Consider the following 72,089-nt stretch of genomic DNA (forward strand, 5'->3'; position numbering starts at 1 on the left):
TCAGTGTTCATCTAACATTTACAGAACAGCGAGCCAGTTGGCTATGTATTATATCATGGATGTAGGGCCAACCCCTCTCCTGAAGAACCGACACTGCTCCACATGACAATGAGAACACCTTTCTTATGTCAGTTTTATCTTCATCTGGAAACATGCGTAGCTGTAATGTTAAAAGATTCCAATGCCACATAACATGCCTGAGTCATGTCTGAAATGGGATATTTAATCAATTAAAGACAAGGGAGACCTGAGATATGAAATGCAAACACATTCGGATAGAGAATGCCAGACGTTTAGTGTGTGTATGCATGTGTGCAGGTGTATGAGTGAGCCTGTGTGGTTATGTGTAATCATGTATTCTCTGTTACCTTGTATCAGAGGCTAAGATCACGGTGATGTCAACACCTCCAACACCTAAAACCTCTGTACTCGTCCCTGTGACAGGCTTCCCTGAGCCCACAGCGGGCCCACAATGCATGCACTGATTAAATGTGATTATTCATTTGCCTGAGCACTTTGAGAAAACAACATGAAATTATCGGGTTAGCATCTATTTGAAGTAATCATCACACTTAATTTCTCCATGCAGGACTGTGACTGAATTATTCCCACTATGAATCTGATTAGGCGACAGATGCAGACATGTGCAAAAGATCATCCACTTCACAAAACTGTGGGAGCAAGTCGAGTGGGAGTGGGTTGATTGCTTCGGCTCCCTCTTCTTCTTGAACCCTGTTCTTTCCTTCAGACATCAGCACCCCTGCACACATCCACAGTCACACACACATTCACACACATGCTCCAATGCAGTTTACCTACCTGATACTGGATTCTCTTTAATTTTGATGGCAAATTCAGCAGAAAAAAAGATTGTTCACATCCTTCCTACACATGAATTTTAATGCCAGTCTGTCGAGGTGGGTAGAATTATTTTCCCTTCCTCCGTACATGCATCTAATATGTCACATGCTCATAATGATAAGGCTACATAATGTGTAGTACTACTCAAATAAAACCCGAACACACACACACACACTATTAACCTCAATCTGTCCACTGAGCTCATGCTGTTGTGTTGTGTTGTCAAGACGAGTTGATGAGCCAATTGCATGTAAATCTAACATACTGGTCACATAGTGTTAACAACCTACTGTTTTCATCTGACATCGTGACTAAAATGCTCCATTTGATTAGATGTGGCTGTCGAGAAGCGAGGGTGTTTTGCATTTTTACTTTGAACACAAACTATAGTTTTGACGTAAAGACATTTAAAGCAATAAATCAGTAACGATGTTCTCTAAGTGGTAGTCTGTGTCCTTTATTTCAATTCACAATGGTCACAGTTGTAAGGCAAATTTTCCCCAAAATGTAAAATGAAGAAAGATAATAGGCTATGTTGCATAAATGGTGACATTAATGGTGACTTCAATTCCTATAACTAAGAGCACTCTCTTCTACTCTAAGCAAAGGGCCAAAGGGGGGGTGTTTCAGAATGAGAATCACCTTTTCTCCCCAAGTACATTTACACATACCTAGAATTTGATTAGTGAATAGGTGCTGCCAGCAATAGACAATATACAAACATAATACAAATCAAATCAAATTGATTTATATAGCCCTTCGTACATCAGCTGATATCTCAAAGTGCTGTACAGAAACCCAGCCTAAAACTCCAAACAGCAAGCAATGTAGGTGTAGAAGCACGGTGGCTAGGAAAAACTCCCTAGAAAGGCCAAAACCTAGGAAGAAACCTAGAGAGGAACCAGGCTATGTGGGGTGGCCAGTCCTCTTCTGGCTGTGCCAGGTGGAGATTATAACAGAACATGGCCAAGATGTTCAAATGTTCATAAATGACCAGCATGGTCAAATAATAATAATCACAGGCAGAACAGTTGAAACTGGAGCAGCAGCACGGCCAGGTGGACTGGGGACAGCAAGGAGTCATCATGTCAGGTAGTCCTGAGGCATGGTCCTAGGGCTCAGGTCCTCAGAGAGAGAGAAAGAAAGAGCGAAAGAGATCATTAGAGAGAGCATACTTCAATTCACACAGGACACCGGATAGGACAGGAGAAGTACTCCAGATATAACAAACTGACCCTAGCCCCCTGACACATAAACTACTGCAGCCTAAATACTGGAGGCTGATCATCACACTTCATTTCCACATTTCCACAGTCCACAGATATCATACAGAATATCAAATATCATAACAGTAAACTCTAGAGGACAGGCTGATTGCAGTGGGAATATACAATTTACAGAGGGGATATATCTATATACTGTAAGCAGAGTAAGCAAACATTATTTTACATTTTAATAATTTAGCAGACGCTCTTATCCGGAGCGACTTACAGTAGTGAGTGCATATTCTTTTACATTTTCATGAACACCTGCTCTTTCCATGACATAGATTGACCAGGTGAATCCTGGTGAAAGCTATGATCCCTTATTTATGTCACTTGTTAAATCCACTTCAATCAGTGTCCTTCATCTACCTTAGATTGAAATGGATGAAAACCAAGCACACCTCCACAAAAGTCTCCAGTGAGACTCAACGCCCTATACGTCTATTCTGAGTGAAAGCAGCAAGCGCTTCTGAGGCCAGCATTTCAGAAAGGGCAGGCAATCCCATCTGAGAACCCAATCTGTTCAATAGCATCCCCCACCCACCCCATCCTGTGGACACCACCAGCACCCTCCTCCACAGTGTGTGTATGTATGTGCGTGTGTGTGTGCGTGTTATGTGTTGTAAAAAGCACTCCCCGGGTATTAGAAACCGTCCAAAACATAAATGAATAACCCCAATCACCTTTTGAAAGGATTACATCCATTGACATTTTGACATTTGTATACACAAATTATATCTCCGTTTTGGAAATGTGAGCTATCTGTCTGGCTGCCAAGAGGCTGGTAGCTGGGGAGGGATCGTGAGCGACTGGGTTTCAGTTGATTAGTTGTGGTGCCAGGACAACAACCTCTCCCTCAATGTCAGCAAGACAAAGGAGCTGATCGTGGACTAAAGGAAATGAAGGGGCTGTAGTGCAATTCCACCGTCGACATCACTAAGTATCTATCATGGTCCAAACATACCAACACAGTCGTGAAGAGGACATGACATCGCCTCTTCCCCGTCAGGAGGCTGAAAAGATTTGGCATGGGCCCTCAGATCCACCAAGCGGCTGCATCACGCTACAGAGTGTAGTGCTTACGGACCTTTATACCAGGTGGTGTCAGAGGAAGGCCCTAAAATTGTCAAAGACTCCAGCCAGTCATACCGTATTCTCTGCTACTGCACGGCAAGCGGTACCGATGCACCAAGTCTGGATCCAACAGGACCCTGAACAGCTTCTACCCTCAAGCCAAGACTGCTAAATAGTTAGTTAAATAGTTAACCAAATAGCTACCTGGACTATCTGCATTGACCCTTTTTTCACTAACATCTCATCTCATATCCATCCTGCTGGTACTGTTTATTATCTCTCACCTTATTTCTAGTTATATGTAATATCTAACTAATTAACTCATACCCCTGCACATTGACTCGGTACTGGTACCCCGTGTATATAGCTAAGTTATCGTTACTCATTGTGTACTTATTATTACTTTTATTATGTGTTTTACCTTTCTATTATTTCTCTATTTTATTTCTCTCTGAATTGTTGGGAAGCACTTTAAGTCTACACCTGTTTACTAAGTCTGTGATGAATTCAATTTGATTTGATTTAGTTGAGATGGATACAAGTTACTGTGGAGAGACCAGACATGTCGGTCAATACAGGTGGCAGGGGGAAATTAGATAAATGCAGTTAGGAATCATGCCCACGCTGAGGATATGCGAGACATGGCCAAGATTTGGTATATTGTCAATGTAATACCCTGTTAAAACCATGTATTAGTAACACTGCATTTTACTGTCGAGACAAGATTGTTTTGCATTGCATCAAACACTTGTGTTTTCTTTTTAATGTGCAAACTTCAAAGAAAAAACATGTCAACCCTTTGAGAGTCACTGTTGATAGAATTCTCTAATGTGCCGTCCACTTCATTATTTTGCCATTTGACATTCAAGTAAACTAAAGTAACCTGGTTTGGTTTGGCCAATGAGAAGCTTTGTTAAGTTTTTGTGCCAATCACGTTTGCTGTTGGGAGGGCAACTCTTTGGGTGTCGGGCTAGTGATGCTGCTCAAGAGACGTGAGGGAGAGAGAGACAGACACTAATGTTATTGAGCTTTAACATGTGAAGAGATTATGAATTGCATTTAGCAAAGACTGTTTCTTTAACTTACCTGTTACAACTCTAGAGAAAGTCTAGTTAAATACTGAATGTACCTGAAATCGGCTTCTCTGGAGAATTTAGCTAGCCCAGCTTGTCAGATCTGTAGCTGCAGAGGGTTTTGTTCCGAGCGAGCTGAGGTCATATTTTGTGACTCTTTTGCATGCGCCATAGATTGCAGAGGCATCAGCCCTACATTTTCTGAATAATTTGTCTTCTATCAAAATTCATTGAGCTCCAACTAATGCCAAAGTTAGTTTGCAAGCTTGCTAGGATGTAAAGTGTTAGTGACAGAGTTTAAAAAGTGCACTCTATACCTGTTTTATTCCTATATTGTGATTGGTTGTGCTGTGTTTTCAGAGCTGATCTGATTGGTTAAAAGACCAATTGGTGAAAAATAAATGCAGAATTGGGCTGCCTGTCTGAACCCAGCCTAATACAGTTTGTGGTTGTATTTTCATTGAGTCTTTAATTCTTGTTGCATGGGAGAACATTCTGGACACATTAATCTAAACCTTTATACACTGAGTATATCAAACATTAAGAACACCTTCCTAATATTGAGTTGCGCACCCCCCTTTGCCCTCAGAACAGCTCACTTCGTCAGGCATGGACTAGAAGGTGTCGAAAGCATTCCACAGGGATCCTGGCCCATGTATACTCCAATGTTTCCCACAGTTGTGTCAAGATGGCTGGATTTCCTTTCGTGGTGGACCATTCTTGAGGTACACAGGAAACAGTTTGGCATGAAAAACTACAACAAATAATCAAAAGAATACCAAAGAATATTAAAAGTACCAAAGAATATTACAATTTAGAAAGTATTATCATAAAAATAAGTTAGATTCAAGGGAACAATGTGCAAGTGTTGAAACATTATGCAACATTTAGTATAATACCATTTGATTATTATTGTTGTTAGTGTAGATGTGTGCTACAGCAATACTCTTGTTAGCACATTTGCATTAATTTCCATGCACTTTACAGTACCTCAGGGTTGAGGACGGTAGCTAAGGACCAGACCCTGTGATTGTAACACCTATTCATTAGCTTTATTAGACCAAGCAAACTCTTAGACTGCTTTGATCAGGTCCCTGGGTACCTTTTATTCATTTACTATACTCTTTTCATTCCAAGCTGCAGTTGGAGTCTTAAGATTGTGGAAAACCCTCCTCCTGCTTCTCAGGAGAGAACAAAGTAAACAGACTCTTGAGGATTGGACTTAATTAATTAGGTGGTTTTGATAAAACAAGATTTAAATACTTTCAGAGAAATTAAATGATGTAAGGCTGAGATCTATTGCACTAATCAAGTAGAACAACTATTGTACAATCAACTTGTAAGCACCTTTAGGGGATTGCATGACAATCATCAGAAATTTGGGGAGATTTGCAAAATAAAAAGCGGTGTGCAGTCAAACAGGTTGATTACTGTTGAGGCCAATTGACCAAGTGGTTGATAATGGAAAAGGCAAGGTATTGAATAAAAATGCAAATAGATAAGCCTCAAAATGTATCTCATAAGATTTCATAATCTTTGACAATTGCTACAGTATGACCCATCCTATATCTCCACACTGAGGTTGGAACAATACTGTGACATTTTGAAAATGATAATGTCCTTTTAGTGTAAGAGCTGTTTGAAAAGACTGCATGTTTTGGTGGGATGGAGTTATCACCAGGTGGTAAATTAGTTAATACACAAGAAAGTTCCAAGTCTCTGACAATAACAATTATTTTTCCCTTTGTTACTTAATTGTTACTGAGAAATGATTTGATATTGAGATAAAAAGAGTTGCATTGGGCCCTTAGAAGGATAGATTCAAAGATCAACTACTTTCATAGAACCTGATCTAAAGAGATCCAGCCAGGAACATGCAAATGATTTCAATGGGGGTCACTCATTTACATGACTGCACTTGGTTAAACAGTTGTACCCATGTTGACATGGATGGCACAGCAATTAGATTCTGCTACTTAGTGTGCAGTCCCATTAATCTATGAATCTGGAATAGTATAATGGAGGGAGAGCAAAACACATGAGAGAGAGCATGCTATGTCCTGCATTATTTAGATATAACAAATAATACATTTGGAGACCCTCAAAGGCTAAATGACCTGTAGGAGAGATGATAAAGTACTTAGTGCATGCATGCAGCATTAGCGGAAGAGTCATTTCATTACTATGACAAGCAAAAGTGATTCAATAGGAACAAAAAAAGTACTGAAATATCCAACTCAAGTAATTCTTGGTCGCAAATGAATCTTCCAAATGGACAATGACCCCAGGCATACTTCCAAAGTTGTGGTAAAATGTCTTAACCTCTTGAAGCTAGGGGGCACTATTTTTATGTTTGGAAAAATAACGTTCCCAAAGTAAACGGCCTATTTCTCAGGACCAGATGCTAGAATATGCACATAATCGACCGATTAGGATAGAAAACACTCTAAAGTTTCCGGCGCCGACAGAGATGGCCGCCTCGCTTCGCGTTCCTAGGAAACTATGCAGTTTTTAGTTTTTTTACGTGTTATTTCTTACATTAGTACCCCAGGTCATCTTAGGTTTCATTACATACAGTCGAGAAGAACTACTGAATATAAGATCAGCGTCAACTCACCATCAGTACGACCAAGAATATGTGTTTCGCGACGCGGATCCTGTGTTCTGCCTTACAAACAGGACAACGGAGTGGATTCCATGCAGCGACCCAAAAAACGACTCCGAAAAAGAGGGAAACGAGGCGGTCTTCTGGTCACACTCCGGAGACGGGCACACCGTGCACCACTCCCTAGCATTCTTCTCGCCAATGTCCAGTCTCTTGACAACAAGGTTGATGAAATCCGAGCAAGGGTAGCATTCCAGAGGGACATCAGAGACTGCAACATTCTTTGCCTCACGGAAACATGGCTCACTGGAGAGACGCTATCCGAGGCGGTGCAGCCAACGGGTTTCTCCACGCATCGCGCCGACAGAAACAAACATCTTTCTGGTAAGAAGAGGGGCGGGGGCGTATGCCTTATGGCTAACGTGACATGGTGTGATGAAAGAAACATACAGGAACTCAAATCCTTCTGTTCACCTGATTTAGAATTCCTCACAATCAAATGTAGACCGCATTATCTACCAAGAGAATTCTCTTCGATTATAATCACAGCCGTATATATCCCCCCCAAGCAGACACATCGATGGCTCTGAACGAACTTTATTTAACTCTCTGCAAACTGGAAACGATTTATCCGGAGGCTGCATTCAATTGTAGCTGGGGATTTAAACAAGGCTAATCTGAAAACAAGACTCCCTAAATTTTATCAGCATATCGATTGCGCAACCAGGGGTGGAAAGACCTTGGATCATTGTTACTCTAACTTCCGCGACACATATAAGGCCCTGCCCCGCCCCCCTTTCGGAAAAGCTGACCACGACTCCATTTTGTTGATCCCTGCCTACAGACAGAAACTAAAACAAGAGGCTCCCACGCTAAGGTCTGTCCAACACTGGTCCGACCAAGCTGACTCCACACTCCAAGACTGCTTCCATCACGTGGACTGGGACATGTTTCGTATTGCGTCAGATAACAATATTGACGAATACGCTGATTCGGTGTGCGAGTTCATTAGAACTTGCGTTGAAGATGTCGTTCCCATAGCAACGATTAAAACATTCCCTAACCAGAAACCGTGGATTGATGGCAGCATTCGTGTGGAACTGAAAGCGCGAACCACTGCTTTTAATCAGGGCAAGGTGTCTGGTAACATGACCGAATACAAACAGTGCAGCTATTCCCACCGCAAGGCTATCAAACAAGCTAAGCGTCAGTACAGAGACAAAGTAGAATCTCAATTCAACGGCTCAGACACAAGAGGCATGTGGCAGGGTATACAGTCAATCACGGACTACAGGAAGAAATCCAGCCCAGTCACGGACCAGGATGTCTTGCTCCCAGGCAGACTAAATAACTTTTTTGCCCGCTTTGAGGACAATACAGTGCCACTGACACGGCCTGCAACGAAAACATGCGGTCTCTCCTTCACTGCAGCCGAGGTGAGTAATGCATTTAAAATGCATTACCGCCCAAATAGGTCCACAGACGATGCAATCTCAACCACACTGCACACTGCCCTAACCCATCTGGACAAGAGGAATACCTATGTGAGAATGCTGTTCATCGACTACAGCTCGGCATTCAACACCATAGTACCCTCCAAGCTCGTCATCAAGCTCGAGACCCTGGGTCTCGACCCCGCCCTGTGCAACTGGGTACTGGACTTCCTGACGGGCCGCCCCCAGGTGGTGAGGGTAGGCAACAACATCTCCTCCCCGCTGATCCTCAACACTGGGGCCCCACAAGGGTGCGTTCTGAGCCCTCTCCTGTACTCCCTGTTCACCCACGACTGCGTGGCCACGCACGCCTCCAACTCAATCATCAAGTTTGCGGACGACACAACAGTGGTAGGCTTGATTACCAACAACGACGAGACGGCCTACAGGGAGGAGGTGAGGGCCCTCGGAGTGTGGTGTCAGGAAAATAACCTCACACTCAAGCCATAAAGATCATCAAGGACATCAACCACCCGAGCCACTGCCTGTTCACCCCGCTATCATCCAGAAGGCGAGGTCAGTACAGGTGCATCAAAGCTGGGACCGAGAGACTGAAAAACAGCTTCTATCTCAAGGCCATCAGACTGTTAAACAGCCACCACTAACATTGAGTGGCTGCTGCCAACACACTGACAATGACACTGACTCAACTCCAGCCACTTTAATAATGGGAATTGATAGGAAATGATGTAAATATATCACTAGCCACTTTAAACAATGCTACCTTATAAAATGTTACTTACCCTAAATTATTCATCTCATATGCATACGTATATACTGTACTCTATATCATCGACTGCATCCTTATGTAATACATGTATCACTAGCCACTTTAACTATGCCACTTTGTTTACATACTCATCTCATATGTATATACTGTACTCGATATCATCTACTGTATCTTGCCTATGCTGCTCTGTACCATCACTCATTCATATATCCTTATGTACATATTCTTTATCCCCTTACACTGTGTATAAGACAGTAGTTTTGGAATTGTTAGTTAGATTACTTGTTGGTTATTACTGCATTGTCGGAACTAGAAGCACAAGCATTTCGCTACACTCGCATTAACATCTGCTAACCATGTGTATGTGACAAATAAAATTTGATTTGATTTGAAAACTGTCAAAATATTGCCTGTGAGTATAACAGAACTGATATTGCAGGCGAAACTCTGAGGAAAATCCAATCAGGAAGTGCCTCTTATTTTGAAACCCTTCTGTTCCTATGCATGCCTATCCTCCATTTAAAGGGATATCAACCAGAGGTATTGAGAACCTTAAAAGTAGGTACAAGTTAATTATTATATAAATACCTAGTAACAACATCTGCAGATATTTTGTTTATTTATTACCACATACTTACCACATCAATACCTTCAAGTCAATCTTTCTGATGTTGGTATTCTCTCACAATGTTTCTATATACTTTTCCTTTAATTACTATGCATGTTTGTATGAAAACCCTCTAAGGCCAATGTCTGCTCCCCGTGGAAATCTAAATAGCATAATAAAGAAATCCCCATAAAATTCCATCAGTTTAAGCTCGAGATAGAAAGGGTTCAGACCCCTTGACTTTATCCACATTGTCACGACTTCTGCCGAAGTTGGTCCCTCTCCTTGTTCGGGCGGCGTTTGGCTGTCGACGTCACCAACTTTCTATCCATCGCCGATCCACTTTTCATTTTCCATTGGTTTTGTCTTGTCACACCTGGTTCCAATTCCATGTTGTGTATTTAACCCTCTGTCCTCCCCCCCCCCCATGTCCTTGTCCGTAGTTGTTTGTTGTATTGCTTGTTCACGGTATGCTGGTATTTACCGGGTTTTGTTTGATCCATTTATTGTATTTATTCTGTTGACGGTGGTTTATGGTTATTAATCACAAACGTTGTAAATCAGTTTCCGCTCTCCTGCGCCTGACTTCTCTGCCGCCAGTAGCCTCGCAATATACACATTTTGTTACGTTCCAGCTTTATTCTAAATTAGATTTTTTTAAATTATCAACAATCTACACACAATATCCTATAATGACAAAATGAAAACAGGTTTCTATACATTTGCAAATGTATTAAAAATGAAAAAACAGAACTACCTTATTTACATAAGCAGTCAGACGCTTTGCTATGAGACTCATAATTGAGCTCAGGTGCATACTTTTTCCATTGATCATCCATGAGGTTTCTACAACTTGATTGGGGTCCATCTGTGGTAAATTTAATTGATTGGACATGATTTGGAAAGGCGCACACCTGTTTATATAAGGTCCCACAGTTGGCAGTGCACGTCAGAGCAAAAAACAAGCCATGAGGTCGTAGGAATTGTCCGTAGAATGGAAGGTCCCCAAGAACACAGTGGCCTCAATCATTCTTAAATGGAAGAAGTTTGGAATTACCAAGAGAGCTGGCAGCCTGGCTAAAATGAGCAATCGGGAGTGAAGTGCCTTTTTCAGGCTGGTGACCAAGAACCCGATGGTGACTCTGACAGAGCTCCAGAGTTTCTCTGTGGAGATGGGAGAAACTTCCAGCACTCCAACAATTAGGCCTTTATTGTAGAGTTGCCAGATGGAATAAACTCCTCAGTAAAAGGCACATGACAGCCCACTTGGAGTTTGCCAAAAGTCACTTAAAGACTCTCAGACCATGAAAAACAAGATTCTCTGGTCTGATCAAACCAAGATTGAACTCTTTTGCCTGAATGCCAAGTGTCACATCTGGAGGAAACCTGTCACAATCCATAAGGTGATGCATGGTGGTGGCAGCATCATGCTGTGGGGATGATTTTCAGTAACGGGGACTGGGAGACTAGTCAGGTTCGAGGGAAAGAGGATTGGAGAAAAGTACAGAAAGATCCTTGATGAAAACCTGCTCCAGAGTGCTCAGGACCTCAGACAAGGGCAAACGTTCACCATATAACAGGATAGCGACCCTAAGCACACAGCCAAGACAACTCAGGAGTGGCTTCAGGACAAGTCTCTGAATGTTCTTGAGTGGCCCAGCCAGAGCCCGGACATCTCTGGAGATACCTGATAATAGCTGTGCAGCGATGCTCACCATCCAACCTGACAGAGCTTGATAGGATCTGCAGAGAAGAATGGGAGAAACTCCCCAAATACAGGTGTGCCAAGCTTGCGTCATACCCAAGAAGGCTCGAGGCTGTAATCGCTGCCAAAGGTTCTTCAACAAAATATTGAGTAAAGGGTCTGAATACTTGTACAAATGTGATTATAAAAAAAAAAAAATGTTTTTACAAAAATGTAGAACAACCTGTTTTTGCATTGTCATTATGGGGTATTGTGTTTAGATAGATGAGAGAATAAAATACAATTTAATACATTTTAGAATAAGGCTGTATTGTAACAAAATATGGAAAAAGTCTAAGGGAAATTTCCGAATACATGTGGACACCCCTTCAAATTAGTGGATAGGATATTTCAGCCACACCTGTTGCTGACAGGTGTTTAAAATCAAGCACACCGCCATTCAATCTCCATAGACAAACATTGACAGTTGAATCGTCTTACTGAATAATATTTAATATCTTAATATTTTCCATCTCTGTAACATTGCAAAAACACTGAAAAGCTAATCCATGCTTTCGTCACTTCTAAGCAAATTTTTGACCACAATGATGAAATGGGACGATGAAAGGTGAATGATAGCTGACAAGAAAGAGGTAAATTCGATAGTAATTCAGTAGAGAAATTAGCTAACAAACTAACTAGCTAGCTAATAAACAATGATTTCAATCCTGAAATTAAAGTATGTAGTTATTTGGTCTTCTGTTATTAAAGCAGGCTATTAATGAGGCAAGCTAGGTTAACTTCAGCTAGCTAGGAGGCTACCTAGCTAATGTTAGTTAACTAACTTGCTAGCTAACACTTAACCATGTGGTTTAACCTAAACCAAGTTGGTTTAATTTTCAATACTGTCTCTGGTATAACTGAAAGCATTGTAGCTATGTCGAGGAGGAGATTTGGCAGAGGAAGACTTGGAAAAAGAGCATGACTGAGTGGCAGAAGAGGGCGGGAAGGCAGGGTGAGAACAGACAGGGAAGATGTCATACTCTGAATAATAGCCAGTATTACAAACCGCTAAGCGCATACTTTGAGATACAGTCGTATGGAAATAAAGATTTGTTAACTTTTACTCTCAGTTTTTCTGCAGTCACAATCAATGCGAATGACCTCAAACCATTTCTCTCTCTCCAAACCCTCTTTCAATGCAGGTCTACTGTCATTAGTTTAAGGTGGTAAAGTTGTTCTCTGTTCAACTGACAGAGACCGGAGATACAGAAGTCCATTCTCCTGTAGGTTACCTTAGCTCGTCTCTATGCACAGAGCTCTAGGGAATTCCTACAGGTAACCTTGACATTAACCAATCACCCCCATAACTTACGGTAAATATTTGCCTATTTTTTATGTTATACTGTTTTTGTGCATCGCTGAGCGATGTCCTATCAATTCCCTGCGTCAATTAATGTTTTCAAGTGTATATTGTGATATATTGTGAGATATTGTCGTTCAAGCAGGCAGAAATTCAGCCATTATGACGTAGCATTGAGATAAAGCCGTTCTCACTACACTGGAAGTTAATAGGAATACGACTTTTAGATCGCGAACACATCTATCATACATGTCAGATTTCAATACTGGCCATGTCATAATGCGGTAGGTTGTCTTCTCTCGAATAAGCCATTGATCATATTTTTGCAATATTCCTACCTTGAGAAATTTGCAATTTAACAGAGGGTCTAACATATTTCTCCTATTTGTCTGCCTCTTCAGTCCAGGGTGCATCGCATTGTGCATTGTACAAATGTCAGATTCCACTCTGAGGCACATCGATCTGCAGGTTGAACATGGTGAGATAGTTATAAAATCACCTAAACAAACTGCACTAACTAGCTAATTCACATGCGGATATTGACTTTGGTATTATTGTGTGTAGCTACTTTTGCTAGCCAGCCAGCCCATAGAGATAGCATTGCATTGTGGCTTTCTCATAGACTTGATTTGAAACAGATTTCAACAACGATTTTCACGTTACTACCAACCTTATTATAACGACGAAAGAATATTGTTCTCACATATTAGTGTTACGTAACACTGTATATTATAGCGATGAGTAGTTTTGGGGGGGATTTTTCCTTGAATTAATCATTAGTGGTACTGAGAGTTCCTCAAATTTCTGGTACACTCCATGAAGGCATTGTGCATTGGACATTTGTCACGTAGAGAGGATGATGACCAACTGCTTTCTATTGGTTAGAAAGATTGCTCTAGACAGAGGATGGTTCTGTACTGAATGTATGTGATTGTCATTGCTAAAAAATATGAGTAGTGCAGGTAAAGGACGAAGTGAAAACCTATAGGAGGACAATCTTACCACGAGGTGGGTTGGGCATGAAATGACAGCAGGCTGTTCAATGATTTAGAATTCAAGGCATGGCTACCACATTATTTTGCAGCGATACGCCATCCCATCTGGTTCGCGCTTAGTGTGAATATAATTAGTTTTTCAACAGGACAATGACACAACACACCTCCAGGCTGTGTAAGGGCTATCTGACTAAGAAGGAGAGTGATGGAGTGCTGCATCAGATGACATGGCCTCCACAATCACCCGACCTCAACCCAATTGAGATAGTTTGGGATGAGTTGGACTGCAGAGTGAAGGAAAAGCAGACAAGTACTCAGCATATGTGGGAACTCCTTCAAGACTGTTGGGAAATCATTCCAGGTGAAGCTGGTTGAGAGAATGCCAAGAGTGTGCAAAGCTGTCATCAAGGCAAAGGGTGGCTACTTTGAAGAATCTCAAATTTAAAATATTATTTGATTTGTTTAAGATTTTTTTGGTGACTACATGACTCCATATGTATTATTTCATAGTTTTGATGTCTTCACTATAATTCTACAATGTAGAACATAGTAAAAATACAGAAAAAGCCTTGAATGAGCAGGTGTGTACAAACTTTTGACTGGCACTGTATATCTTTGTTCTACTTGTGCTATTTCCACAGATGGCTCTGGCTTGCTGATAACATCTGATCTGGTGACATGCCCTATGTGATTTGACTCCTGTATTACTGACTGTATTCAATAAAACATCCAATGTCAAATTGAAATAATTTGGTTTTCTGCAATTGATAGACAAGTTGTTTCCAATCAAACAATTACTGTATAACACATACAGTATGTTTTCCTCAGTGCAATATTTGGTGAATACATGGTGTGGTTTTGTCCTCAGTCCTCCTTTTAATGTTTTGTGTACTGATTCAGTTCTAAATTATCCTCTCCTCAATCACTGCAACGGATTGTCCGGTCTGCTGAGAGGGTCATTGGCTGCCACCTGCCCTCCGTCGAGGTCCTGCACGACTCTAGAGCAGGAATCATGCAGGAAATATACACTGCTCAAAAAAATAAAGGGAACACTTAAACAACACAACGTAACTCCAAGTAAATCACACTTCTGTGAAATCAAACTGTCCTCTTAGGAAGCAACACTGATTGACAATAAATTCCACATGCTGTTGTGCAAATGGAATAGACAACAGGTGGAAATTATAGGCAATTAGCAAGACACCCCCAATAAAGGAGTGGTTCTGCAGGGGAAAACCACAGACCACTTCTCAGTTCCTATGCTTCCTGGCTGATGTTTTGGTCACTTTTGAATGCTGGTGGTGCTTTCACTCTAGTGGTAGCATGAGACAGAGTCTACAACCCACACAAGTGGCTCAGGTAGTGCAGCTCATCCAGGATGACACATCAATGCGAGCTGTGACAAGAAGGTTTGCTGTGTCTGTCAGCGTAGTGTCCAGAGCATGGAGGCGCTACCAGGAGACAGGCCAGTACATTAGGAGATGTGGATGAGGCCATAGGAGGGCAACAACCCAGCAGCAGGACCGCTACCTCCGCCTTTGTGCAAGGAGGAGCAGGAGGAGCACTGCCAGAGCCCTGCAAAATTACCTCCAGCAGGCCACAAATGTGCATGTGTCTGCTCAAACGGTCAGAAACAGACTCCATGAGGGTGGTATGAGGGCCCGACGTCCACAGGTGGGGGTTGTGCTTACAGCCCATCCCCGTGTAGGACGTTTGGCATTTTCCAGAGAACACCAAGATTGGCAAATTCGCCACTGGTGCCCTGTGCTCTTCACAGATGAAAGCAGGTTCACACTGAGCACATGTGACAGATGTGACAGTCTGGAGACACCGTGGAGAATGTTCTGCTGCCAGCAACATCCTCCAGCATGACCGGTTTGGCGGTGGGTTAGTCATGGTGTCGGGTGGCATTTCTTTGGGGGGCCGCACAGACCTCCATGTGCTCGCCAGATGTAGCCTGACTGCCATTAGGTACCGAGATCCTCAGACCCCTTGTGAGACCATATGCTGGTGCGGTTGGCCCTGGGTTCCTCCTAATGCAAGACAATGCTAAACCTCATGTGGCTGGAGTGTGTCAGCAGTTCCTGCAAGAGGAAGGCATTGATGCTATGGACTGGCCCGCCCGTTCCCCAGACCTGAATCCAATTGAGCACATCTGGGACATCATGTCTCGCTCCATCCACCAACGCCACATTGCACCACAGACTGTCCAGGAGTTGGCGGATGCTTTAGTCCAGGTCTGGGAGGCGATCCCTCAGGAGACCATCCGCCACCTCATCAGGAGCATGTCCAGGCGTTGTAGGGAGGTCATACAGGCACGTGGAGGCCACACACACTACTGAGCCTCATTTTGACTTGTTTTAAGGACATTACATCAAAGTTGGATCAGCCTGTAGTGTGGTTTTCCACTTTAATTTTGAGTGTGACACCAAATCCAGACCTCCATGGGTTGATACATTTGATTTCCATTGATAATTTTTGTGCGATTTTGTTGTCAGCACATTCAACTATGCAAAGAAAAAAGTATTTAATAAGAATATTTCATTCATTCAGATCTAGGATGTGTTATTTTAGTGTTCCCTTCATTTTTTTGAGCAGTGTATTTTTATAGCCTCAAAAGTAGCATTATCTGTGAGTACACATATTGATTATAATGATACGAGCATTACCATGTTGTTATTTAGTCAAACATTGTACTTTTACCATAATTAAAAGATCCCTATCTATGAATGGATTAGCCGTCCGTTTAAATTGTGTTTAGCCTGGCAGTTTGGTTTCCACATAGAAATGAATGCAGTTGACTTTTGTTGGGGTGCTAGCTTGTATGATGTTATGATTGTACATTATTACAAATGTTTTTCTACTGACCTCTGGTGGATTTTCATAAAATAAACTTCACTCTGAGTTGAGTGCTTTTCGTAACTGTGAAATGTTCCCACTTTATATTGCACTTTATATATTTCTGTACTGTCAGAACTAGAAGCACAAACATTTTGCTACACTCGCAATAACATCTGTTAACCATGTGTATGTGACCAATACAATTTGATTTTATTTATTTACATCGTAATATGAAAAGCTTAATTTTACAGACGTCTTACCCCGTGCCTACCATGTACTGTAAGTGTGAAGGTGGTATTATGTAACAGCAGGTTAAGATCCCAGACATATTTGCTTCTTCGTGGGGTGGAGTCATCCCATGTGATAGTATTTCACAAGTAACTATGTTTAATCTAACAGATACCACTTCATTTGACAGCCCTTTTAATACAAACATACATGGTAACTAAAGGCACAGTACATAGAAACAACGTGAGAGAATATCAAAATCGTGATGAGTGGCGCAGCGGTCTAAGGCACTACATCTCAGTACTGGAGGCATTGGACCCTGGATCGATTCCAGGCAGTATCTGGAGACCCATAGGGCAGTGCACAATTAGCCCAGCGTTTTCCGTAGTAGGCTGTCATTGTAAATAAGAATTTGTTCTTAACTGATTTGCCTAGTTATTAACAAAAGAAATACAAAAATTATTAACTTTAAGTTATTTATGTGGTAAGTACATGGTAATAAATATAATATCACAGATGCTGTTACTAGGTATTTACAGAATAAGCACTTTGCAGTTACTTATAAAGTTCTCAATATTAACCTTTGGAATCAAAAAGGGACTACAATATAAACCTTTTTAAACTGTATTTACTAAGTAAGTATGTAAAACGTACTTGTTTGGTACCTAGTGTCACACCCTGGTCTTAGTATTTTGTGTTTATATATTTAGTTGGTCAGGCCAGGGTGTGACATGGGTTTATTTTGTGTTGTGTTTTTGTATTGGGGTTTTAGTAGGTATCGGGATTGTGGCTGAGTAGGGGTGTCTAGCATAGTCTATGGCTGCCTGAGGTTCTCAATCAGAGTCAGGTGATTCTCGTTGTCGCTGATTGGGAACCATATTTAGGTAGCCTGGGTTTCACTGTGTGTTTGTGGGTGATTGTTCCTGTCTCAGTGTTTTGTATTTCACCAGATAGGCTGTATAGGTTTTCACGTTCCTTTTGTTGTTTTGTATTGATCGTGTTTTATTCTACATTAAACATGTATCGAACTAACCACGCTGCATTTTGGTCCGATCCTTGTTCTACCTCTTCGTCAGAGGAGGAGATAGAAGAGAGCCGTAACACCTAGTAGGTACATTTAGGACTAAATAGTGAATACCATGAATTTACTTTTCTTTACTAGGTATTTAGTTATTGCCTAGTAATTACTGGGCTGTAAAATTCCTCCCACAACAAGTTCTCCATGCTGTTCCTCAATCTTTTCCTCTGTAAAACTAACTATAGACACAAAGGAAAAGTTTCAACTTAAGACCAGACTGGAATTCAAATGACAAAATAATCTACCGTTTAAATACTGAATTGAGCCCTGGGTAGCCATTTACATTTAACTAGTAAATAGGAAACCATGGTATGTGCTAAATATATGGGTTGTTAATCTGACATGCAAACATGTATGAGTATACATAATGAAATGTGCAATTGGCTCTGGTTCCATTTGTCGTGTCTTTACTATCTGTAACGGGATTCTTCCTGGGAAGGAGAGCCGGACCAAAATGCAGCGTGGTTATAATTCATGGTTCTTTAATAATGAAACTATACATGAATAAACTACGAAACAGTCCCGTGTGGTACAAACACTGACACAGGAGACAACCACCCACAAAACCCAACACAAAACAGGCTACCCTGATATGGTTCTCAATCAGAGGCAGGTGTTAGTCATTGTCTCTGATTGGGAGCCATATTTAGGTAGCCTGTTTTGTGTTGGGTTTTGTGGGTGGTGGTCTCCTGTGTCAGTGTTTGTACCACACGGAGCTTTAGAAGCTTCTGATAGGCAAATTTACATCATTTGAGTCAATTGGAGGTGTACCTGTGGATGAATTTCAAGGCCTTCCTTCGAACACAGTGCATCTTTGAATGTCATCATGGGAAAATCAAAAGAAATCAGCCAAGACCTCAGAAAACAAATTGCAGACCTCCAACAGTCTGGTTCATCCTTGGGAGCAATTTCCAAACACCTGAAGGTACAATGTTCATCTGTACAAACAATAGTAAGCAAAGTATAAACACCATGGGACCACGCAGCTGTCATATCAGTCAGGAAGGAGACGCGTTCTGTCACCAAGAGACGAACGTACTTTGGTGTAAAAAGTGCAAATCAATCCCAGAACAACAGCAAAGGACCTTGTGAAGATTCTGGAGGAAACAGGTACAAAAGTATCTGTATCCACAATAAAACGAGTACTATATCGACATAACCTGAAAGGCAACTCAGCAAAGAAGAAGCCACTGCTCGAAAACCGCCATAAAATAGTTTGCAACTGCACATGGGGTTAAATATCATACTTTTTGGAGAAATGTCCTCTGGTCTGATGAAACAAAAATATAAATATTTGGCCATAATGACCATCATTATGTTTGGAGGACAAAGTGGGAGGCTTGCAATCTGAAGAACACCATCCCAACCGTGAAGCACAGGGGTGGCAGCATCATGTTGTAGGGGGTGCTTTGCTGCAGGAGGGACCGGTGCACTTCACAAAATAGATGGCATCATGACGCAGGAAAATTATGTGGATAAATTGATGCAACATCTCAAGACATCAGACAGGAAGTTAAAGCTTGGTCACAAATGGGTCTTCCAAATGGACAATGACACCAACCATACTTCCAAAGTTGTGGCAAAATGGCATAAGGACAACAAAGTCAAAGTATTGGAGTGGCCATGACAAAGCCCTGACCTCAATCCCATAGACAATGTGTGGGCAGAACTGAAAAAGCGTGTGTGAGCAAGGAGGCCTACAAACCTGACTCAGTTACACAAGCTCTGTCAGGAGGAAGGGGCCAAAATTCACCCAGCTTATTGTGGGAAGCTTGTGGAAGGCTACCTGAAACTTTTGACCCAAGTTAAACCATTTAAAGGCAATGCTACCAAATACTGATTGAGTGTATGTAAACTTCTGACGCATTGGGAATGTGATGAAAGGAATAAAAGCTGAAATTATTCTGACACTTCACATTCTTAAAAATGGTGATCCTAACTGACCTAAGACAGGGAATTTTTGTGAAAAACTGAGTTTAAATATGTTTGGCTAAGGTGTATGTAAACTTCCAACTTCAACTGTACATTGGTATTCATGTAATGTCTTGAACCTTGTCACATTTAAGTTTGATTTCAGCCTCAATGCACCTCAAATAGATTATTTATAACATGTCCCAGAACCTAACAGAGCAGAACATACTGTAAATCATAAATACATTGTTATAATGATGTCATTATCCTCATAATATATTATAACTCCAACATCATTAGCTCATAATAGTGCAGGTCACTGGTCTTTGCAATTGCTTTATGATTTAACGTGCATCGGAAGGTTTTCAGACCCCTTGACTTTTTCCACACTTTGTTGCATTACAGCCTCATTCTAGAATGGATTAAATGGATTAAGAAGAGAGTTATTTCATAATTGTTTTGCAAGTGGACACTTTCATGCCATCAATTTACACATGCAAATATCACTTCTTGGTCAATGAAAGGACACTTTTATACTCGAGGGAAAAGCAACCAGCTGGATATTACCTAGTTGAGTTGCAGTGACACCATCTTTACATCACTGGTCCAGTTTGTAAACTTGGGCTTCAGCCGCTAAAATCTCTGTTTTTCTTCAGTGCCAAGGTGTTCGGTGAGAAGATATACATACACACTTTGTTACTAATCACCTGCTGTATCTGGTGGAATGAGGCCCATATGGAGGCAGGCAGCAGCTCAGGCTTAGCCTCTCTCAATCTTATTAAAAATCTCCCATCCGTTAATAAGCTTAGCTTGATTTAATCCAGATTTTCCTTTCTGCTCCCCAAAACATGCAAATCTTGTTTTTGACTGTTTGAAAAAACAACCAAGATGAAGTGAGCATCGTGTAAGCAGGAAGTAGACTGCCTTTCTGCTAAGTGCGTAGGAGATCCTGAAAGAAAAGAGGAATTCATTTAGACATATCGAATGCACGTGTTTTGGCATACTGTTATTGCGGATAATTCAACATCAAACTCAACATCTTCAAGGATTTTCCATCATGAGAAGATCTGTCATGAATTATTATGTGACAACCCACTCATGTTCATTTCGATCACAAAAACCCTTGTAAAAAATACAATCTTGTCAGCTCAACAATCGAAGGCCATGTCAGCTCCACTTCCACACTAAGGAATGCTGAGGGCCTCTCTATTCTTCAGTGAGAGCCATTGTCTCAAGCCTCAAGCCATCTGAGGAGCAGATCAAACTTTATTTGTCACGTGCAGAATTCAACAGGTGTAGTCCTTATCGTGAACATCTTACTTACAAGCCCTTAACCAAAAGGGGAGTTCAAGAAAGAGTTCCGAAAATATTTACCAAATAAACTAATACTTTTCAAACAGAAATTTGCATCCTGTAGCACAAACTCAAAAAAGTTCTGGGACACTGTAAAGTCAATAAGAGCCCCTCCTCCAAGCTGCCCACTGCACTGAGGCTAGGAAACACTGGCACCACCGATAAATCCACTATAATCTAGAATTTCAATAAGCATTTTTCTACGGCTGGTCATGTTTTCCACCTGGCAACCCCCACCCCGATAAACAGCCCTCCACCATCACAGGAACTCGCCCAAGCCTCCCCATTTCCCCTTCATCCAAATCCAGATAGCTGATGTTCTGAAAGAGCTGCAAAATCTTGACCCCTACAAATCAGCCAGGCTAGACAATCTGGACCCTCTCTTTCTAAAATTATCTCTTGAAATTGTTGGAATGCCTATTACTAGCCTGTTCAACCTCTCTTTCGTATCGTTTGAGATTCCCAAAGATTGGAAAGCTGCCACGGTCATCCCGAGACACTCTAGACCCAAACTGCTACAGACCTATATAAGTTAACAAACAGATTTCCGACCATTTCGAATTCCACCGTACCTTCTCCACTATGCAATCTGGTTTCAGAGCTGGTCATGGGTGCACCTCAGCCACGCTCAAGGTCCTAAACGATATCATAACCGCCATCGATAAGAGACATTACTGTGCAGCCGTATTCATCGACCTGGCCAAGGCTTTCGACTCTGTCAATCACCACATTCTTATCGGCAGACTCAACAGCCTTGGTTTTTCAAATGATTGCCTCGCCAGGTTCACCGACTACTTCTCTGATAGAGTTCGGAGTGTCAATTCGGAGGGCCTGTTTTCCGGACCTCTGGCAGTCTCTAAGGGGGTGCCACAGGGTTCAATTCTTGGGCCGATTCTCTTCTCTGTATACATCAATGATGTCGCTCTCGCTGCTGGTGATTCTCTGACCCACCACTACACAGACGACACCATTCTGTATACCTCTGGCCCTTCTTTGGACACTGTGTTGACTAACCTCCAGACAAGCTTCAATGCCATTACATCTCTTCTTCCGTGGCCTCCAACTGCTCTTAAATGCAAGTAAAACTAAATGCATACTCTTCAACTGATCACTGCCCGCACCTGCCCGCCCGTCCAGCATCACTACTCTGAACGGTTCTGACGTAGAATATGTGGACAACTACAAATACCTAGGTGTCTGGTTAGACTGTAAACTCTCCATCCAGACTCACATTAAGCATCTCCACTCCAAAATTAAATCCAGAATTGGCTTCCTATTTCACAACAAAGCATCCTTCACTCATGCTGCCAAACATACCCTCGTAAAACTGACCATCTTACCGATCCTTGACTTCGGCGATGTCATTTACAAAATAGCCTCCAACACTCTACTCAACAAATTGGATGCAGTCAATCACAGTGCCATCCATTTTGTCACCAAAGCCCCATATACTACCCACCACTGTGACCTGTACACTCTCGTTGGCTGGCCATCGCTTCATACTCATCGCCAAACCCACTGTCTCCAGGTCATCTACAAGTCTCTGCTAGGTAAAGCCCCGCCTTATCTCAGCTCATTGGTCACCATAGCAGCACCCACCCGTAGCACGCGCTCCAGCAGGTATATTCCACTGGTCACCCCCAAAGCCAATTCTTCCTTTGGCCGCATTTCCTTCCAGTTCTCTGCTGCCAATGATTGAAAAGAATAGCAAAAATCACTGATGCTGGAGACTCATATCTCCCTCACTAGCATTAAGCACCCGCTGTCAGAGCAGCTCACAGATCACTGCACCTGTACATAGCCCATCTGTAAATAGTACATCCAATTTCCTCTTCCCCGTACTGTATTTATTTATTTGTCTTGCTTCTTTGCACCCCAATATCTCTACTTGCACATTCATCTTCTGCACATCTACCATTCCAGTGTTTAATTGCTATATTGTAATTACTTCACTACCATGGCCTATTTATTGCCTTACCTCCCTTATCTTACCTCATTTGCACATACTGTATATAGACTTTTTCTATTGTATTATTGACTGTATGTTTGTTTATTCCATGTGTAACTCTGTGTTGTTGTATGTGTCGAACTGCTTTGCTTTATCTTGGCCAGGTCGCAGTTGTAAATGAGAACTTCTTATCAACTAGCCTACCGGGTTAAATAAAGGTGATTTTTTTTAAGTAACACAATTAAATAACAAGGCTACGAGGCTACAATATGTACAAGTGGTACCGGTACAGAGTCAAGGTGGTACAGGTTAGTCAAGGTAATGTGACCATGCATAGATAATAAACAGCGAGTAGCAGCAGTGTAAAAAACAAATGAAGGGAGGATGTCAATGTAAATTGTCCGGTGGCCGGATTAACTGTTCATCATTTTTATGGCTTGTGGGTAGAAGCTGTTAAGGAGTCTTTTGCCTTTTGGTCCTAGACTTGGCACTCTGGCCCCACTTGCCGTGCGATAGCAGAGAGAACAGTCTATGACTTCGTGACTGGAGTCTTTGACAATTTTGGGCCTTTCCTCTGACACTGCTTAGTATATAGGTCCTGGAAGGCAGATCCCGCCGTTGGTAGAGAGTGGTGAAGAAAATCAATGAATAAGCGAAGGAAAATGATCTGTCCCAAACCAGAGGCGCTCTGGGGGTTTAATTTACATGAGTAGTGTATTTTTTTGGTCCCCCCTGAGTGTGATGGATCGTTCCCCAGACCCTGATGGAATGGAATGCATCAGTTAATTTGTTTTCCTCAGACAAAGCCATGGAGTACGTCTCGGCTCCCGGCACCCCATTCCCTTTCTCTTCCCAACATAAACTAGGCACATTGTCTTGAGCTACCCTCACATCTTTAAAATATTCCCTTACCTTATTTCTCTATTTTTTATTATGACTATGCTACCTTTCCTTATTTCTTTCCTTTCAATGATCAGGCGTTTTTCCCTGGCCAAGTGACCTGACCATAAAGAACTCCTGGTCCTAGAGACAGTATATGATACACGACAATAGAACATTCATACTGGACCTTGCTAATCTTTAGACTAAGGGCTCTATTCAGACTTGAGATAAGTTGATGTAACATTTTTTTATTTCACCTTTATTTAACCAGGTAGGCCAGTTAAGAACAAGTTCATAATTTACAACTGCGACCTGGCCAAGATAAAGCAAAGAGGTTCGTCACATACAACAACACAGAGTTACACATGGAATAAACAAACATACAGTCAATAATACAGTAGAAAAAAAAGGATATATACAGTGTGTGCAAATGAGGTAAGATAAGGGAGGTAAGGCAATTAAATAGGCCATAGTGGCGAGGTAATTACGATATAGCAATTAAACACTTGAGTGATAGATGTGCAGAAGATTCATGTGCAAGTAGAGATACTGGGGTGCAAAGGAGCAAAATAAATAAATAAGTACAGTTTAGGGATGAGGTAGTTGGATGGGCTATTTACAGATGGGCTATGTACAGGTGCAATGATATGTGAGCTGCTCTGACAGCTGGTGCTTGAAGTTCATGAGGGAGATAAGAGTCTACAGCTTCAGTGATTTTTGCAGTTCGTTCCAGTCATGGTCTTAATTCAACACATTTTTACTTAAGTCCATGTTTTATTGACTTAGTTCCATGTTAAAGTCTACTTATCTTAAGTTGTAATCGGGCACTAACTGAATAACCTCATGAATGTCAGCCAACTCTCTGCATATCATGTGTACTGTTTTTCAATGGTCACTACATTATACCAAGGCCAGTACCTATAGGCACTATCTCTATGGCTGCTGACGACATCTGGCATGAGTCATGATTAAGGGGAATGGGCCAGGTCGATACTGGAGGATTCCAATTCCCACGGGAGCTCAATTGAACACTAACACAAGACTTTGGCACATTCCAAAGCCTCTCCTTTAGAGTTAGATTTGCAGCAGAGGACCAGCAAATCTGTAAATATTAATTAACATGGATGTATAATACTGGGCAGGATCCATTAGGCATCCACACACTAAGTGAAAAGAACTATGGGAGGGGAAGAGCCGAGGACAAAGGAAATATCTCCTGATATTTCTTATGTATTGTAAGTATTATTTAATGGCAAAATGGCTTTGTTTGTCATCTCAATGACAGCTCTGGAAATGAGCACTCTCCAATGCTTGGTTGTCAGACCTGCAAATCTTCCTCCTCTTGAGACAGGTCTTGGATTTGAAATACACCTGTAGCCTCGCATGCTACTGGGGCTGGTATAGGCTCAATGATTAGGCCCTGCTTGTCTGCATTGCAGACTGACAAAATACACACATATCTGTTAACACTGCATTCATGCTTTGATGATGATGATGAGGATGATATTATCGTATGTTATACTCAATGCACACTTTGCCCTACCAAATGTATGAAACCTTCTTCCCCTCTCATCTTGAGGTATTGCGACTGAACATGGGTCATCATTGTGTTTGACATTCATAGTCAGCAACGCTACTAAAGAAAGTGTCTATAGGCACTAAATCACAAAGTAAGTTTAAATCACAACTTTTAATAGCTTTTAATGTTTACTTTCTAGCTACCCACTTTTAAATGAAGTTTTAGCCATTGTGATGTTATCTCAGTGAATGTAAAGTGTTCGCCTGCTGTTGGTCCCATGTTTCATGTGCTGAAATAAAATAAATTCCCAGAAATGTCTCAAATTTTATGCACACATTTGTTAACATCCCTGTCAGTGAGCATTTCTCCTTTGCTGAGATATTCTATCAGCATTAAACAGCATGATCATTACACATGTGCACCTTGTGCTGGGGACAATACAAGGCCACTCTAAAATGTGCAGTTTTGTCACAAAAACAATGCTATAGATGTCTCAAGTTTTGAGGGAAATGCAATCGGCATGCTGACTGCAGGAATGTCCACCAGAGCTGTTGCCAGATAATTTAATGTTCATTCTACCATAAGGAATGTCCACCAGAGCTGTTGCCAGATAATTTAATGTTCATCTACCATAAGCTGCCACCAACATCGTTTTAGACAATTTGGCCAATCGGCCACACAATCGTACACCACATGTGACCACAACAGCCCAGGACCTTCACATCTGGCTTCTTCCCCTGTGGGATCGTCTGAGACCAGCCACCAAGACAGCTGATAAAATTCAGGAGTATTTCTGTCTGTAATAAATCCCTTTTGAGGGGAAAACTCATTCTGATTGGCTGGGTCTGGCTCCCCAGTGGGTGGGCCTTTGTCCTCTCAGTCCCATCCATGGCTCCGCCCCTGCTCAGTCATGTGAAATCCATAAATTAGGGCCTAATTAATTTATTGGAATTGACTGATTTCATATGAACTGATTTCATATGAACTGTAACCCAGTAAAATCTTTAAAATTGTTGCATGTTGCGTTTATATTTTTGTTGAGTATATTTGAAGGAACATAATGTTCAGACCAGTACCCTGTTACAAACAAATGTGTTGCATAGACAATAGGGGAAACTAAATTAAGATTGAATGACCTCTCAGATAGAATATTACTAAAAGATTTAGATGGACAAATATGAAAATAATGAATGTTTGTTTTCTCCAGGAAGACATTGTGTTAATGGCTATGAGCTCATTGGCAGTTCAGAAGTTCATTACTTATTCATTTACTTTTTTTATAGGAAGATCATATTTTACAGCTTGGTGGAATCAGTTTAGCACATCTATATTTCAGTTCTAAAATTAGGCCAATTTCACATATAAGCTCTATTGTATGGCCATGAACCGCCAGAAAACACTAAGTGCTCTTGCTCAAAAAGGCCTATGCAGTGTGCATTTTCCTAATGAAGACCTGCATTTGAGATTAATAGGAACAACTCCTTCTTAATTTTCTCCCCGGCCCTCAAATAGCTAGCACTTCCATTCTCATCCTTCCATTTGTTTTCGAATAAAGAGCATCAATAAGAGGAGACCTCTATATTTCTCTCAGTAGAAGAGGTCTCTCCTTCAGGGCTTTATTGTATTTTCAGGGAGGTCAAAATTAAAAAGGGAGTTTTTCCTTCAGCGTGAATGGGAGAACATACCTGAGAGCTAGGAAGAGCCCTAAACAGCCCAAGCATACAGCCTCTTTCCCCAGAGAAGGAGAAAAGCAGAGCAGAGCAGAGCAGAGGAGCAGGCGTAGTGAAATGAGTGTCTGATCATGGTACAGGTATCAGGGGCCCCCCAGGGGCCATCTGACCTCTGCTCCTCCCCATCATGGGCCTCCCAGGAGTATCAGATGAAGAAAGAGGAGAAACCAGCCTGGTGTGCAATAGGGGGGAAAACAGAGAACATATACAGTGGGGCAAAAAAGTATTTAGTCAGCCACCAATTGTGCAAGTTCTCCCACTTAAAAAGATGAGAGAGGCCTGTAATTTTTATCATAGGTACACTTCAACTATGAAATAAATGTCCAGAAATGTCCAGAAATCCAGAAAATCACATTGTAGGATTTTTTATGAATTTATTTGCAAATTATGGTGGAAAATAAGTATTTGGTCACCTGCAAACAAGCAAGATTTCTGGCTCTCACAGACCTGTAACTTCTTCTTTAAGAGGATCCTCTGTCCTCCACTCGTTACCTGTATTAATGGCACCTGTTTGAACTTGTTATCAGTATAAAAGACACCTGTCCACAACCTCAAACAGTCACACTCCTAACTCCACTATGGCCAAGACGAAAGAGCTGTCAAAGGACACCAGAAACAAAATTGTAGACCTGCACCAGGCTGGGAAGACAGAATCTGCAATAGATAAGCAGCTTGGTTTGAAGAAATCAACTGTGGGAGCAATTACTAGGAAATGGAAGACATACAAGACCACTGATAATCTCCCTCGATCTGGGGCTCCACGCAAGATCTCACCCCGTGGGGTCAAAATGATCACAAGAACGGTGAGCAAAAATCCCAGAAGCACCTAGTGAATGACCTGCAGAGAGCTGGGACCAAAGTAACAAAGCCTACCATCATTAACACACTACGCCGCCAGGGACTCAAATCCTGCAGTGCCAGAGGTGTCCCGGCCCGTCTGATGTTTGCTGGAGAGCATTTGGATGATCCAGAAGAAGATTGGGAGAATGTCATATGGTCAGATGAAACCAAAATATAACTTTTTGGTAAAAAATCAACTCGTGTTTGGAGGACAAAGAATGCTGAGTTGAATCCAAAGAACACCATACCTACTGTGAAGCATGGGGGTGGAAACATCATGCTTTGGGTCTGTTTTTCTGCAAAGGGGTGAATTTTGAGTGAAAACCTCCTTCCATCAGCAAGGGCATTGAAGATGAAACGTGGCTGGGTCTTTCAGCATGACAATGATCCCAAACACACCGCCAGGGCAATGAAGGAGTGGCTTCGTAAGAAGCATTTCAAGGTCCTGGAGTGGCCTAGCCAGTCTCCAGATCTCAACCCCATAGAAAATCTTTGGAGGGAGTTGAAAGTCCGTGTTGCCCAGCAACAGCCCCAAAACATCACTGCTCTAGAGGAGATCTGCATGGAGGAATGGGCCAAAATACCAGCAACAGTGTGTGAAAACATTTGACCTCTGTCATTGCCAACAAAGGGTGTATAACAAAGTATTGAGATAAACTTTTGTTATTGACCAAATACTTATTTTCCACAATAATTTGCAAATAAATTCATAAAAAAATCCTACAATTTGATTTTCTGGATTCTTTTTCTCATTTTGTCTGTCATAGTTGAACTGTACCTATGATGAAAATTACAGGCCTCTCTCATCTTTTTAAGTGGGAGAACTTGCACAATTGGTGGCTGACTAAATACTTTTTGCCCCACTGTATATGCATATTATTATTAGTATTGGATAGAAACCACTCTGAAGTTTCTAAAACTGTTTGAATGATGTCTGTGAGTTTAATTTCTGACTAGGGGGCAGTATTTTCATTTTTGGAAAAATAAAGTTCCCGTAGTAAACACGATGTTTTGTCAGGACAAGGTGCTAGAATATGCATATAATTGACAGCTTAGGATAGAAGACACTCTAAAGTTTCCAAAACTGTAAAAATATTGTCTGTGAGTATAACATAACTGATATTGCAGGTGAAAGCCTGAGAAAAATCCAATCCGGAAGTGACTCATCTTTTGAAAGCTCTGCAATCCAATGCGTCCCTATTGAGCAGTGAATGGGCTATCAACCAGATTACTTTTTCTCCGTATTCCCCAAGGTGTCTACAGCATTGTGACGAAGTTTTACGTATTTATGTTGAAGAATACCCGTAAGCGGCTACATTGCGCAACTGGTCACCTGATGGCTCCCAGCGTGATTCTGGCGTAAAATACAGAGGTAGCCATTATTCCAATCGGTCCTACTGAAAAACCAATTGTCCCGGTGGATATATTATCAAATAGATATTTGAAAAATACCTTGAGGATTGATTATAAACAACGTTTGCTATGTTTCTGTCGATATTATGGAGCTAATTTGGAATGATTTTCAGCGTTTTCGTGACTGCAATTTCCGGGCGATTTCTCAGCCAAACGTGAAGAACAAACGGAGCTATTTCGCCTACAAAAATAATATTTTTGGAATAAAGGAACATTGGCTATCTGACGGGGAGTCTCGTGAATGAAAACATCCAAAGCACATCAAAGGTAAACGATTTAATTTGATTGCTTTTCTGATTTCCGTGACCAAGTTACCTGCTGCTAGCTGGACAAAATGCTATGCCAGGCTATCGATAAACTTGCACAAATGCTTGTCTAGCTTTGGCTGTAAAGCATATTTTGAAAATATGAGATGACAGGGTGATTAACAAAAGGCTAAGCTGTGTCTCAATATATTTCACTTGTGATTTTCATGAATAGGAATATTTTCTAGGAATATTTATGTCCGTTGCATTATGCTAATTAGTGTCAGTCGATGATTACGCTCCTGCACGTGGGATGGGGAGTCACTAGAGGATAACAGAACTCATATGGCAGCGAAAACCTGTGAAAAATCCAACCAGGAAGTGGGATAGCTGAGGTTTGTAGTTTTTCAAAGCTTGGCCTACCGAATATACAGTGTCTATGGAGTCAAGTTGCACTTCCTACGGCTTCCACTAGATGTCAACCATCTTTAGAAATTGGTTTGAGGATTCTACTATAAAGGAGGGGCTCATGAGACCTGTTTGAGTCAGTGGTCTGGCAGAGTGTCTCAGGCTCGTGACGCGCTCTCGACAGAGTTAGCTCTTGTTCCAGTGCTTTTCTTCAGAAATAGGAATTCTCTGGTTGGAACATTATTGATGTTTTATGTTAAAAACATCCTAAAGATTGATTCCATTCATCGTTTCACTTGTTTCTACGACCTGTAACGGAACCTTTCGAGTTTTTGTCTGGACGAAGTGCTCACGCCTTATGAATATGGATTACTGGGCTGAACACGCTAACAACAAGTGTCTATTTGGACATAAATGATGGACTTTATGGAATTTTATGGAACAAATCAGTAATTCATTGTCGAACTGGGATTCCTGGGAGTGCCTTCTGATGAAGATCATCAAAGGTAAGTGAATATTTATAGTGGTTTCTCTAACTTCTGTTGACTCCAAAATGGCAGAATTTTATTTGGCTGGATTGGGTTCTGAGCGCCATTCTCAGATTATGCTTTTTAAGTAAAGTTTTTTATAAATCTGACACAGCAGTTGCTTAGAGGATAAGTCTATCTTTTATTCTGTGAATAACACTTGCATCTTTTATCAATGTTTAAATCACCGGATGTTTAAATCACCGGATTGCATCTTTTATCAATGCAAAATCACCGGATGTTTTGGAATCAAAATATTACTGCACGTAAGGTGCCAATGTAAACTGAGATTTTGGATATAAATATGCACATTATTACACGCATGCGGTGACGTCACCTGGTCTAAATGGTATTCCTAGAGACAATTGCTCTTCTACCATCACTTTATGCACAGGTTTACCTTCACTGTAACCACATCCTACCATACCTTTGTCTGTACATTATGCCTTGAATCTATTCTACCGTGCCCAGAAATCTGCTCCTTTTACGCTCTGTTCTGAACGTACTAGATGACCAGTTATTTTAGCCTTTAGCCATACCCTTATCCTACTCGCCCTCTGTTCTTCTGGTGATGTACCCAATTTCAACTTCCTGCTACTCTTGCCAAGAATATAAGATATGCATATTATTAGTAGATGTGGATAGAAAACACTCTGAAGTTACTAAAAATGTTTGAATCATGTCTGTGAGTATAACAGAACTTATGTAGCAGGAAAAACCCTGAGGACTAACCGTTCAGATTTTTTTTTTAAGTCTCTGTCTGTTCAGTGAATTCTCGTTGGCAAACAATATTTCTTAGGAACTGGTTTTCAGTTCCTACCGCTTCAACTGGATGTCACCAGTCTCTGGAATTTGGTAGAGGTTATTAATTCGTGCAATGAAGAAGTAGGTCATCTAGGAACTGCGTAACACTGTTGAGAGTTGCGCAAGATGTGAAAAGTGGCATGGTTTGTTGTCTTCCTGTATTGAACACAGATAGACCCGTCTACAATTTGATCGATTATTAGCGTTTAAAAATACCTAAAGTTGTATTACAAAAGTAGTTTGAAATATTTTGGCAAAGTTTGTAGGCAACTTTTGAAATATTTTGTAGTGACGTTGCGCATTTTGGTAGCTGTTTTCTTCTGGATCAAACGCGCTTTATAAATTGACATTTGGATATATATGGACGGAATTAATCGAACAAAAGGACCAATTGTGATGTTTATGGGACATATTGGAGTGCCAACAAAAGAAGCTCGTCAAAGGTAATGCATGTTTTATATTTTATTTCTGCGTTTTGTGTAGCACCTGCAGGGTTGAAATATGCTATCCTCTTTGTTTACTGTTGTGCTATCATCAGATAATAGCTTCTTATGCTTTCGCAGAAAAGCCTTTTTGAAATCTGACATGTTACCTGGATTCACAACGAATGTAGCTTTAATTGAATATCTTAGATGTGTGATTTAATGAAAGTTTGATTTGTATATCATTTTTTTGAATTTCCCTTCCTGCATTTTGCCCAAGTGGGACGCAACCGTCCCCTATACCATAAGAAGATAAATCCTCTTAGAGCTCCCCCCTACTTTGTGCAATTTCTGCCTGAAGACATACCCAAATCTAACAGCCTGTAGCTCAGGCACAGAACCAAGGATATGCATATTCTTGGTACCATTTGAAAGAAAACACTCTGAAGTTTGTGTAAATGTGAATTGAATGTAGGAGAATATAACACAATAGATCTGGTTTAGATAAAACAATGGAAAAAAACATCATTTTTTAATTTTAATTTTTGTATCATCATCTTTAAAATGAACAAGATATAACAAACATTCAGATAGGATGATGGGGACAATTTCAGTGAAAAATATAAGAGGGCAACAAAACTTGTGCAAAGTTTCAGAATGATAACTTCCAAAATGGGTGTGCTACATGACATTTATCATGAAGACACCCAGGTGTCCCACACAAGTAGCCCAAACGTACCCAAGTGGCCAAATTGGTGAAGGTATACATTTTGAAACAAATAACTATATATAAAATACCATTTTCTAACACACACCCCCACCCCCAATTATTTAGTTTTTGAAAAAGACCCTCAGTCCTCTATCAAATCCAATCTATTTATATAGCCCCAGCCTAAAACCCCAAACAGCAAACAATGCAGGTGTAGAAGCACGGTAGCTAGGAAAAACTCCCTAGAAAGGCAAAAACCTAGGAATAAACCTAGAGAGGAACCAGGCTATGAGGGGTGGCCAGTCCTCTTCTGGCTGTGCCGGGTGGAGATCACAGTGGTTGTAGAGGGTGCAACAGGACAGCACCTCAAGAGTAAAAATGAACAGTTTAGGGTTCCATAGCCGCAGGCAGAACAGTTGAAACTGGAACAACAGCAAGGCCTGGTGGACTGGGGACATTAAGGAGTCATCATGCCAGGTAGTCCTGATGCATGGTCCTAGGGCTCAGGTCCTCAGAGAGAGAGAAAGAGAGAATTAGAGAGAGCATACTTAAATTCACGGATAAGACTCCCATTCGGAGTCAGTGTCACTGTGAAAGAAAATGTTCAGTTAGAATAGTTTCACATATGAGCCCTTATTCAACAGGTATAATAAACAGATATATACTGTATATGGAGTACAGGGACAATAAGGTTGAACATATTATTATGACCTGCTAGATCTACTGTCTCTTTTATATTATGACATTTCAGCTAGATCTACTGCCTCTATTATATTATGACAGACCAGCTAGATCTACTGTCTTTATTATATCACAACAGACCAGCTGTATCTACTGTCTCCATTTCACTTTGGCCATTGTTGTGGGCCTGCCCTCCCCTCAACAGCCTCAAATATCTAAAAAATAATCTTTATGGAACAAAAGGAACATTTGTTTTGTAACTGGGAGTCTCGTCATTGAAAACATCCGAAGATCATCAAAGGTAAACTATTAATTTGATTGCTTTTCTGATTTTCGTTACCGAGCTACCTGATGCTAAGTGTACTTAATGTTTTATCGTGCAATCGATATACTTACACAAACACTTAGATTGCTTTCGCTGTAAAGCATACTTTCAAAATCTGACACGACAGGTGGATTATCAAAAGTCTAAGCTGTGTTTTCTTATATTACACTTGTGATTCCATGAATATAAATATTTATAGTAATATTTATTGTATGTAGCGCTATGCTATTCAGTGGTTGTTTGATGAAACTTATCCCGATATCGGGATTGCAGCCATAACAAGTTAAAGCACCAGCAGTCAGAGCAGCTCACAGATCACTGCACCTGTACATAGTCCATCTGTAAACAACCCATTCAACTACCTCATCCCCATACTGTATTTATTTATTTATCTTGCTCCTTTGCACACCAGTATCTCTACTTGCACATTAATCTTCTGCACATCTACCATTCCAGTGTCTAATTGCTATACTGTAATTACTTCGCAACCATGGCCTATTTATTGCCTTAATTCCCTTATCTTACCTCATTTGCACTCACTGTATATAGATTTATTACTGACTGTATGTTTGTTTATTCCATGTGTAACTCTGTAATGTTGTATGTGTCGAACTGCTGTGCTTTATTTTGGCCAGGTTGCAGTGTGTAAATGAGAACTTGTTCTCAACTGGCCTACCTGGTTAAATAAAGGTGAAATAAAAATAAATAAAATAACAATGAGTTCCACTGCATTAACCCAATGTTCCTAGGCTGTCATTGAATATACAAATTTGTTCTTAACCGACCTGCCCAATTAAATTAAGGTAAAATGTTTAGTTTTTAAATATGAATTTCTGATTCTAGATATTAGGCAACTACTATGACTACATTGTCAATTTATCAATAACTTGATATCCCAAGAAACATCAACATTCTCACATTTTCAACATAAGCTGAATCACTAAACAATCTATATTTGTTTACCTATTGTCACGCCCTGACCTTAGAGAACTTTGTCTCTATTTTGGTTTGGTAAGGATGTGATTTGGGGTGGGCATTCTATGTTCTTTTTTCTATGTTTTGGCCGGGTATGGTTCTCAATCAGGGACAGCTGACTATCGTTGTCTCTGATTGGGAACCATACTTAGGTAGCCTTTTCCCACCTGTGTTTGGTGGGTAGTTGTTTTCTGTTTAGTTTGGTTGCCTTACAGAACTGTTTGTTTGTCGCTTTGTTTTTTTGTTCAAAGTGTTCTGAGTTAATAAAAAATCTGGAACACATACCATGCTGCGCTTTGGTCCACTCCTCATTCTTCATCGGACGAGCGTTACACCTATACATTTAATTATAATTAACCTCAGGCAAACATGTGAATGTGTAATTAACCCTTGTGTGGTGTTCCTGATTTTGTTATTCACCCAATGCTCACGGTTCAATGGAACACAACAATATTGTTTTTTAAACAATACAGCCATAACATTTTGCGTAAAAATACTTAACTTAGATGTTGACTTATGTTGACTTATAATTACAAGCAATATAGACAGCATACATGGTTAATATTTGCCATTTCCAAAACTGTAGAAAGTTTTGGAAATTAGATCACATGTATCCATAAAAGCACTGTTTATTTTTGCTAAAATTTGATTTTTGTAAATAAAAATAAATTATAATCAAGTCATGGGTGGAATAAATCATGTCTATCTTGAACAAATATAAATGAAACAAGTTTTTTTTTATCAGTATTGATGTTTACTGCTTTGAACTGAACATTGGAAGGACAAATTTTATGGAAATTATAAATGAGCCACATTGAACACAAATTAAGGCTAGTCTACGCACCACATGAGGGACAATGTTTTACTTTGTGTGTGTTGCAAACATTCTTCTTGCACTTGATGCATGTGTACTGTGTCTTCCTGTCCTTCTTGGGTCCACACACATCGCAGTGCTTCTTCCTGTTGCAATCTATAATGATGAAAACATGTTACTAACATCTCATTCACATATATAGTTACAGCTTGCCAAGGCATGAAAGTCAGACACACACACATGCGACAACATCACTCATGCTTACTTCTGGTATTGGAGTTGTTGGTTCTGTGGGTCGAGTGGATGGGGCACCAGCATCCTCCTCCTGAATCCTCCTCACGATGGATGGGGTCCTTGGGATATGTTGCCTCCTCTGGATTTGAGGTCTTAACAATGCCTTGCCCAACTGCTTGAGAAAGAGCTGTCTCCTCTGGAGCTTCCCTCTGTTCCAATCTGGGTTCAACGCGATCCAGATGATAAACACGTTGTACGCTGAGATGTCCAAGATGTTGAAGAATGTCATAAGTGGCCAGTGTAGGGTTCTTATTTTGCAGCTGTAGCCAGTCACCAGCTTGTCTAAATATTCAACCATTCCTTTTGTGGCATTGTAACCCATTATGATTTCTTTTTTTTAAAGTTTCTGGTCACAGATTCTCCCATCCATATGCAGCATACTCATGAGTACCACATTTTTGCCTTTCTTTGGCACGTAAGACACTAGGAATGTCGGCCGTGAACACAAACTATGAGGAATTGGTTGCCCAGTTCCGTGTATTCAACAGCTGAGGCTCTGGATATTTTTTTATACTGTCCCTACCATCGTCAGCTTCCTCTTGAGGAGCTCCTGTCCCAGCTTGTACGAAGTACAAACGTTATTGCATGTGATGTTGTGGCCCCGGAGTACCTGTTTCACGTCCAGGACAACCTGCATTCCTTGGTTCTTCTCAGGTGCTTCTAAATCTGGCTCCCTGTATACACTTTCAAGTTCCACGCATATGATGAAGCAGCATCACAGGCAGCCCAAAACTTGATTCCATATTTTGCATGTTTAGACAGTATGTACTGCCTGAAGGGGCAGCGACCCCGAAATGGCATAAGCTGCTCATCAACAGTAATGTTGCGCCCAGGGTAGTAAAACAGGGGAAGGTAGTCCACCCACTTGTCTCACACTGATCTGATTATCATGGTCAAAACATATTGATATAGTAGTAGCTAAGATGGGGAGAAGTCTGTCCATAATAAAGTGATACTCTGTCTTCTTATCAACACTATCAACAAGGCAGGTCCTACAGGCCCTAGTTTTGTTGCACCTTGACTACTATTCAGTCGTGTGGTCAGGTGCCACAAAAAAGGACTTAGGAAAATTGCAATTGGCTCAGATTGGCTCAGGGCAGGACAGGCTGGCCCTTGGATGTACACAGAGAGCCAATATTAATAATATGCATGTCAATCTCTTCTGGCTCAAAGTGGTGGAGAGATTGACTTCATCAATACTTGTATTTATGAGAGGTATTGACAGGTTGAATGCACCGAGCTGTCTGTCTAAACTACTGGCACACAACTCGGACACCCATGCATACCCCACAAGACATGCCACAAGAGGACTCATCACAGTCCACAAGTCCAGAACAGACAATGGGAGGCGCAAGGTACTACATATAGCCATGACAACATGGAACTCTATTCCACAACAAGTAACTGATGCAAGCAGTAAAATTATATTTAAAAACAGATAAAAAATACCTTATGGAACACAAACATAGGCACAGACACATGCATACACACACACACACACACACACAATAACATACGCACTATACACACATATACACATGGATTTAGTACTGTAGATATGTGGTAGTGCCTTGGCAACAGCTACTGGGGATCCATAATAAATACAAATACAAAATTGCAGCTAGCTTGTCTCTCTGCCGCAGAGCTGGTCTGATGTCTCGTTATCGAAGTGGATCATCCTGGAAATAATGTGGGAGTTTTCCAGAGACATTGTTGCACGGAAAAGTTATCTGTCAGTTCTGCATCCCGCAGGTTTTCTGTGGATTCTCCATTGGATCTGAAAACACCAGGAGGATAAGAACCGCAAAATGTGCATGTAAATTAGATTGGTCCATCTCCTTCCATCTCTCTCCAAAAACACACCTTCTCTCCAAATGAGTGCAGTCCAGAATGATTTTCTGGATGGTGTCTGGGATGAACAGTTGAATAGAAGACTTTATGTACTACGCATGAGTAACCGCCATCCGCATCTGCCCTGGTTACTTCCTTTTCACATTGGCAGTCATGTGGGGAGACAGGTAGACAGGCATGGAGAGAGACACACAGGTTCTTTGTGCTATGTTGAAACAGCAGGCCAAAGGAGGAAGAAGACAGAGTGAAGGCACACAGCAAACCTTTTTGTTACATTTTTACTTGTTTTCACCTACACACACACTTTTCCACACTTTTATTCCCCGAACACAACATATATAATATAAATGTGTAGGGGGATGCATTGTGTGCACTCCATGAAAATGTGTCTTCTCAGATATTGAGCCAAGGTCAATGAGTCTCAGGTTGAAAAAATGTGTAATTGTATTGTTTTCATTTTAGTAAACAATGAAAATGGGTCCCACAGACCCGGTCACCACACAAGGGTTAACAAGAAGGGATTATTGTATTTAGGAAGCTATATCCATCAGTCAACTTAGCTGGTCGAATACCAGCTCACTTACTGCTAAAAGTGATTCAAGGGTTATCTAAGCGCTCCTTCCCAATAATGTAATGCACCCCTAGAGATGATTGACTTGTTGAATTGTCTGCAACTGGCCTCACTTGAAATGGAAAAAGTATTGTGCTTGACCTCCCAAGATGAAAGGCAGGTCCAACCTCAGTTTTGTTGTCACTGTTTGCGTTAGATTGGTGTTCACTTAGAGCGGAGTGATTCTTTATGACACTTTGTCATTACGGTCAGTTATCATGTAATTATTGCTTTGTTATGGTGAGGAGCATTGAATTGATTTTTGTTTGGATGCATGTACTGTATGAACCCAATCAATTATTTACATAGTGCCTGACAACAGTTGAAGGGTCTATCTCATGCTACTCTTTCTTTTTTCATCCTCCCATCTGTGTGAAACTTGTGGATGGATCTCACAGCCAGTGCAGTGTAAAATTGGCACCAAAACATGAATGAAAATATAAATTTACCTCTCAATATTACCTCTAAAATACGCACCATAATAATATTACAGATCGGCCTAAAACTACCCCTACCTTCAACCTTTTTGAAGCAGAGGGTAAAGCCAGGTAGAGCTAGGTACTGTCTGGGGCTCATGAGATAAAGGCATGGATGGCCATTTGTACATCCTGAGTTTGATGGTCTGTTCAGGAGATATTGATCTGTCAGAAAAAGTGCAAAGTGGTTGTGAAGCAAGGTGCAGGCCTTTCAGTTTCAATAACAGAGACAGAAAGAAAGAGATAAAGAGACAGAATGACATAGAGATGGATCTATTCCACTTTACAGGAGCATATCATTTCACAATAATATGTTTTCTTCAGTTAAGGCTCTAAGAGGAAAAGCTGAAATTATCCTTATTCTAACAAATGGTCTCAGTTAGTTTATGACTCACACTGAAGCCACCCGCCTCTGCCTTGGAAATTGCCTCTACCCTCTGCTCTACTGGCGAATGTGCAATCGCTGGAGAATAAACTGGACGAGCTCCGTTCGAGACATTCCTATCAATGGGACATTATTGAGAACTATAATATACTATGCTTCTCGGAGTCATAGCTGAACAAGGACATGGATAAAATTCATCTGGCTGGCTTTTCTATGCATCTATGCATTCTAAGAATCTTTTCTATGCATTTCTTTCTGAGCTATTAGTTGGCAGGGCAGAACATAATTAGCATATACTATTATAACAATGAACAACTACAATTTGAAAATGTTTAACACATCTGATTAGTACATAATAAATTCAGTGACAATAACATAATAATTTCCATCTGATTACGCTCATAAAATCACCAAAGTCTCTATTCAATTATTATTTTTGTATATTTCTGTGTTGTTTGGTGGAGAAAAACAGGTCTACGTAGCCTACTGTATTCTACACTTATTTTTTTACTGGTAACATTTGTTCAGAACAATTAACTTGAAAGCAAGAGAAAATGGCGCTCTCCAAAAGTGTTTTAAAAAACGTGGATAATGAAAACGTTTCAGGGAAGAATGGACAGAGAGATATGCATTCATCTTACGATCTTTCTCCAATGCCAAGCCAGTGTGTCTTATTTGCAACTAAAATGTTGCTGTTTGTGTAACCGATGTGAAATGGCTAGCTAGTTAGCGGTGGTGCGCGCTAATAGCGTTTCAATTGGTGACATCACTTGCTCTGAGACCTTGAAGTAGTTGTTCCCCCGCGGCTTTTGTGGCTTGATGGGTAACGATGCTTCGAGGGTGGCCGTTGTCAATTTGTGCAGAAGATCCCTGGTTCGAATCCAGGTAGGGCGAGGAGAGGGACAAAAGCTATGCTGTTACATTTGCAAATAATTCAATCTCAGACGTCATTATAAATCTAAGCATAGTACTTTCAAAGTGGCCTTCCTATCCCAGACAGAGACCTGAAGCGTTAACTGCAAGCTACACACATGGCAGCAAAATCCTCCTTTGTGGCCTGACCCAACAACATAAGGTCACAAGCAATGTTCCCTCAATTTTTTTTCTTGCACTGAAGAAATTTCAGGTCTGCTGAGTGCAAACTGGAACATTCTTGAAAATTCTGTGCAACTTCCAGCACGCTTTTACTGTGAACACTGAGGCTGTACCCGCTTTAAGTTACAGTTTTAACAGTGCCATGTAGGCTACTGTGGCTATTTGATCATAATGTATCATCAACAACAATGGAGAAAAAGTATCCCATAACATTTAAACATGGAAATAGTTGTTTTATCATTCAGCCTACAGTAGCAGCCAATGTGTGGTGTTCAATGTAGGTCCTACATTCCATGAGACGTTTGACAAAATCATGCAGGGCTTATCCACTTGTCCTTCAGACAAGGAGGTGACTGAAAATGTGGTTGTGTTGTTTGATGCATGAAACCACTTTACAAAATAAAATGCATTATTATTCTCATACCATTACTTCAGAGAATCAGACAAATTATGCTACCCTCGCCTATTGCCTACTTAGTTTATTTAAATCTGTCCCAGTACAAAAACAAATAAGAAAAACAGCTCTTTACTGTACCTTACTCGCTTTTCAAAGATGTCTAGAAAAGTAAATGTTTTGTGGTCTTGTAGGAAGCAATCACTCCCCTATTGCTGACTACAAATGAACTATAACTGGGCTAATAACTCAATAACTAGCAAAGGATATTAACAAAGTGTGAAAACGTGGCTACATCCCGATATTGCTTTGATCTCAAAACAAGCAGTGTCACGCCCTGACCTTAGAGATCCTTTTTATGTCTCTATTTTGGTTTGGTTAGGGCGTGAGTTCGGGTGGGCATTCTATTTTTCTATTTCTGTGTGTTTGGCCGGGTGTAGTTCTCAATCAGAGACAGCTGTCTATCGTTGTCTCTGATTAAGGACCATACTTAGGTAGCCTTTTCCCACCTGTGTTTTGTGGGTAGTTATTTTCTTCTTTCTGCACCAGACAGAACTGTTTTCTTTGTTATTTTTTGTTCTAGTATTCAGTTTTATTAAAAATCATGAACACGTACCACGCTGCACTTTGGTCCTCTTCTTCATGCAACGATGACCGTAACAAGTGGATATACTTACCACCGCTCAAGCTGTAAACACAATCCAGTTAAAAATAAATGGCACAGATCCATATATGGCAGTTGTCTATTTGCATATAGGCCTATTGCATCTCTGATTGTTTAAGCTGCACCGGTCTGTGTAGAGTATGGGTTGAGTTGTGCATGTCAATTCAATAGAAACCTACTCCAATGTGTTCTGCCTACAACAAAATCTCTTGGTATGTTACATTAAAAATGACTAATATTAATTTGATTCAATCACAATTGCCACAGTAAAGGGAAACGTTAACAGGGAAAACTCGACAACAGTGGTCACCAACCTTTTCTGAGTCAAGATCACTGAGTCAAAATGCAAGCCCAGATCTACTGTTCAGATTTTTTTTAACATGATTAAAAAAACATAAGCCTATGCAACATTAACCAATTAAGAACAGTACTGTAGCATTGAAGTTTGTGCAGTAAGCCATAGGCCCAATACATTATCCCCACATGTTGGCTTTGCTTGAATTGCCTTGCCAATGCATTGTTGTTCGTGCCATTTAAACAAAATTAGATTTCAAAATTTGAGGTAGGTTATATGATCACACTGGTAATATATCCCTTACTGTACAGCTGAGTGAGCATACATTTAAATAATTAACTTTTTATTTATATATTACTGGGCTGATGGTGCTTGCATCTGATGGTCAGTCTCAGTAGAGCGAGAGATCAGCAGACTGAGGATCCGCCTCTCAACAACCCTCTGCTCTCCCTTTCCTCCACCAAAAAGGGACACCGTCTTCCAGCTGATGGCAAAACTCGAGTTGCACCATATTATTTCTGCCTCATGTGCAAATTCATGTTGTTACTCCTATGAACAGAGAAAGTGAAATATTCCTCTATATTAAAAAAGACACAAACCGCTAATAGTAACAACAACGCAAGCCTATAGATACACTTTCCTACTCATTCATTACTGCTGTAGTGCTTGTTGTAGCACTGAGTGAAAATAGGAAGAACGCTCATTTTATGTCTTATAAAAGTGTTGAATAAAGTGTTGGCTGTGCTGAGTAAGAACTTAAACATGAACTTACTCATAAAAGCAGCAGCTCTTTGCTGTATTCGTTGACAGTCTCTCCAGTCATGGTTTTAAACATGTTTTAACTTCACAGTTTCAACTGGGAAGCAAGAGTTTGTACCTTCAGACACATGAAATGGTTCAAAATGGCAACAGTTTGCCTACCCGGTGAGGAGTGCAGCTGAATTGGGTGCACCTACTGCCAACAGCCGGAGAGGAACAAATAAAATAGGAACGCAAGGCTTTATAGTTGTTTTTTTACAGAAATGTTTGGCGATCGACTAGGAATGCCTCGAAGATCGACCAGTCAATCATGATCGACCAACAGTCGATCATGATCGACCGGTTGGTAACCACTGCTCTAGAAAGTTGAGTGAAGTTCAATCTGGTGCTTCTCTTTGTGGGCTGATATTTCTGAGTGTCAGTCCCAGGAGATGCATGACAGTCTCAGGCTACTGCGTGAACACACAGATTAGAGGGAACATTGGTCACAAGTCCCTCCCTAAAAGGGTCCTGGGTTTTAACCAAGCACAATATGTCCTTCACAGATGCGGAGGTATTTAAAAAGTGTATGGTGACAGTTTTGGAGGAATTTGTGACAAGTCTATGGATAGCATAATTGCGTCTGTCAAACAGGTGCCCATGTCTGCATCAACAGCCGGCCACCGCATCCATGCACTGGCAGATGATGGGCATAAGATTGTTCTGGAGGGCTTAACTTCTTGCGGTGAGCCATCCCGGATCCGGGATCGTGAATACAGCCTCAAGCTCATTACCATAACGCAACGTTAACTATTCATGAAAATCGCAAATGAAATGAAATGAATATGCTAGCTCTCAAGCTTAGCCTTTTGTTAACAACACTGTCATCTCAGATTTTCAAAATATTCTTCTCAACCATAGCAAAACAAGCATTTGTGTAACAGCTAGCGCAGCTAGCGTAGCATTTAGCGTTAGCATCAGCAGGCAACATTTTCACAAAAACCAGAAAATCATTAAAATAAAATCATATTAATACCTTTGAAGAACTTCAGATGTTTTCAATGAGGAGACTCTCAGTTAGAGAGCAAATGCTCCGTTTGGTGCGTCACGTTTGGCTACCAAAAAAAAACGAAAATTCAGTCTTCAAAAGGCCAAACTTTTTTCAAAATTAACTCCATAATACCGACTGAAACATGGTAAACGTTGTTTAGAATCAATCCTCAAGGTGTTTTTCACATATCTCTTCATGATATATCTTTCGTTGAAAGCCTCCTCTCTCCTCTCAATCACTGGATGACTGCGTGCAGCTTGTAGATTACGCACCAATTTAGACAAAGGACACCGGGTGGACCCCTGGTAAATGTAGTCTCTTATGGCCAATCTTCCAATGATATGCCTACAAATACGTCACAATGCTGCAGACACCTTGGAGAAACGATAGAAAGGGCAGGCTCATTCCCGGCGCATTCACAGCCATATAAGGAGACAATGGAAAACAGAGCTTCAAAAATTCTGCCCATTTCCTGGTTGAAGTTTCATCTTGGTTTCGCCTGTAGCATGAGTTCTGTGGCACTCACAGATAATATCTTTGCAGTTTTGGAAACGTTAGAGTGTTCTCTTTCCAAAGCTGCCAATTATATGCATAGTCGAGCATCTTTTCGTGACAAAATATTGCGCTTAAAACGGGCACGTTTTTTTATCCATAAATTAAAAGAGCGCCCCCTATATCCAAGAAGTTAATCAGGCTGAGCATTTTCCATGGCTATTGATGAGATAACTGACAACACCGATGTAGCACAGTTGTGTGTATACAGTGCATTCGGAATGTATTCAGTTCCCTTGACCTTTTCCACATTTGGTTATTTTACAGCCTTATTATAAAATTGAACAAATTATGTATAAAAAAAAATTCTCACCAATCTCCCCACAACACCACCATAATGACAAGGTGAAAACAGGTTTAGAGATTTTTGAAAATGTTATAATAAATACAAAACAAAAATACTGTATTTACATAAGTATTCAGACCCTTTGCTATGAGACTCACAATTGAGCTCAGGTGCATCCTGTTTCCATTGATCATCCTTGAGATGTTTCTAGAACTTCATTGGAGTCCACCTGTGGTAAATTCAATTGATTAGACATAATTTGGAAAGGCACACACTTGTTTATATAAGGTGCCACAGTTGACAGTGCACGTCAGAGGAAAAACAAAGCCATGAGGTCAAAGGAATTGTCCGCAGAGCTCCAAGACAGGATTGTGTCAAGGCACAGATCTGGAAAAGGGCACCAAAATATTTCTGCAGCATTGAAAGCTCTCAAGAACACAGTGGCCTCCATCATTCTTAAATGGAAGAAGTTTGGACCCACCAAGACTCTTCTTACAGCTGGATGCCTGGCCAACTTGAGCAATCGGGAGAGAAGGGCCTTCATCAGGGATGTGACCAATAACCCGATGGTCACTCTGACAGATTTCTTCTGTGGAGAAGGGAGAATCTCCCAGAAGGACAACCATCTCTGCAGCACTTCCCCAATCAGGTCTTAATGGTAGAGTGACCAGACGGAAGCCACTCCTCAGTAAAAGGCACATGACAGCCCACTTGGAGTTTGCCAAAAGTTACCTAAAGACAATGAGGAACAAGATTCTCTGGCACCATCCCGACGTTGAAGCATGGTGGTGGCAGCTACATGCTGTGGGGATCATTTTCAGCAGCAGGGACTGGGAGACTAGTCAGGATCGAGGGAAAGATGAACAGAGCAAAGTACAGACATATCCTTGACAAAAACCTGCTCCAGAGTGTTCAGGACCTCAGACTGGGGTGAAGGTTCACCTTTCAAAAGGACAACGACCCTAACCACACAGCCAAGGCAATGCAGAAGTGGCTTCGGGACAAGTCTCTGAATGTTTTTGAGTGGCCCAGCCAGAGCCCGGACTTGAACCCGATAAAACATCTCTGGAGAGACCTGAAAACAGCTGTGCAGTGATGTTCCCTATCCAACCTGACAGAGCTTGAGAGGATCTGCCGAGAAGAATGGTAGAAACTCCCAAATACAGGTGTGCCAAGCTTGTAGCGTCATACCCAAGAATTCCTAAGGTGCTTCAAAAAAGTACTAAGTACAGGGTCTGAATACTTATGTAAATGTGATATTTCAGTTTATTTTATTTTATACATTTAAAAAAATAAAAAATACAACTGTTTTTACTTTCTCATTATGGGGTATTGTGTGTAGATTGATGTGGAGAAAATGTCATGTAATACATTTTAGAATAAGGCTATAACATATCTAAATGTGGAAAAAGTCAAGGGGTTTGAATACTTTCCGAATGCACTGTATGTTCATTATTTAGATGAAAATGAATTTAAAAAAGAGCTACTGGCACTGATTCCCCTTGAAGGACACACCCCCGGGTACATAATATTCACATAGCTGGAAGAACTGTTTTCACAACATGGCCTGTCATTCGCAAAAGTCAACTTTGTGGTCAACAACAGGGCTCCTGCTATCGTGGGCAGACACAGGGGCCAGGTCAGCAGGTTGAAGTAAATCACCCCCCAAATGAATGGCTTGCATTGTCTCATCCATCAGAGTATGCTGTATGCCAGACTAAATGGTGAGCTAAAAGATGTGATGGCTAAAGTAATGCACATAATCAACTTTGTCAAGGAGACATGCACCCAACACTGTCTTTTCCACAAGCTTGTGACAGAATCAGAGGAGGCAACTCACGATGATCTCCTGCTTCACAACAATGTGCGCTGGTTGTGTAAAGGAAAAGCATTGGAGTGTTTCTGTGAGCTGCATGAACAGGTTGTGGATTTTTTCAGAAAAGCAAAACGAGGGCAGCAGCTGACAACCTTCGTATTCTAGCAATTGAGGAAATCCTCTCCAATATTGCTTTTTTGGCTGACATATTCTGTCACTTAAACAGGTTAAATCTGCAGTTACAAGGAATAGGGAAAACAGTAAAAGACATGGGGGAAAAACAACTTGCGGCCTTTACTAGGAGGCTTGAGTTGTTTGATTTAGACCTGTGATCTAGAAGGCTACTGCACTTCAGCACACTGGAGAAACGACAGGCAGAGGCAGCAGACTGCAGCATTGACACAGAAGTGATGGAAGATTATCAAGCAGCTGAGGGAAAACTGCTACACCAGATTCGAAGTGTACAGCATGCCCAAGGATATTATAGTCCCCCCAGATGAAGAATTATCTTCCCTTGCTAAGAAAACGATACCCTCGCTGGATGAGGCCGCAATTCAAACTGAGCTGATGGAATTCTAGACATCGGGTCAAATCAGTAATGCACCAGGAGTGCCGAGTCCTTGGGTACGATTTGGGTGGCATGCTCAGAGGAATACAGCACAATGAAGAAACTTGCATTTTAAATGCTAACAATGTTTGAATTGACTTACACCTGCGAGTCCTCCTTTTCCTCTATGAACACAATCGAGACTCACGACAGGAACTGGCTTTCACATAAGTCAATCGAGGACTGCCTGCACATCAAAATCACATCTATCTCACCCGACATCCACAAGATCGTGTTCGAGAGGAAATTCAACTTTTTCCATAAGTAAGTAACTTTATTAAATTCTATCATTATGGTGAGTGCTTATCCAGGACTATTTAGATCTCATGCTGACAGTATTCTCTGTTTCCGATACAGACATTCAGACACAGACATCGCCTTTCTTTCTTTATGCAGAGTGCTACATTTTTGGCCAGCTTTTATTTTATATAGGCCTAGGCACGGAAGAAATAGACTCCAATTAAGCCCTCTTGTTGTTTGTAAAGACAAATTAAAATGAAGATTACTGTTTAAATGATTTACTCGACGTGTGTAGTTTTTCTCCATTTGTTGCTTTGCGCCACTTGTATAACAAGCTAGCTATATTTTCAGCACCAGGCGCTGTTCACCTCCTATTGATCGTTTTGCGGTTGCAGCTTTACGTTTCAGCACCACAATATGGTCGGCTGCGTGCTTTATTACTTGACTGTGCCAAATAATATTGCTGGCGGAACCATACAGGACCATCACCAAGAGAGTTGTCATCTGTATTTTTCATAGCTCTCTATTTACCACCACAAACTGATGCTGGCACTAAGACTGCACTCTACGAGCTGTATAAGGCCATAAGCAAACAAGCAAATGCCATCTAATACCATCTAAAGGTGGCGCTCCTAGTGGGCAGTGATTTTAATGCAGGAAAACTGAAATCCATTTTACCTAATTTCTACCAGCATGTCACCTGTGCAACTAGAGGGAAAACAACACTAGATCACCTTAACTCCACACACAGAGATTCACACAAAGCTCTCCCTCTCCCTTGCTCTTGGCAAATCTGACTATAACTATATCCTCCTGATTCTGATACAAGCAAAACCTCAAACAGTACCTGTAACGCGCTCAATACGGAAGTAGTCCAATGAAGCGGATGCTAAGCTACAGGACTGGTGCTAGAACAAACTGAAATATGTTCCGGGATTCATCTGATGGCATTGAGGAGTTTACCACATCAGTCAATGACTTCAGTAATAAGTGCATCGACGATGATGTCCCCACAGTGACTGTACGTACATATCCCAACCAGAAGGCATGGACTACAGGCACCATCGGCACTGAGCTAAAGGCTAGAGCAGTACTCAATTGTCATACTTGAGTAGAAGTAATAGAAAATGAGTAAAAGTGAAATTCACCCAGTAAAATACAACTTGAGTAATATTCTACAAGTATTTGGTTGTAAATATACTTAAGTATCAAAAGTAAATAGGATTGCTAAAATATACTTAAGTATCAAAATAATTGGTATGAAGAGATTCGGGAGACAGGCGCAGAAATGTGTAATAGTTTAAAAAAAATAACTCAAAATTACGGAGTACCGTGTAAAGGCACGGGAACAAAGACCAAACAAACACGTAACAAAAACACAGGGTTGAAACCCAAACAAAAGAGCGGTGAGTACCTCGAATAAATAACACACGAGCACAATGATTATCACACGAGACCAGACCTGTAATGATCTGTGCAATCCACAATGGCACGAAAGCCACAGCACATGTACTCACACGCACCAACGGACATTGTAACAATAATCGACCCCACCATGGTGAACAAAGGGCACATATATACAATACAATCAGTGGGAATAGGGGCCAGGTGTGCGCAAGGAAAGTTCAAGAGGGATCCGTGACAACGACAGGAAACGGAGGGCCGAACACGACCCTATTGACATCGAAAGGGCTGTAGTGGAGTGGGTCGAGACCTTCAAGTTCCTTGGTATCCACATCACCAACAAACTATTATGGTTCAAAAACACCAAAACAGCTGTGAAGAGGGCACCTATTACCCCTCAGGAGGCTGAAAAGATTTAGCATAGGACATCAGATCCTCAAAAGTTCTGCAGTTGCACCATCGAGAGCATCCTGATATGTTGCATCACTGCTTGGTATGGCAAACTCCCTTCCATTAGGACCTCTATACCAGGTGGTGGCAGAGGAAGGCCCCTAAAAATTGTCAAAGACTCCAGTCCAAGTTGTAGACTGTTTTCTCGGTACCAGAGTGTCAATTCTGGGTCCACGAGGCTCCTTATCAGCTCTACCTCCATGCCATAAGACTGCTGAACAGTTGATCAAATGGCTTCCCGGATTATTTGCATTGACCCACTTATTTTATTCGTACTTGTTCTTAGTTTTTGCACTGACTCTCTTGCACAGGCTCGATGTGCACTCACTGGACTCTAGTCACTCACACATTCTACACTGACACTCCCCCACACACAACCACACACAAAAACATGCTCACAGATGCACACATACACACATTCACATTCCTTCACACTCTTCACATACGCTGCTTCTACTCACTGTTTATAATCTATGCATGTATACTTTTTTTAACCTCTGCATTGTTGGTTAAGGGCTTGTAAGTAAGCATTTCATGGTAAGGTCTTCAACTGTTGTATTCAGCGCATGTGACAAACAATTTGATTTGATACAATCTACAGGTTCCCCTCAATTTTTGGAAGAACCCACTGATACATCACATGATTGTTGAAACATTGCCACTCTGTCAAAGGGACAAACTGTATCTCTGTAATAGGGGTGTGCCGACATCATACTCGCTATACTTATACTCGTAATCATATCCATAAATTGACAGTTGATTGTTGGATCGGATAGGATAGGATGATACTCGTGATTGGAAAAACATATGTTGTCAAAATACCTCCCTGTCACACTGAAAAAAGCTGCAGATTAGGAGTGTGTGTGTGTGGGAGGAGGGGTGCATGTGTGTCTGTGTCCTCAATTTGCTGAGTTGCCAAGTTTGCTGTCACTCAGTCAGAATGCACATAAGCGTTTCATCTTTTTTTTCTACCCTTGCCATGCTTTTTAGATATTATGTACGTTGATAGCTTCATAGCAAATGTTCTTGTGATTTATCATAGTAGCAGGCAGAAAATTACTTCATTTCTTTAGATCACGGATAATTACAAAAAAAACTCTTAGCATAATCGTATCCAGAATATTGCCCATATCCATTACAATACTTGTTTTGTCCGACTACTCGGCACACCCCTACTCTGTAGCCACAAGTCAGAGCTTTTCTGTGACATTATTTGGTAGGAAGTCAGTGTCATTGGCATCATAATAACAGGTCATGAAGTGTACATTATCAAGTGAGTAAAAATGAAAATGATTTACTCATGCATCATTTAAAGCAGGTTAAACTCCTCTTTAGCGTACTAATGAGCAGCTATTGTATTTAATGTTTTTAGCCCCAAACTAAACTTGACCGGCTTACTTACAAGGCACACCATCTTGTAAAACAGCAAGCCAACTGCAACTAGCAGGTGCACATTTGAAGGTCACGCCTTCAGAGGCAAAATCCTTCTAACCGTGCCAATTCATTAATCTAAGGCGCAGTGCAGGAACAAAATGTATTTGGATGAATGTCCAGATCAAAGGCTTATGTATCCCCAAAGGTAGGAGAATAAAATCAAAGGAACCCTCACACCATGCAGTAGGTGGGATTTTATTCTCTGTTAGAAAAAAATTCACTGTTGCCAAGTCTTTGAAAACATTGCTGGATTATACTGTGGCTAACAGGCTGATACAATGCACATGTTTAGTCTTGAAAGATGAGTAGCTGATTCTAGATATTAGGCAACTACTATGACTAACTAACTCAAACTTTTAATTGAACTTGATCTCCCAGGAAACATTACCATTCTCAGGTTTGCGACATACTCTGAATTGCAAAACAATCAATATTTGTTTACTTATTCAATACACTTATCTCTAATTGACTTCAGTCAAACATGTCAATGTGTAATTAACCAGAATTGATTATTGTATTCCGGCGCAGACAGAGATGGCCGCCTCGCTTCGCGTTCCTAGGAAACTATGCGGTATTTAGTTTTTTTATGTGTTATTTCTTACATTGGTACCCCAGGTTTCATGACATACAGTCAGGAGGAACTACTGAATATAAGAGCAATGTCAACTCACCATCATTACGACCAGGAATATGACTTTCCCGAAGCAGATCCTGTGTTTTGCCTTCCACCCATCACAATGGATCGGATCCCAGCCGGCGAACCTAAACAACGTCGCCGTAAAAGGGGCAAACGAAGCGGTCTTCTGGTCAGGCTCCGGAGAAGGGCACATCGTGCACCACTCCCTACCATACTACTCGCCAATGTCCAGTCTCTTGACAACAAGGTTGATGAATTCCGAGCAAGGGTTGCTTTCCAGAAAGACATCAGAGACTGTAACGTTCTTTGCTTCACGGAAACATGGCTCACTCGAGAGACGCTATCGGAGTCGGTGCAGCCAGCTGGTTTCTTCACGCATCACGGCAACAGAAACAAGAATCTTTCTGGTAAGAAGAGGGGCGGGGGGTATGCCTTATGATTAACGAGATGTGGTGTGATCATAACAACATACAGGAACTCAAGTCCTTCTGTTCACCTGACTTAGAATTCCTCACAATCAAATGTCGACTGCCTTATCTACCAAGGGAACTCTCTTCGATTATAATCACAGCCGTATATCTTCCCCCCCCCAAGCAGACACATCAATGGCCCTGAACAAACTTTATTTGACTCTTTGTAAACTGGAAATCACATATCCTGAGGCTGCATTCATTGTAGCTGGGGATTTTAACAAGGCTAATCTGAAAACAACACTCCCATGGCTGGTAGAACCCTGGATCATTGTTATTCTAACTTCCGCGACGCATATAAGGCCCTCCCCCCGCCCTCCTTTCGGAAAATCTGACCACGACTCCATTTTGTTGCTTTCAGCCTACAGACAGAAACTAAAACAAGAAGCTCCCGCGCTCTACTGCCCTAACCCATCTGGACAAGAGGAATACCTATGTGAGAATGCTGTTCATCGACTATAGCTCAGCATTTAACACTACCCTCCAAACTCGTCATCAACCCTGGGTCTCGACCACGCCCTGTGCAACTGGGTACTGGACTTCCTGACGGTCCCAGGTGGTGAGTGTAGGTTACAACATCTCCACCCCGCTGATCCTCAACACTGGGGCCCCACAAGGGTGCGTTCTGAGCCCTCTCCCTGTACTCCCTGTTCACCCACGACTGAGTGGCCATGCATGCCTCCAACTCAGTCATCAAGTTTGCAGACGACACTACAGTGGAAGGCTTGATTACCAACAATGACGCGACGGCCTACAGGGAGGAGGTGAGGGCCCTCTGAGTGTGGTGTCAGGAAAGTAACCTCACACTCAACGTCAACAAAACAATGGAGATGATTGTGGACTTCAGGAAACAGCAGAGGGAGCCCCCCCGTATCCACATCGACGGGACAGTAGTGGAGAGGCTAGTTAGTTTTAAGTTCCTCGGCGTACACATCACAAACTGAATTGGTCCACCCACACAGACAGCGTTTTGAAGAAGGCATCTACAGATGCGCAATAGAGAGCATCCTGTCGAGCTGTATCACCGCCTGGTACGGCAACTGCTCCGCCCACAACCGTAAGGCTCTCCAGAGGGTAGTGAGGTCTGCACAACGCATCACCGGGGGCAAACTACCTGCCCTCCAGGACACCTACACCACCCGATGTCACAGGAAGGCCATAAAGATCATCAAGGACAACAACCACCCGAGCCACTGCCTGTTCACCCCGCTATCATCCGGAAGGCGAGGTCAGTACAGGTACATCAAAGCAGGGACCAAGAGACTGAAAAACAGCTTCTATCTCAAGGGCATCAGACTGTTAAACAGCCACCACTAGCATTGAGTGGCTGCTGCCAACATACTGACTCAACTCCAGCTCACTTTAATCATGTAAATTGATGTAAAAAATCTATCACTTTAAACAATGCCACTTAATATAATGTTTACATACCCTACATTACTCATCTCATATGTATATGTATATACTGTACTCTATCATCTACTGCATCTTGCCTATGCCTTTCTGTACCATCACTCATTCATATATCTTTATGTACATATTCTTTATCCCTTTACATTTGTGTGTATAAGGTAGTAGTTGTGGAATTGTTAGGTTAGATTACTCGTTGGTTATTACTGCATTGTCGGAACTAGAAGCATTTCGCTACACTCGCATTAACATCTGCTAACCATGTGTATGTGACAAATACCATTTTCTTTTATTTGATATTTAGGAAGCAATATGCATCAGTCACCTTAGCCAGTCGAAAGCTAGCTCAGATCCTGCTAACAAGGTGATTCAAGGGTTATCTAAGCCCTCCTACCCAATAATGTATTAACGTTATTATATAATAATTATTGACTTGTTGAATCATCTGCAACTGGCCTCAATTGAAAAAGGACAAGTATTGTGCTCAAATAAGCTTTAATTTGCCACGTCAAATAACAAAATTATATTACAGAATGTTGTGTGTGCTGAATTTTCACATGCAAGCAAAGTGACCCCACTATGATCAGTAGCACTGTCAAAGCTGAAAACAAGCACACACACTGGCCAAGATGTGTTTACAATACAACGTTGGTAATAAGGCATTATTTATTTGACTGAATGGAAAAACGTCTGTGAGCATTTGAAATAATATCAGTAACATCTTTGATAAAGATGTTATTACCAACGTCTGGGGTAGCTAGCTTGCAACGGTATTCGTCGTCTGAAGAAGAGGAATCATCGGACCAAAGCGCAGCGTGGTAGGTGTTCATGCTTTCTTTATTAAAACTGAACTCTATAACAAAATAACAAAGGGAATAACCGAAACAGTCCTGAAAGGTGCAAAACACTAAACAGAAATTAACTACCCACCAAAACCCTGTGGGGAAAAAGCTACCTAACGATGGTTCCCAATCAGAGACAGCGATAGACAGCTGTCCCTGATTGAGAACCATACCCGGCCAAAACAAAGAAACACAAAAACATAGAAAAAGGAACATAGAATGCTTGGTACCTAGCTAGCACCATTGAAACAAGGCTGAAAACAATGACCAGCAGATACTGCAGTAATTTTCTATATTCTTAGCCATGATTTAGGAAGTATTAGCTAGGCAGCCAATTGAACTTCCATTCATGAAAATAACTAGCTAGCTAGATAACGAACTAAACAAGCTAGCCAGCTACTGAACCCTGTTGGCAAAGATTTTTATAACTTAACCAAGATGAGTTTGAATTCGAGTTTATTTATTCTTGTTCTCATATAAAACATTAGAAATGCATAATTTACATACATACGAATTATTGCAAAACACTCTTAAAATACATAACGTGTGACATAAACGGAATACAGAACACTTGAAACATTACAGGACATATTTCATGATGGAAATTGAAATGTTAAAATGTGATTGTAAAAAAACATATTTGGAGGGAAAACCAGTTAAGAGCTAGAGTTATTATACAGTCTGACAGCAGAGGATAGAGTTGTGTTTCACAGGCAGTTCGTACAGGCAGTTATAGAGAACAGTTTGTGACTGTTTCTCAGGAGCCTGTAGGTGCAGGTTGTTTGTTTGGAGGGAGCAGGTTGTTCAGTGGATGGCCAAGAGTGTACATGTCCTTCACCAGGTGCAATGCAGCTTGCTCTCACCTGTTCTGCAGTGACGGGAGCTGTGGTTCGACTGCTCCACCTCTGGAGATGATCCTCAAGGCTCTCCTCTGCAACCTGTCTAGTTGGGCCTGCTACTTTTTACTGCATCTGACTAATAGCACTCCACCGTATTCTAGACAAGGCCTGACCAGTGTAGTGTATACTGTGGCCAGATATTCAGTGGGTAGGCCATTTCTGCATGCATTTTGAGGCCTTCCTCACTGACTGCTCCACATATGTGTCAACACTGAGGTTGGAGTCCAGATGAAAACCAAGATACTTGGTTGTTGTTACCACTGGTACTTCCTATCCTCCTATGATTAGTGGTGCAGGTTGTGGATGGTCTCCAGAATAACATATCCATATTTCCACTGACTTATTCCCATTCAGGAGCATATTGTTGGATTTTCCCATGGAAGTGTCCTCTTGGATGCTGGTTAATGGTATGGCTCGGGACAGCCCTACATCGTCTGCATACCCAGTGTCCAGAGTGCCACTGAAGACAACTTTTTGGGTGGACATGTGAAGGAGAAATATAATATATGGAGCCAGGCTAGTAATGTTGGACACAGTTCAGTGTCAGCGATGTTGCAGGAGCTTTTTGTGATCTACTCGATCAAAGGCTTTGGACATATCAGCAAGTAACACCATCATCATTGTTGGTTTTCTGGAGTCTGTAGCTTTCACAAGGTTGGTAGTAGTGCTGGACTTTGGGAGGTAGGTATACTGATTCATGCACTCAGATAAAATTGTTGGCATGAGGTTTTTTATGATGAAGCTTTCCTGGATTTTTCCAAGGCATGAAGTTAAAGAGATGGGCCTTCAGTCACTCATTGTACCTGGGTTTGAGACTTTAGGTATGGAACACACATTGGCAATCTTCCAGGCAGCAGGAATAAGAGGTGTTAATAATGTTCGTAATGACATGGGCTAGATCATCTATATGCTCTTTTAGTAGCCAGGCTGGAATGCTATCAGGCCCACAAGCTTCACTAAATAGTACCCGCAAAACACCGGTCTCAACGTCAACGGTGAAGAGGCAACTCCGGGATGCCTGCCTTCTAATTCAGAGGTCCTCTGTCCAGTGTCTGTGTTATTTTGCCAATCTTAATATTTTCTTTTTATTGGCCAGTCTAAGATATTGATTTTCTTTGCAACTCTGCCTAGAAGGCCAGCATTCCGGGGTCGCCGCTTCACTGTTGACGTTGAGACTGGTGTTTTGCGGGTACTATTTAACGAAGCTGCCAACTGAGGACTTGTGAGGCGTCTGTTTCTCAAACTAGACACTCTAATGTACTTGTCCTCTTGCTCAGTTGTGCACCGGGGCCTCCCACTCCTCTTTCTATTCTGGTTAGGGCCAGTTTGCTCTATTCTGTGAAGGGAGTAGTACACAGCGTGATACGAGATCTTCAGTTTCTTGGCAATTTCTCGCATGGAATAACCTTCATTTCTCAGAACATGAATAGACTGACGAGTTTCAGAAGAAAGTTCTTGGTTTCTGGCCATTTTGATCCTGTAATCAAACCCACAAATGCTGATGCTCCAGATACTCAACTAGTCTAAGAAGGCCAGTTTTATTGCTTCTTTAATCAGAAAAAGTTTTCAGCTGTGCTAACATAATTACAAAAGGGTTTCCTAATGATCAATTAGCCTTTTAAAATGATAAACTTGGATTAGCTAACACAATGTGCCATTTGAACACATTATCAGCAACCATCACTCCTGGATCACTTTTTGACTCATAACGACCCAAACGGCGTTCCATAGTTTTGTCACTGTTTGAATTGTCATGTCATAATTTTAAATTGTCAGGTCATCATCGCTTTCTTGTGGTGTTATAGTAATTGGATGAGGAGCATGGAATGGAGTTTGGTTGGATGCATGTATGAACCAAATACATGATTTACGTAATGTCTGAGGACAGCTGAGGGGTCTATCATGCTACTCATGCTACTCTTTCTTTTTTCATTCTCCCATCTGTGTGAAACGTGTGGATGGATCTCACAGCCTGTATAGTGGGAAATTGGCACAGAAACATGAATGCCATAAATTGTTGCGTTTTCGTAACCTTTTTGTATGACAGTATATTGGGGGATCACCCATTGCATGAACATATACATTTACCTCTCAATATTACCTCTAAAATACGCACCATAATAATATTACAGATCGGCCTAAAACTACCCCTACCTTCAACCTTTTTGAAGCAGAGGGTAACGCCAGGTAGAGCTAGGTACTGTCTGGGGCTCATGAGATAAAGGCATGGATGAATGCTTGAAGTTCTGATTTTAATTACCTCCCAATGTTTCCCTTTAAGACAGAATGGATCATTAAACAGGAAAGTGGAAGGAGAGGTGAAGACAGGAGATGATAGGAAAGTTGTTACTGCTGTATGTTGGGTTAAGGGAAACATGATGGTGTTGTGGCAACAGTTTTCAAAGTCCTTTTTTATGTCATGATCCCAATCATACATGATTGTACAAGTTTACATCTATGCCATTAACTGCCTTGTTCAGGGGCAGAATAACAGATTTTTACCATGTCAGCTCGTGGATTCAATCTACCTTTCGGTTACTAGTCCAACTGTCTAACCACTAGGATACCTGCCACCCGTACAATAATAAACGTTAAGATGTCCAATGTATCAGCCTGGGGAGTTAGCCACAACATAATCTAGCAATATTTTCAGACTTTTAGCAAATGTGCCTTTTTTTCTAACAAAGAATAAAATTTAACCTGTTGGGAGGGTTCCTTTGATTTTAATCTCTTACCTTCTCCTACTTAAGACGATTAAGGCATGACCTTCAAATGTGCAGCTGCTAGTTGCAGTTGGATTGCTGTTTTACAAGATGGTGTTTCTTGTAAGTAAGCCTGTCAAGTTTAGTTTGGGGCTAAATAAATTAAATAGAATAGCTTCTCGTCAATTCGCCTGGGAAGAGTTTAACTTTAGCTTTATTAATTGATGAATAAAAGCATACATTTTTTACTCACATGATCTGTTATTATGATGCCAATGACACTGAGTTCCTACCTAATAATGTCACAGCAAAGCTCTGGTTAGTGGCTACAGAGATAGAGTTTGTCCCTTTGACAGAGTGACAGTATTTCAACAATCATGTGATTTATCAGTGGGTTCTTCACAAAATTGAGGGGTACCTGTAGATCTACTTATTTTATCAGTGTCGTTACATTGTTATCACCTCCATTAAAAGAGTAAGGAAGAGCAGGAAAAGACCGACATTGACATCATTATCGCAGAGGTAATTGCTATACATTGTTGTGTCCTTTCATATTTGAACTGTTTACTGTGAATATGCAAATGTACAGTCCTGCTGTAGTTCTTAGCATGATGAGCTTCAGATGGATGCATATCTGATTCATATGAAAACATATTTGTGAAGGTGCAAGATATTGGAGATGGGAGACTGGCGGAGTAAAGGAGGCGGTGTTGATGAAGCATACCTACTGCAATAATTTCACATAAGTGTTCAGATTACTCACCATGCAAGCTTGGTAATGATGCCGTATTTCTCCAAGAGAGAGAGTGAAAGAAAGAAAGAAAGAAAGGCGTGAATTAGAGAGAGCATACTTAAATTCACACAGGACACTGGATAAGACAGGAGAACTCCAGATATAACTGATTGACCCTAGCCCCCGAAACAAACTATTGCAGCATAAATGCTGGAGGCTGAGACAAGAGGGGTCGGGTAACAATTAAGTATCATCATGTGATTGTTTACAATTAAAATATCAAAAATAAAGAAAGATAGCTTCCTAGCAAAGAGCAATTTCTCAAGCAAGAATTTTGCTAGGACTGTCTGGGAGTGGTTTGATTGGGGAGGGGAGACTAGATTATCAGTTGTTATGGGCAGAGAGATTTGGAACTCTCATTCTTATTGGTCTATTAACTCATTTACGACCATATAATTATGAATTAGAAAACGAGAATGGACATGGACCTTCTTATGATGGGATAAATATCAGCCATTTTGGTCATAAGTTGATCAACCATGGTTTGCCAGTTCTGTGTAAAGTAATGATTTTGAAGTATTAATCTGCACTGTATGTTTCTTAGCTAGCTAGCCAGGCAGTTGTTGAGGAATTATTCCATAAATGATTCAAATTAACTGCCAATATGCCAACATTCCTCCTTAGGGCTAGCGGTCCCGCTAGCGCGATAACTTCCGGTGAAACATATAATCATAAATATTATGGACTTTAAACATTTATATACATATAAGTGTCTTATATCAGCTGAAATCTAACTGCACTGTCCGATTTACAGTAGCTATTACAGCGAAAACATGCCATGCGATTGTTTGAGGACGGCGCCCCACATCAAAATATTTTTCCACCAACACAGGTTTCATACATTCATATACAGTATAATGATAAATTATTCATTTACTTTTTGAAAATCTTCCTCTGATTTGTCATCCAAAAGGGCCCAGCTGTAACATGTAGTGTTGTTTTGTTAGATAAAATCGTTCTTTATATCCCAAAAAGTCTGTTTAGTTGGCACCATCGATTTGTGTAATCAACTCATTCAACTTGCAGTGTAAGTAATACAAAAATCTGCCCCTAAACTTTGTTTCAACAAGTCAAAATACATTTCTATTTACTCCTCAGATACCCAAACATTTAATCAAACTATAACATTTCTTTTTGAAAGAAGAATGTTCAATAGGAAACCGATTTTAGCAGGTGCCATGTCTTCATGGCGCACACAAACACGAATTTCCAAGACTGTGACCCTCTACTAAAACTGTTATTTCTTATTCGTTTTTGAAGTTACAAGCCTGAAGCCTTGAAAATAGACTGCTGACACCCTGTGGAAGCCTTAGGAATTGTCAATATGACCTTTCTCTTGAATTTCTAAGAGGATAGTCTTTCAAAAATGGTTAAATTCAGGTTGGTTTTTCTTTGGATTTTCTCTGACCATATCTATTGTGTTATATTCTCCTACAGTATTTTAACATTTCTACAAACTTCAAAGTGTTTTCTTTCCAATGGTACCAATTATATGCATATCCTGGCTTCAGGGCCTGAGCTACAGGCAGTTTACATTGGGCACATCATTCAGGCAGGATGTGGAGAAAAAAGGGGCCAAGCCCTAAGATGTTTTAATTAAATTATGCAGCCAATCCATAGCCATACACTGAAATCAATTGATGAAAGTACTTAGACATGTTGAAAATGCAACAAGTACTGATATTCTATAAACATTTTTGTTTGACAATAATTATATTACCCAATTTCTGATATCACATTTTGGGTAGCCTTCCACATGCTTCCCACAATAAGTTGGATACATTTTGGCCCATTCCTCCCAACAGAGCTGGTGTAACTGAGTCAGGTTTGTAGGCCTCCTTGCTCGCACACGCTTTTTCAGTTCTGCCCACAAATGTTCTATGGGATTGACGTCAGGGCTTTGTGATGGCCACTCCAGTACCTTGACTTTGTTGTCCTTAAGCCATTTTTGCCACGACTTTGGAAGTATGCTTGGGGTCATTGTCCATTTCGAAGACCCATTTGCGACCACGCTTTAACTCGCTGACTGATGTCTTGAGATGTTGCTTCAATATATCCACATATTTGTCCTGCCTCATGATGCCTTCTACTTTGTAAAGTGCACCAGTCCCTCCTGCAGCAAAGCACCCCCACAACATGATGCTGCCACCCCGTGCTTCACGGTTGGGATGGTGTTCTTCACCTTGCAAGCATCCCCCTTTTTCCTCCAAACATAAAGTTGGTCAATATGGCCAAACAGTTCTATTTTTGTTTCATCAGAACAGAGGACATTTCTCCAAAAAGTACGATCTTGGTCCCCATGTGCAGTTGCAAAACGTAGTCTGGCTTTTTATCGTGGTTTTGGAGCAGTGGAGCAGTTATGTCGATATAGGACTCGTTTTACTGTGGATATAGATACATTTGTACCCGTTTCCTCCAGCATCTTCACAATGTCCTTTGCTGTTGTTCTGGGATTGATTTGCACTTTTTGCACGAAAGTACGTTCATCTCTAGGAGACAGAACGAGTCTCCTTCCTGAGTGTTATGACGGCTGCGTGGTCCCATGGTGTTTATACTTGCGTACTATTGTTTGTACAGATGAACATGGTACCTTCAGGTGTTTGGAAATTGCTCTCTAGGATGAACCAGACTTGTGGAGGCCTACAATTTTTTTTCTGAGGCCTTGGCTGATTTCTTTTGATTTTCCCCTGATGTCAAGCAAAGAAGCACTGAGTTTGAAGGTAGGCCTTGAAATACATCCACAGGTACACCTCCAATTGACTCAAAGTGTCTCAGTTAGCCTAACAGAAGCTTCTAAAGCCATGACATCCTTTTCTGCAACAATTGTTGGAAAGATGACTTGTGTCATGCACAAAGTAGATGTCCTAACTAACTTGCCAAAACTATAGTTTGTTAAGAAGAAATTTGTTGAGTAGTTGAAAAACGAATTTTAATGACTCCAACCTAAGTGTATGTAATCTTCCGACTTCAACTGTATATAATAGAGTAAAATCCCGTTTTTGACTGCACTGGGCCTTTGTCAAAAACATGGCTTTCAAGTTACAATTCATTAAAGTGACATGTTTTCTTTTTCATTTCAAGTAGGTATCTAAACTCCCCAGTGATATATTGATGGAAGTAGGAAGACAGTATGGATCAGCAGCAGCTTGCTGAGTACAATTTAGTTACAGATTAGACTGCTTTCAGCCACATCAGGAAGGAACTGCCACAATCTCCAGGTTATTCAAGCATACAGCTTTCCCTAAGTGTACATGTGCTGACTAAGTGACGTATAGAGATAGCTTACGGGTATGACAAAATACCGTATCTACAAAGTTCTTAGGTTTTAGACTTGCATGACACAGTTTTATGACAGTTAATAATTCCCTGCCTGAAGCTGCTTGGACAAGAGCTCAATATTGTCCCATGAATAATCAGGCTGCCTGTCATCTCAATGTCTACAATGACTCAACAATAAAATGATAAAAGATGATCATAACCATTATTTATTGACCAGTGTCTTGTAACACCCACAGCCTGTGTATCTTTGATTTCAAAGTGTCTATAGTGTTGTACATTTTCCAAATAATGGGGGCATAGACATAGGCCTATAACTGAAATATAATCACAAATTGAAATTACTGGAGGGAAATGATGGAGAGAGCACTTACCTACTGTAATTTCCAAACAATTTCTTTGGAGGGAAATGATGGAGAGAGCACTTACCTACTGTAATTTTCAAACACAATTTCTCCAAAACTTTTTTCAGAGAACATGCTTAAGAGGAAAACAGCATTAGAGCATTAACTGGTCATTAAAACTTTTGGCAGATTGAATATTCATTCTGCAAAGTTAATTTTTTAACACCTAAATCCATATCATATGAGGAATGAGTCATTGTAACCGATCACTACTTTTTCTCCATTTAGAAAAAGCTCTATCTGTCCTCCTTGACAAATCAGGATTGATTCAGGTGCCGTTCCTTAAGAGCTGGTTTCTAAAAACTTCGGAACAGAATAAATTACTGGTAATATTAAGCAAACAAGCACAGAGCCCTGTGCACCCAATTTGTATACAAAGACATGCAGAAAAACAATAGAAAAATTGCAGGGTGGTGGAAAACCAAATCAGTGATAAGTTTTATTTTATTATGAAGACGTTTGGCATAGTTCAGTGCATTTACTGCTTTGGGTCATACTGAGTGCTGAACAATTAGTCATGTCCCGGGCTGCCAGGCTTCCAGTCCACAGCATCAAACTGTTATTGCAGGTCCTATGTAAGTTGTCAATTAACTCAAGATAAGAACCCACTGCTATGTATTTATATTACTTTCTAATACTATCTCTCTCTGTCTTTCTTTCTCTCTCTCTCAAACACACACGCCTGAGCACACACGTTGTAAGTATAGTTTTATGTTACTATAATTCAGTATATTTTGCCAAACGTGTTTAAGGGAATGTTTGCTACTTTCATTACCATGTCTCCATTTTTTTACCTTTATTTAACTAGGAAAGTCAGTTAAGAACAAATTCTTATTTACAATGACGGCCTACACCAGCCAAACCCGTACGACGCTGGGCCAGTTGTGTGCCGCACTGTGGGACTCCCAATCACGGACAGTTGTAATACAGCCTGGAATCGAACCAGGGTGTCTGTAGTGACGCCTAGACACCACATATTCACAGCAGGTGAACCTGGATAATATATTATTAATTATAATATATGAATGAACCATATATTAATCATTTAGTTTTAAAAGATACACCCACGTAGAGTGCATATTGCACATATTAAAAGATAGCTACATGGCTGTACCCAAACAGTCATACAACATTGCAATTAGAGCCTCCATAATGGTCATGTGACCTGACCATGGAAAACTCTGAAACCTAGTTATATACTGTAGATACAATACATCATATTCCTATGATCACTGAACGTACAGATGCAATAAACATGAAAAAAAACATACAGGTTCCTTTTGAATTGGAATATCATGTCAGAACAAGATAATTGCATATTGATCTAAATAAAAACATCACAATTATTGATAAGTATTCAGGGATAACAGTGACTTGCTTGTTGCCCTCCAGAGCTTTGGACTTTGTCCCATTGAATTCACCTAAAAACATGACATGTCCTCTATCGGCTCAATACACCCAGCAGCACCTCGTTAAAGTTACTGTTATAGCTGACCTCCCCAGCATTGTGCTCACCTCGCCGCTGTCTGGACCGCTTGCCTGCCAGCCTGGCTGCCTGGAGGCTGGATGTTATGGCCTCAAGGTTGGCCTGTAGAGTGGAGGGATTTCAAATATTTATTAATCTGATTTAGCCTTTCCTCAATATGTTTAATCCTCACCTGACAGGAATAGATGGCCTCCATTTCAGACCATTGATCATCCATTTGGACTGTATGACTATCAATTATGCCTGTTTTTTCTCCCTCTGCCCACCTGGGACATTCTCCTCAGCAAGGAAAACCTCTGAACAGACTGATGTGGTTTCTTTATATTTATCATCCGGGTAGCAGAGATTCTTGTCTCCACAAATCTGCTTAAAGCCCTCGACATGTCATGGGGCCCATCATGAATACATGTCACTGATGTGTATTGATGGGATATGCACTAATGCTCATAACTTTAATTAAAACAGACATTTAATTAATGTCACTTTCCCATTAAGGCTGTTGAAGCTGTAATGGCTGAGCCGTGCACAATGACTCTGTGTAGTCTAGCTGACATTTGAAGATGTGCTCAGACACACACACTCTGGAGGAGTGCTTGTGCAACAGCCATGTGGAGTCACAAACATTATCCCAACCATTGTGTATAGCCTGCTTGACAAAAATCTGAAAATCCATTGCCCTCCATCGCACTGTGGCTTTACCGCTGAACAATCAAACTTAAGAGACTTAATTTATTTTCTCTTTCCACCTCTTTCTACCTCTACTCGCTTGTTTTCCCCTCCCCCTTACAGTTTGACAAGATCAAGTTTTAGGTCACCTTGCTCTATGATTGGAATCATTATCAGGCAGCTGGGAAACTCGCTCTCTCTCACATGGGATGGGGTCCCGTACCACTCAGTCTCCTCCTCAACTCTTAATTCTAGTTATTTTATTGGAACTCCGCACCAAATTTCAGCTCATGTCTCAGCTGGTTTCTTGACACATCATGACTGCAGCGAGCGAGGCTGAGCTACCTATCTGGCTGTGTGCCTTTTATTGTTTTCTGTCTTTTGGAGGCTCATGAGCCCATTTAGTGTGTAGATGGCCTCTGTAGAGCTGTCTCCTTGCATTGAGTTTACAAGAGAAAGCTGATACCAATATCTGTTACCCTTCTCCCAAATCATGCCTTATCGTCACTGTTTGCATTGAGGTTGATTGAAGGGATCGATCCCCTGTCACTTTATCTGTCGCTTTCTCTACCTGCTCCATCTCGCCTCCTGTCGATCCTCTGCCCTAGCCTTGTCCCCAGCCCAGCAGCTGTCTTCTTCACACAGTTAGAGGACATGAGGCATTGCCACAGTGGCAGAATGGAGAAATTAACCCCTCCTATCAGCCAGCAGTTGTCTCTGTATTGTTAGGACATCCCCCTGCCCTCTATCCTATCCACCACCCCGCCACAATAATGCCATCGAGCCCCCACTAGAGCGCCCCACCTAACCCCACATACTCCTACCTGGTCCCTATGGTTGCAGGTCAGGTTTTTTCCTCCTGTATTCTGTCCTTGGGAATCATAGCAGTACATGGTGCCCTCTGTTTGAACTTTCATCCTTCACCGTTTGTAAGATCTCAGCATGACATGCAACACACTCTCTTTAAATGTGTAGGCCGTGGGTTGAAGAAAAGGGTATTTCGTATTTGACATAGATTATTTTTTTTTTTTATGTGATTTTCAGATGATTTTCCATAAAGTTTCTATGATTTCAGTATCTCTCAATCTTAAAGATATTGAGTATAGCTCATTGAGAAGGTCTAAACTGTCCTTCTGGGTTGACGTTTTTGTCAATACATTGAATTCAATGGGAAAAGATGAGTGTCGCATGGTTGATGTTTTTATCAAAACATTGCATTAAATGTTAAAGTTGAGGGTCAAATGATTGACATTTTTGTCAATACATCACATTCAATGGGAAAAAAGAGTGTCACAGGGTTAGGGGTTAGGTTAAAGGTTAGATATACCAACAGAGATACAATTATATGGGCAAGTTATTGAGAGACTCAGGCACAGAGGCACACAGACAAATACACTGAGTGTACAAAACATTAGGAACACCTGCACACCAAGACATAGACTGACCAGGTGAATCCAGATGAAAGCTATGATCCCTTATTGATGTCACCTGTTAAATCCACTTCAATCAGCGTAGACGAATATGTGGGGCGTCCCACCTGGCCAAAAGCCAGTGAAAATGCTGAGCGCCAAATTCAAATAAATTACTATAAAAATCTAACTTTCATTAAATCACACATGCAAGATAGCAAATTAAAGCTACACTTGTTGTGAATCCAGCCAACATGTCAGATTTCAAAAAGGCTTTTCGGCGAAAAAACAATGCTATAATCTGAGGATAGCACCTCCGTAAACAAAGAGAGAAACCATATTTCAACCCTGCAGGCGCGAAATAAAAATATAATTCATGCCTTACCTTTGACGAGCTTCTTCTGTTGGCACTCCAATATGTCCCATAAACATCACAAATTGTCCTTTTGTTCGATTAATTCCGTCGATATATATCCAAAATGTCAATTTATTTGGCGCGTTTGATCCAGAAAAACACCGGTTCCAACTGGCACAACATGACTACAAAATATCTCAAAGTTGCCTGTAAACTTTGCCAAAACATTTCAAACTACTTTTGTAATACAACTTTAGGTATTTATTAAAGTAAATAATCAATAAAATTGAAAATGGGATGATCTGTGTTCAATACAGGAGGAAAACAAACTGTAGCATGCATTCTGGTCACGCGCCTCTATCTAACAGTACACTTCAAGTGACCCTCGTTCAAGATGGCAGTAATTCTTCATTACACAAAGGAATAACCTCAACCAATTTCTAAAGACTGTTGACATCCAGTGGAAGTGATAGGAACTGCAAGAAGGTCCCGTAGAAATCTGGATTCCCAATGAAAGCCCATTGAAAAGAGAGTGACCTCAAAAAAAAAAAATCTAGATGGTTTGTCCTCTGGGTTTAATGATATGCTAATAATATGCATATCTTATCCTCTGGGGATGAGTAGCAGGCAGTTGAATTTGGGCATGCATTTCTGCTAACTGCAAGCTTGTTAGCCCCGGCCTGCTAACTGCTAGCTTGTTAACCCCGGCCTGCTAACTGTCTGAATTGCCATGTCCCCACCCAGCCCATCCATTCACTGGACCCATATGATCACTTGACTACGCATGCCTCTCTCTAATATTAATATGCCTTGTCCATTACTGTCCTGGATAGTGATTACTGTCTTATTTCAATGTAGAGCCTCTAACCTTGCTCAATATGCCTTAACCAAACATGTTGTTCCACCTCCTACATATGCGATGACATCACCTGGTTTAAACATCTCAAGAGACTATATCTCTCTCATCATTACTCAATGCCTAGGTTTACCTCCAATGTACCTTACCTTTGTCTGTATCCTATGCCTTGAATCTATGCTATCGTGCCCAAAAACCTGCTCCTTTTACTCTCTGTTCCGAACGTGCTAGACGGCCATTTCCTGTAGTCTTTAGCCGTACCCTTATCCTACTTCTCCTCTGTTCCTCTGGTGATGTAGAGGTTAATCCAGGTCCTGCAGTGCCGAGCTCCACTCCCACTCCGCAGGTGCTCTCATTTGTTGACTTCTGTAACTGTTGAAGCCTTGGTTTCATGCATGTTAACATTAGAAGCCTTCTCCCTAAGTTTGTTTAACTCACTGTTTTAGCACACTCTGCCAACCCGGATGTCTTAGCCATGTCTAAATCCTGGCTTAGGAAAACCACCAAAACCCCTGAAATCTCCATTCCTAACTACAACATTTTCTGAAAAGATAGAACTGCCAAAGGGGGCGGTGTTGCAATCTACTGCAAAGAGCCTGCACATATCTGTCTTACTATCCAGGTCTGTACCAAAACAATTCGAGGTTCTACTTCTAAAAATTCACCTTTCCAGAAACAAGTCTCTCACCTTTGCAGCTTGCTATACACCACCCTCCGCCACCATATGTGAATTGATTGCCTCCCATCTATCTTCTAAGCTTGTTCTACTAGGTGACCTAAACTGGGACATGCTTAACACCCTGGCCATCCTACAATCTAAGCTTGATGCCATCGATCTCACACAAATGATCAATGAACCTATCAGGTACAACCCCAAATCCATAAACACGGGCACCCTCATAGATATCATCCTAACTAACACGCCCTCCAAATACACCTCTGCTGTTCTCAATCAAGATCTCAGTGATCACCGCCTCATTGCCTTCATCCGTAATGGGCCTGCGATCAAACGACCACACCTCATCACTGTCAAACACTCCCTAAAACACTTCTGCGCGCAGGCCTTTCTAATTGACCTTGTCGGGGTATCCTGGAATGACATGGACCTCATCCCGTTCAGTAGAGGATGCCTGGCTATTCTTTAAAAGTGTCTTCCTCACCATCTTTTTTGTAAAAAGTTTGGCGTTATAGTTGCAGCATTTTCCGGTCGATTTCTCAGCCAAGCATGATGAAGAAACAGGAGCTATTTTGCCTACAAAAATAATATTTTTGGAAAAAAGGAACATTTGCTATCTAACTGGGAGTCTCCTGAGTGAAAGCATCTGAAGTTCTTCAAAGGTAAATGATATAAATTGGTTGCTTTTCTTATTTTCGTGAAAATGTTGCCTGCTGCCAGCAGAGCTAGCATAGCATTATGCCATGATAAACTTACACAAATGCTTGTCTAGCGTTGGCTAGACAACGCATATTTTGAAAATCTGAGATGACAGTGTTGTTAACAAAAGGCTAAGATTGTGTTTGAATATATTTATTTAATTTCATTTGAGATTTTCATGAATAGGAAAAGTTTCTAGGGGTATTTATGTCTGCTGCGTTATGCTAATGCATTTGAGGCTATGATTACGCTCCCGGATACGGGTTTGCTTGTCGCAAGAGGTTTAAACAAGCATGCTCCATTCAAAAAATGTAAAACCATGAATAGAAATAGTCCTTGGTTCACTCCAGACCTGTCTTCCCTTGACCAGCACAAAAACATCCTGTGGCGTTCTGCATTAGCATCAAATAGCCCCCGTGATATGCAACTTTCAGGGAAGTTAGGAACAAATATACACAGGCAGTTAGGGCTAGCTTTTTCAAACAGAAATGTGCATCCTGTAGTACAAACTCAAAAAAGTTCTGGGACATTGTAAAGTCCATGGAGAATCACAGCACCTCCTCCCAGCTGCCGACTGCTCTGTGGCTAGGAAACACTGTTACCACCGATAAATCCACTATAATTTAACATTTCAATAAGCATTTCTCTACAGTTGGCCATGCTTTCCATCTGGCTACCCCTACCCCGGTCAACTGCCCAGCACCCTCCACAGGAACCCGCCCAAGCCTCCACCATTCTCCTTCACCAAAATCCAGACAGCTGATGTTCTAAAACAGCGGCGAAATCTGGACCCTCTCTTTTTAAAATTATCTGCAGAAATTGTTGCAACCCCTATTATGAGCCTGTTCAACCTCTTTTTCGTATCGTCTGAGATTCCCAAAGATTGGAAAGCTGCCGCGGTAATCCCACTCTTCAAAGGGGGTGACACTCTAGACCCAAACTGCTACAGACCTATATTTATCCAACCCTGCCTATCTAAGGTCTTCGAAAGCCAAGTTAACAAACAGATTACCGACCATTTCGAAATCCTACCGTACATTCTCCGCTATGCAATCTGGTTTCAGAGCTGGTCATGGGTGCACCTCAGCCACGTTCAAGGTCCTAAACGATATCATAACCGCCATCAATAAGAGACATTACTGTGCAGCCGTATTCATCGACCTGGCCAAGGCTTTCGACTCTGTCAATCACCACATTCTTATTGGCAGACTCGACAGCCTTGGTTTCTCAAATGATTGCCTCGCCTGGTTCACCAACTACTTCTCTGATAGAGTTCAGTGTGTCAAATTGGAGGGTCTGTTGTTCGGATCTCTGGCAGTCTCTATGGCTGTGCCACAGGGTTCTATTCTCGAGCCGACTCTCTTCTATGTATACATCAATGATGTCGCTCTTGCTGCTGGTGATTCTCTGATCCACCTCTACACAGACAACACCATTGTGTATACTTCTGGCCCCTCTTTGGACACTGTGTTGACTAACCTCCAGACGAGCTTCAATGCCATACAACTCTCCTTCCGTGGCCTCCAACTGCTCTTAAATGCAAGTAAAACTAAATGCATGCTATTCATTCGATCACTGCCCGCACCTGCCTGCCCATCCAGCATCACTACTCTGGACTACTCTGACTTAGAATATGTGGACAACTTCAAATACCTAGGTGTCTGGCTAGACTGTAAACTCTCTTTCCAGACTCACATTAAGCATCTCCAATCCAAAATTAAATCCATAATCGGCTTCCTAAATCACAACAAAGCATCCTTCACTCATGCTGCCAAACATACCCTCGTAAAACTGACCATCCTACCGATCCTCGACTTCGGCGATGTCATCTATAATATAGCCTCCAACACTCCACTCAACAAATTTGATGCAGTCTATCACAGTGCCATCCGTTTGGTCACTAAAGCCCCATACACTACCCACCACTGCGACCTGTACCCTCTCGTTGGTTTGCCCTCGCTTCATACTCATCGGCAAACCCACTGGCTGCAGGTCATCTACAAGTCTCTGCTAGGTAAAGCCCGCCTTCTCAGCTCACTGGTGACCATAGCAGCACCCACTCGTAGCACGTGCTCCAGAATGTTTAAACCACTTCACACACCAGCGTCACCTGGCATATTTTGGTGTTAGAAATTCAACCATTTGCAACCTTAGCTTACACTGTGATTTGCGGGTCTGGTGTGAATTTCATCAGGAGTGGGTTTTAAACGTTTCAGTAGAAAACGGTGGTCCATGACACGTAATGTGATGTCTAGGCTCACGGGGGTGTGGCCACTGACTAGTTAACCTTCATATGAAATTCCATACTTTCATGCAGAAGGTTACAACTTCTTCTGGATCGGTGCCCCTTCCACGGGACGGTTGAGATAATATAGGCTAATGCAAATAGCATGAGGTTGTAAGTAACAACATTTCCCTTGACATAGACATATCTAATATTGGCAGAAAGCTTAAATTAGTGTTAATCTAACTGCACAGTCCAAATTACAGTAGCTATTACAGTGAAATAATGCCATGCTATTGTTTGAGGAGAGTGCCAGATTTTGAACATGAAAATGTATTAATAAACAGAAACAGAAATGCAATGGTTTATTGAATCAGTCTAAAACTTTGCAAACACAGTGCTGCCATCTAGTGACCAAAATCTAAATTGATCCTGGGCTGGAATAATACATTATGTCCTTTCTCTTGCAATTTAAAGATGGTAAAAAGAGAAAAGAATGGCTGGATTTTCTTTGTATTATCTTTTACCAGATATAATGTGTTATATTATCATGCCTTCCTTTCACATTTCCACAAACGTCAATGTGTTTCCTTTCAAATGGTACCAAGAATATGCGTATCCTTGCTTCACGGCCTGAGATACGGGCAGTTAGATTTGATATGTCATTTTAGGCGAACATTGAAAAAAAGGGGAGTGTCCTTCAGAGGTTTTAAGATATGTAGCTAGCTAGCTAAACAATGAACCATAATCCCAACTCATGATGTTACTACCCTGCATCAATTGGCAGGTAGCTAATCAGCCAGGTTCAATGTCTGCAAGCCAAGCAAATGGCTCTGAGATACGAATAATAAGATCACACATGTAACGTTAGCAAGCAAGCCAGCCAGCCATCTAACTTTAACTTGAAATGAAACCACTTTCTTAACCGTATTCATAGATGGGCGCATCTCCTGTCACGGAGGCCATGGTTGACCTTAGTTTGAAGATGTAATCCAGAGACATGTGTTTTCCCCATCTCCTTAGCTATCATACTCAAATTCCACTGAACACAGTCCTCCAGAAAGTGGAGCATAACACTTATGCAGTTTTACTACGCAATACATAAAACAGCCGCGTTAGACATGATTACCAACATATACTGATCAGCTCAAATAGACAGAAGCATGCTATATGATAAACCAATCCAAACTCATCGCATGTCCAGCCCACTCATTATCTCGGCTAGCGGAGAGGTTGAGGTCTTCTACTGTGGCTAAACCAACTAGGCTTGTAATTTAACAATTTAATTTGTATTTACAGATGGCATACAAATGTGTTATTAAGGCACATAAGCTAACATGTTCAAAAAACGTATTTTGGCAGAAAAATGTTTACATTCAAACAGCTCTCCTGTGAAGTAGTGACTCGCGACATAGTTTCCTGAAAAGGGTCACATATAGACAGACCGACAGACAGAAAGCCGCACTCACAGACAGACAGGCAGGCAGGCAGACAGACAGACAAATACACTCAGACAGATATATACATTCACAGACAGACAGACAGACAGACATGGACAGTTTCAAGTATCAAGTCCAAAATAATCTAAAACAATTTGACCGATATCCTGTTCAGAATTCCTTCTAACAAGGCTCTTGTCTCATGAAGGTCAAGTACTCTTTTGGGCCAATTGAATTCAACTTTCATATGCTCGGTCATGACCGTCACTGAGTAGCAGATGTAAAATTTAGGACTCAACCTTTGTAACACCTCTTTGACCTCCAATTCAGTCTTCCTTTCATTGCAGGTAACTGAAATTCAATGTACGCTCACTCTAACAATTACTTGAGTTTCAAGCCTTTATGTTAAGAATTGCTCGTTCCACAGAGGGTTGAATACAGTGTTTTTGTGTAACTGCAGGGAGAAAATGTAGGACCATGTTGACAATGAATTAAGTCACTATATGTAGCCTCAGGAAGCTGAACACGGGACATAAATAAGGTCACAATGGGTTGTTTAGAGGGGGGGAGGGGGGTTATGTAAGGACTGTAGGTATTACTTTCTATGGAAGAAAGTCCTTATTTTCCACCATAATTTGCTAATAAATTCATAACAAAATCCTACAATGTCATTTTCTTATTTTTTTCTCATTTTGTCTGTCATAGTTGAAGTGTACCTATGATGACAATTACAGGCCTCTCTCATCTTTTTAAGTGGGAGAATTTGCACAACTGGTGGCTGACTAAATACTTTTTTGCCCC

The sequence above is a fragment of the Oncorhynchus kisutch genome, linkage group LG22 (genome assembly GCF_002021735.2).
Source record: "Oncorhynchus kisutch isolate 150728-3 linkage group LG22, Okis_V2, whole genome shotgun sequence".
Taxonomy (NCBI): domain Eukaryota; kingdom Metazoa; phylum Chordata; class Actinopteri; order Salmoniformes; family Salmonidae; genus Oncorhynchus; species Oncorhynchus kisutch.